The sequence below is a fragment of the Athene cunicularia genome (genome assembly GCF_003259725.1).
Source record: "Athene cunicularia isolate RWA chromosome 13 unlocalized genomic scaffold, athCun1 chr13_part1, whole genome shotgun sequence".
Taxonomy (NCBI): domain Eukaryota; kingdom Metazoa; phylum Chordata; class Aves; order Strigiformes; family Strigidae; genus Athene; species Athene cunicularia.
In genome coordinates this window covers 772,539-827,229 of record NW_020799117.1, presented here as the reverse complement: position 1 = coordinate 827,229, position 54,691 = coordinate 772,539, and the positions used below count along the sequence as shown (strand labels likewise).

Sequence of the window (54,691 nt, the reverse complement as noted above, 5' to 3'; positions counted from 1 at the left end):
CGGGCGGGCTGGCGGGCGAGCGGGTGGGCTGGCGGGCAGATGGAGGGAGGCGTGGGCAGCGCAGGGCTCGGTGCCCGAGGCACCATGCCAGCCTCCCGTCTGCCCAGGAAACGGGGCTGCAGCCGTGCCCCACACTGAAAAATCTGTCCTTCTGCATCCTCGTCCGCAAGAGGAGAAGAAGGAGGATCTTGATTCAAGCGTTTATGAGCTTAACACGTTTTTTTTCATTAATACAGATGGTCATGGGATGTGTCTGGGAAGGAAACATATTTTGGTCTCGTATCATTCGGGCTGTGCTCTTGCACGGTTACGAGAGCCCCCAACAGGTACAGTACTGCTGATCCCAAAATAGCAGGAATTCTTCAAAGAGCTGTGTAAAGCGAATGGTGGAAAATCAGCCTTTTTCTAGCAAGCTGTGAATGTGTAAATAAGCATGAGCACTGTAATTATTTTTCCCGAGCAATATGAATAGGACATTTTCTTGGCCAGAAGCAAGCAAAATTTCTTGATGTATTGGGATGCCATACACTGAAAATTTGCTGTATATTAAATTGCATTTAACATTTATTCTCTCTCCTGCTCGATCAGCTGAGCAGTGCAGCATTAGGTAGTCATCTTGATTTTGTGCATTTCCTTAATCGTGCTTGTAAGCGATCTTACCCAATGCTTGGCTCTTCATTACAAATGGGCCAAACCAGTCATCAGGTAGATCGCAGATAAAAGAGATTAGCTGAAGTGATCAATTAAAACTGACTATAACATTGAAATCTGTTTTTCTTCTCTGCACCATACAGTCTCCTGCTAGACTGTACTTAACTCCTTCCCTTTACACGTTATCTCTGCCGGAGGTGCAAAGTTTCTGCAAGGTTAGGAGATGGTTTACCTTGACAGCGGATGGGACAGAGTCCAAACCCCCCAAACAGTGACCTTGCCCTTATCCCTTCTGTCCTCAGGATATTTCTGGACTGCTTCTCGGCAATGTCTGGCTGAACTGGTTTCCACGCCTCTGGAGGAAGTCCAGGATGGCACAGCACTCCCGGGGACGGGGACTGGCAGGCTGCTGGGACCCGAGGCGCCGTCTGCCCTAGGGAGAATTCACAAATCACATCCTGTGCTTCACAACAGTTTGGCTTGACTGAAAGACCTGACCCAAATAATAATGAAAACTAACCAAAATTCAAGTTTTATAATTCTCATGAGGCATATACAAAAAAAAAAAAAAAAATCCCTGTTTATAAAAAAATACAACTTTTGGTAAAATAAGCAGAAAAGAAGCATTGCTAATAACTCTTTTGCAAGAAAACCATTATTTTAACTGACTTTAGTGCAGTTTTTCGAAATGCTTTAAGCTTAAGAACTTATTTGCATGTGGCCCATGAAGAAATGCTTTTGTGCTGAGTTACTGACCATTTTAGTTATTTCTTGCACTTCCTAGCACTGTCTGAGCTGGACAGCCAACAGCCATCATCTGCAGTTACTGAGACGGTTAAATCTTGTGACAAAGAATGAGTACAGGAAACAAAAACATTACATATGTAAATAACGGAGTCACTAACCCTCTTTAATTTATCTGCTCCAGGAAAATGCCGTGCAGGCTGCAAAGCAAGATAATGCTCCCTGCCCCAGAGCAGATAGTGCTGGGTGGCAGCTTGTCCTTTTCTGAGAGAAACAAGGATGAACAAAAAATCCAACATGTGAGTTATTTGAAAAAAACGCTGGTAAAATTCTCTTGATCTGAAAGAGAACAGCGCTTTTCTAGCTTTCCCCCAGCAGCATTTTGGATGCTTGTGATTCTTTTCTGCTTCTGAGGAATTTTGTGCTTTGCCAACTGCAACTCATCCTCCTTGCACCGCCGCTGCTGCAGCACCTGCTTTTTACATTTAGATTCTTGGCACAAGGGAAGAAATCCTGCCTACTGTCGCTTGTCCTCACGTCCTTCCATTGTAATATTGTGCTTACTACAAGAGCGATTTAAATTTTAAATCCTGTAACCTAAATTCAGAAAACTATGCGGTAAGTAGTAGCTGTGTCACCTGCACATCTCGATCTTTGTTTCTCCTCAGCATCAGATCTTCACCTTTTCTGCCCCAGCATCCAGCAGCTTTCTGCTCGGCCACCTGAGTACAATGGTCTAAGGAGGAAAGATTGAGCAAGAAACACACGCGGTTGTGTACAGTATAAGCCAGTATAAGGATATGAAAATACCCTGCCAGACACAGCAGACTCGCTCTACACCAACTTCTTCCATAAACATGGAGAATGGGGTTTTGAAGCTCAGTGGCAGGAACCGACTGATGCCAGCAGAGACCCAGCTGGGGACCGGCCACCAAGCTCCCACGTTTTACAGCACGGAGACACCCCTGCGGAAATCCCCCCGGGGTCAATAATCCCCTCTCTCACACCCCAGCCTCCCCAGCCCAGCCTCTTTCGCAGGAGCAGATGAAATTCGACTTTCAGGATTACTCGGTTCTGCAGGGCTTGGGCAAACGCACAGCTTGAGACACCGCCTTGCCGTGCCTCCACCCAAATCCTCCCCCACGCAAGCACCCTCGTTCCATTCCCTGACAAATTCACTGCGCTTTTAAGGTTCTCCAGATTTAACTCAATCACGTTCCTGGGGGCTGGCAGAAGAGAACAGAAATAAAGAAATCAATCACTCAATGAGAGACAGGCTTGAACCGCTGCCAGAACTAATACTCCCAAACTCTGGGAAGGGTGCACTTCAATATTTATTAGAAAGGCACGCTTCTGTCAGAGGTTTCCAGTCCGTTTTTCCCAGCGCTGCCTTCCCCTTTCCCGAGGCGCAGAGGACGTTCGCTCCTTCGCAGAGCTTTCTCTGCAAGCGCCGCAGAGGGTTGCCATCCCCATTCCAGGACCGCAGACACGGTGCCCATGGTGCTGCTCAGCCCCGTTAAACCTTTTAAATTTCTTTTTGCCCTTCGTGGACTCTGGGATTTTCCCCCTTGCTCTTGGCAGCTGACTGTTTTCAGACTCTCGAACTGTACTCGGCAACCAAAGGATAATTGATGGCAACAGGTAACAACTCGTTACCAGAGGAATGTGGGGTCCCCAAGCAGAACTGATTATAATTCAGAAGCGTTTCAAATGGTGCGTTGGGTTAAGCCATTTAATGCTGAAACGCACAGGTCAGCCTTCGGAAAGCAGCGCTGGAGGTGCAGCATTGCTTCTCTTCCTTTCACTCCTGTGGCAGCCATTTATTTAATTCACTCGCAACGGGGTTAAACAGAACTTAAAACACTCTATTGTTTATTTAATCTAGTACCTCGAACCTCCAGTTCGGTTTTTAATCATCCGAATTACTGAAACAGGCAGTTCAGACTCAAACAAAAATGAATTTTCCCATCCGATCTTAGGGATATCTTTGAGAGGCCGTTTTCAGTCTTAATTAAAATCTATACGCCAAAACTACCGCTTTCCCACTAAAAGCAACATCAATGTAAATAAAATAAGTAGAAGCCCCTACCTTTCCAGCACCATATTGAACAGATTGATTCACACAGTAATTTGATTCACCCGTCAGAGAGGGAACAGCCATCGAACCAAACACCCCTGCCTGCGGAGCGGGAGCGCAGCCGCTGCCGCGGTGGCCGGGGGTTGCCATGGCCTGGGGGCTCCCCCCTGCCCGCGGCCCTGCCCGCTCCCACGCCGGTACCTGCAGGTGCTGGCAGCGCTCCCGTCCGCTGGCTCGAGCCTTGTCCCACGGGACGGGTGTGCGGAAGGTGCCCTAAGGCCAAGGCAAGAGGAGAGACCGTGGGTCTCGGCGTGGGGCTGCGAGAGCACGTCCAGCCACCCCCGGCCACGCAGCCCCAGCACAGCCGCAGACCCCGATATGAAACTACGGCCAGATAACCTTTTCTTGAACTAAACATACCCATCAGAAATCCAATTTGAACAAAAAGTGCATCTTCTAACACACCATGGAGAGGGAGCGAGTTCCACGGCAGAGAGTCGGGGTGGCTGCCGGAGGATTAGGCAGGGTGCTGGGAAGCGCTGGGCTCTGCCGTTAGTTCTCACTTATCTCAGGTGCTCAGTCAGTGCTTTTCATCCTGACCTTCAGATAAAAGCAAAGTAATTTGATAAATAGAAGCACACTGCTTTGTTTACAGCTGACCAGAATAAACTCTGTTGTGAGCTTTTGGCTCAGAAAAATAACCCGGGTAATTACCTGGATCAAGAAGAGATAGCTGAGATGGCTTTTAAACATTTCACCCCCCGCCACTTTGTTTTCAGAGAAGCAAACCATGTGGCCGCATGGAGAAGACAAGGGGCAACGGGTACAAGTTGCACCGGGGGAAATTTCATCTCAATTTAAGAAAGAATATTTTTTTGCCATGAGGACAGTCAGTCACTGAACAACCTCCCCGGGGACGTGGCGGAGCCTCCAGCTGGAGGTTTTCAAGATGCAACTGGACAGGGCGCTGGGTGATCTCCTCTAGGCTCCCTTTCCCACAAAAGGTTGGACCAGGTGACAGTTGGAGGTCCCTTCCAACCTGGGCCCTTCTATCTGAGTCTAAAACCAAATCCCTAACCGTGTGTTTTCAGGAAAACAAAACAAGAGAGAGGCAGAATCAATAGCTAAATAAGAAACAAGTCAGATATCACCCAGATCATTAGTTTTAATATTTTACTCATTGACAAAAGGTATCGACTTTCATTGATGTTCTATAACGTGTATTTAAAGAGCAGATGATGTTTTACAGAAATATTTGGAGTGCATTAAGAAAAAGAACAATTCTGCCCATGACAGAAAATCTATTTTTGTTTGCCGTCATTTTTTATTAGGAGGAGCATCCGCATCAAAAAAAAATGATGCATCAAGAGGCTGATCTCCTTTCTGAGCTCAAATTTGTGTACTTATGGAGCAGTTCTACAGAATTTAATTGCAAATAATAGATTTTTGTAGATTTATTGATTGCCTTTATAGATTTTAATCAAAAGTTACATTTGTGCTACGGAATTCACAGCTAGATAAAGATGATGATTTTATACTGGACGTTATAGATTTTTGGGAAAAAAAAAATCCGAAAAATACTGTTATGTTTCTTTTGAATTTCATAAGTTTCACTCCACAGTAGATTGTGTGGTACTGATCACGAAACACCTACAGAAACGGGACTACTTAGGCAATGTTTGGGTGCTTTAGTTGAAATAGCAAGTGTTATACCAGAAGTCTAAGTTGCTTAGGCAGCCGTGTATTCCGTACTCCGTGCAACTACTCCTGTCCTTCCTGGGAGACTGACAGAACAGTAGCTTCAGGTGAAACCCCTAGATTGTATTTAGGGTTTAAAAATTCAGGTTTTAGGACTTGACCCGCATTTTCAAATTAATTTGGAGATAAAGTTCTAATAAACTCTACAAAAAGCGCTTGAATTTTTATAATCACTGATTATTAACTCTTCCCTTAGATGTGGAACAAGGGATAATGGGGTTAAACTGACAGAGGGGAGATTTAGATGAGATCTAAGGCAGAAATTGTTCCCTGTGAGAGGGGTGAGGCCCTGGCACAGGCTGCCCAGAGAAGCTGTGGCTGCCCCCTCCCCGGAAGGGTCCAAGGCCGGGTTGGACGGGGCTTTGGGCAACCTGGGCTGGGGGAAGGTGTCGGTCCGGGGCAGGGGGGGGCACTGGAGGGGCTTTGAGGTCCCTCCCAACCCAAACCAGCCTGTGGTTCTGTGATTCCATGTCTCTGGAAGGCGGTTTTGACAGTTTGGTCTCACAGAACCCTTCACCTTTTGTGACACCCAGGGTGTCTGCCCGCATCGGACGTCAGACCCTCAGTGGAAGGCTCAGCCCACAGCCTGGCCGTGGGGCTGGCGCACGTCCCCGCGGAGGGAGGGAGGGATGTCCTCTCCACGCCGGGGTGGAGGAGCAGCATCGGGAGCTGCCGCCGGGCTCCCGCGCTGGGGAGACAAAGCCCTGTCCCTTAGCCACAGTCCACTGATCAGCCAGATGTGCCCGAGATCAGGTTCCTCCACTCTATTCCATTACGGATTAAGTGGAGCCACTGAAGAAAATCATTAAGAGCGTTCTGCTGTCACACCACCTCCAAATGACTAAACGATTTACTGGAGTGCTCTCCCCTCTGCGGAGGCCGGACCTGACTCACGTTCGCTAGGTACAGAAGCCCCTACGCTCACCCACCGAGATGAAAATCCGAGCTGAATTCCTCATTTCCCACGGGAATCTTAAATCGGTGCTTTTCATTACAAATTGATTTTTAAGTGCCACCTTCTAAATAGGCATTTTGGTTTAAAACCTGGAAACAAAAAGACTTAAATTCAAACGCTAACCCAAAATCAAATAAAACATTTTCTCCAACATTATCTCATGATTTTCTTTCATTCATAACACTGAAATTTGAGTTCCAGCATATATCAAAACAGCTTTTGAAATGCAGACTTGAAAGAAAAATTTTTGTTCTGAGTTGAGTCACTGGAGACCTAATATTCAGAATATTAAATTAATACAGTGACTGTCGCTGGTATAATGGTCTTATTTACTTGATAGAAGAAAAACCTTACGGAAAAAAGAATTAGCCGAGTACTGCCAGTGCAGACTAACCCTAGAGCAGGCGTGATCTGAGATGAGCACAGGTACGGTTCTGCAAGCTATTGCTTTGTCCAGCTTTCCTCTTCTTGTGTGGAGAGAAGGAATAAAACAACTTCATTCCATTTACATCTGATTTCCCTGTTCAGAGCTCAATAATTAATGCTGTTATATATAGCCTTCTATTGGTTAAACACCAGCGTGTGCGAACTGGCATCCTTGCACGTGCTGCGTATATAGATACAGACAGATGGGAACGTGCAGTAAACGGAACGTGAATCAGTTCAGCATGGAAGCTGTGATGAAATTCCTTCACATCAAACAGAAAGCAATTAATAAAAAGGCAGGCAAGAAACAAACCAGAGTTTAAAATCAATGCCCTAACCATCCACGAGAAGGAAGTGCCTATTAAAACCAACCTAATCACCATTTTCTGTCAGCTGCGCTAGGTCTGTGGCCATCAGCTAATCCCTTTTCAAAAACATGTGTATCAGTTGGCTTTGCTGATCACTTACCCCTTTTATACACACTAAACCCACTAAGCAATATAGTTTCTCCTTCAGTGCAAACTCTATATAAACCATAGAAGAAAAAAAAATCCTTTAACGAAACATGGTTCCTGGGCTCTACACAGGTGACCACGTGGCTCCAGAAGTTTGCCCAGGCGGCTCTTCGTGTAAGAACTCACATTAGCAGAACAATTTTAAGGGCATATTTGGCAACCGGTTGAAGCACTGTTATATTTAATTACGTAAAACACAATTTTTCAGGATACACGCCTAGGCCCACCTGGATAAGCACGGCCTAAAAGTGAAAGGTATTTCTAAACTGAGCAATATTACTGAGAGTGGAACCTGCCCCAGGTGCTCTGGCCCCGACCTAGGCTGGGGAACTGGCTTTGTGAAAACCTCGCTTCGCTTCCCTAACACCCAGGATATCAAATCAGAGGTCAGCGCAAAGCCCTCCGCAAAAATCACGAGTCATTACCGTTCACCATGGACTAATGAAAACCGAGTGGTGTGAATTTTAGACTTCATAAAATCTCCATTAAAGGGACAGTTGGCAGACACTCTGACAGGAGCAGAAGGAAAAATAAAAGCTAAAAAAAAAAACCCCTCAGCACGCGTGAGAAGGCTGAAGTGCAGTTACACACAGAGTGAGGGAACGGCTTTTGGAGCAGTGCCCCTCTGACAGGGACTGTCACTCCCGGTTTAACGGGGCACCCGCGCGGTGCCAGGCGCTGCAGGCGGGCACAGCCCAGCCCGGCCTTCCCCGACGCCCCGTCCCACCCCGGAAAGCTCTGCTGGGTCCCCCCGCCAGGGAACGGCACAGAAGTGCCTCGTGTGGGCCGGAACCGCAGGACGAGGCGCAAAGCCAAAGGAGAATCCACAGGTACGATTTTCTCACGGCATTTTCCAGTGATCTCCGAGCGACCCACCAGAGATCATCCCGCTCTGGATCAGGCGCTCTGGCCCCGCAGCCGCCCGGGCAGGGGATGTGGGGACAGGCGCCTCTTCGCGCTCCGTCCCCCCCAGCCACCCCACACCCTCACATCACTCACCTCAGCCCCTTCGCCGTGGAGCAGCCTCTGGCTCTCACAGGAGTGATTTTTAAAAAGAACAAAAGTGTCCTCTTCGCCATTTTTTTCAATTAAAAAGTCATGTTAAAAGTCTTAATACAAAGCAATTACGGGTAAAAACTGATCTCCTTTGGAAAGGAGACAAAGCTTTTACATTTTCTGGTAATTTGCTCAAACTCTACCACAGAATTAAGCTTCTAACCTGCCATTTTCACACGTACAGCGTGAGCAGCTACTCCCAACCTCAGTCTCACCGCCCAGTCACCATCACTCTGGGGACAAAACACCACGTACTCCAGTAAAATCAGTGGGGACTAAGCAAATATAAGCCCATGGAGTATCACGCTCTGTTTCGAATATAATCATTACCCTATTGATAAAGTTCAATACTATCAAAACCCTAAAGATTCATTCTGCTGGCAAAATCCAGCACCAACAAAATGTTGGAAGTTTATAATTTCAGCAGTGCCCAGAACTGTCAGTTCATCACGAGGCAACTGCATCTGCTGAGCCCTTGCTCAGCGTCTTTTGACTCCGAGCCGTTATTTTGTGTCTTGATTCAAGCGAAATCCACATAATGTGGCAGCTGTAAACTTGCTTGAAGACTACAGCAGCTGGTTTAGCATCTTGCCTTTAAATGAGGGAAAGTAAAGATAAATTACAGCACCCCACCCTTTTGCTAAGAGATATGTAGGGATAGGGGAAGGTCAGATGAGGCGCCTGCTTGTCAGTGCAGGCGTTCTTAAGCAGACGTTGCTCTTTTGGGCTACCCAATGTGTCCAGGCAAGGCCAAAACAACATCCCCCAAGTCCCATGAGTCTCTTAGCGCTCCTGTATGCGGCAGAAGACAAACCTTCGGCCCTTTGCCCTGGGCCTGGCTCTGCCCCTGGGTGCTGGGAGTCAGGGGGGTGTTCGGGGGGGGGCAGCCCCGATCCTGACCCGCGTGTGGGCAGGAGAAGGGCAGCAGAGTCAGAGCCGGAGAGCTACAGTTCCCCAAAACTTATAGCCAGTGTCTCTGGGGACAAAACACTTTAGGAACGTTATGAGATCTGAGGGAAAGCAAAGCTGTTCTCGGAGTCAGGGCCATTTCCATTGGATCTGGTTTTCTGGGGAATGTTAATGCTCACGGCATTTCACTAACCCCGGAGCAGCTCTTGCTCGTGCTCCTGTAAGGAAGAAGAAAACAAAAGCCTGTTAGCACACTCTGAGTTCGGAATTGGGTCCCACATCTTTGGTGGACTTCCTTTCCTTTCTGTTCAGGGAGCTAGGAGTCCGTTATTTGGTATTGACGTTGGGAGATTTTTGATTTATATGTAAATCCTGAGATTAACAAATAGGAAAATCACTTTGGCTGATGCAAGAGTCCTTCTGTCCTCCCCCCTGCCAATTTTTACGGAGGTGGGGCGATGTCTGGGGGTACGCGTGTCTCCGCACCCACACGGCAGCGTGCAGCAGCGCAGAGCACGTGCCCGCGGGCAGGTGCCGTTGTGCAGCCCCGGCCCAGCGGCCTTTCCTCTGGAGTGGGCAGAGCAATCCTTGACATGACATTCGTGTTCCGCATTGCGCTTTTGGATGCCGCTGTCACCCGTTTGGGGCCTCAGATAAGAGCGAGAACGTGGTGCTGCCCGTCAGAGTGTGTGATGTCCCTTCAACATGCCCGGCCTGTGATCTGGGCACGGCTGCACCCGGCAGGTGCTCTCAGGGAGAGCACAGACGATTTCCTCGCTGCTTTTCACACTCCTGCGTCTGGTTTTCAATGTGGACAACAGGACTCGAGAAGCCCCAAAGGCTCGTGTCCCCTATTGGTGGTTTAAAACAATTGTGCTGGCACCACTCATTCCAAGAGTACCAGGTCCCTGCGCACCCCGGGCGTACACACCAGCCAAATGCTCAGAGCCGGCATCTCTGAACGCTTCAGCTGGCAAACGGAGGCTGAAAATGGAAGCACAAGTGCTAGAGAGGTGATTCAAACCCGCTGTTAAAGTACTGGGAGCGTGGGGCTGGGGGGTGAGGGCTTTACCAGTGTCCTCCTTAAGTCGGAAAGCTTTTTGCTACACTTTGCCCTCTTCAAAAAATTCAAGTGAAACCTGTCCGTAGCAGTAATTAAATCCTACTTCCCCCATTTCTTTTGCAAAACATATGTTTTACAAACGGAGCTTGACTTTGGTTTAAATCATCTCCTAATAGATTTCAGAGGAAATTTAATAATTTTCTTCTATCTTGAAGTGTCTCAGTGATGGAAAAATAGATGTTAAAAAAAAAAAAAAGAATATTTATCTGCTCTTGCACTCCCTTGGCTTTCATTTGCATGTAAGCTGTTTGGCTAAATGGTGGGATAGGGAGAACATGAACACTGCTCTCTCCTTGTTCTGCTGATGTAATGACAATGGGAGGATTATTTCTTAATTTTCAGTGTGGTAAGTGGCTAATTATTGTCCAATTAGACTTGCTATTAACCTCTCTGTATCTCATTTTGCCATCCATAAAATGAGAATAACAGCACTTACCACTCTCACCGGGATATTGTGGAGATTTATTAGTTAATGTATGTACAGCACAATGAAAATGAGAAGCACTGCACATCGGCTAAGGCATAATTATTAATAATGAATCGTTGTTAGCGTGGTTATCGCTTCGGAAGCGGGGTGTGTGATTTGATGCCTGGCAATAGGGTGCACCCATAAGAGTTTCTCTTGTGAACCTTGGATCTCAAGCTTGAGTAGTTAGATGGAGAATCTAGAAAATGGGGTCTAGGGAGATGACAAAATCAGTTTTAGTTGTTTCAGATATGAATGTACCTTTTAAAGTACAAAACCACCAATGAATTAGCAAAAAAAAAAAAAATCTCCTGAAAGAAAAATTAATTAGCTGGAAAAAAAAGTCTTCTTAACCTCTTCCTCCCTAAACCCACTGTACTCAAGACACGTGGTGATCCAGCAGCACTGCCCGGGCACCAGCTGAGACCTCGTCCTGCCCAGTCCCGGAGCCCCGCGGCGCAGGACAGGATCCAGGTTTCACAGGGGATGTTCAATGCCCAGAGCCCAGCTCAGAGGTGGAGAACTGATAATGTCTGACTCAAGGAAGAGATGCCTGCGGGCATGTTCCCCCACTCAGCTGACTGTTCCTTTTCTCCTCATTACATGGAGATTGGCATCCCCCAGCACTGCTGGGGCAGGGACCAGTGGTCCCCAAGTGAAACGGGCGCACGAGGACATGGGCTGCCGTGCAGGGCCCCAGTGGGGCTGCCGAGGCACCCTCTGGGCACGGGGGGCAGCACGGGACCAAGTTTGCTGTTACTCTGTGCTGTAACAAGTTCAAATGAAAATAAAATAATAATGGAAAAAATTAGTAGATATTGGCAAAAGCTCACAGCTTCCGAACAGGAAAAAGCCCCTGCCTGTTATCCGTGACCCCATTCCAGGTTACCGGCCCCCTCGCATGGGCAGCGGCAGCGCTGACGCGGCTCAACAGACCCAGGTAACGGGGGTCCGGGTGGTGTTTGAAAACCAGGAGTTTTCCGAGTCACTGGTGGAAACCCGGAGTTACACACTGCGCTTCCCGAGGCGACAGCGGAAACGGGGAGCGGGTTGGGGCTGCTGCTGCCAGCAGGCAGGACGCGCTTTGCAGCCTAGAGCAGCAGGCAGGGGAGTCTCAGTTGGTGATGGAGACACAAACTTCTGAGTCCAGTTCTGCTGCTGGTCTGTCAGGGACTGGACCTACTGGTCCCCACAGCTTGTCGAGGTTTCTGTTGTGCTGCATGAGTCTCTGCTGCTCTCTGAGAAACTATGACTTTATATCAGTCAGCGATAATTTAATTAAAGACTATACTAACTGATGCATGGGAACACACCAGTAATGAGTGTATTTTATCCACTAAGGAACAAATACACTTTCAGAAACGTTCTTCCCTCAGTTCACTTCTCATTTAAACATTTGGATGGTTTCCAGTAGCTTACTGTTGCTCCTTCTCCCATCTGTCCCACTGAGAAATACAAAACATCGTTCTGCTCGTGTACGTATGTGTGCACACACGCACACACAACACACTCACATATAAACCCCAAATGATGTTAAACCTTCAGCCGCACCATCTGACGTGCCTCGGGGGTGCGAAGGCAGCAGTCGGGCCCTCGGCACCGGGGCAGAGTCAGGCAGACACCCAACTGAAGCTGATGTTGGGCATCAAGGCACAAGAGCAGGAGAGGGGATGCCTCGGCCCTAAGGTCAAGGTGTGCGGCTTTATTCATAAAAATCCTGGGCTGTGTCCCAAAACTGCGGCCGTTAAAGGTTCAGTGGCTTATTCCTTCCCACACACAGTGAAAAGATGTCATTTCAACCAGCTACACCAACACCCAAATGCTTTTTTTTCTCTTTGAATAAAAATAGAAAGAATTTATATTACCTGGGGTACTTGTCAGCTTTGCCTAGCCCGAAGGGAAGAATCGATCGGGCTTGCAGCCCACAGTCTCTAAAGAAAGGGGCGACTGAATAACTCTTTCATGATTATCTTACCAACAAATCGCTTCGAACAAAAAGATCTACAGACGCAGAGCCGAAGCACAACTGCTTCTCCAGCACAGGAGATTAACACGGTGACGCAGGTAGGTGTAGCAATAACGTGTTAATGAGTTATTGATTTTTTTAATTAAACTTCACTGGTATCATATTTTCAATCTAAATTAATGCATCATTAAAGTAATTAATAGCACAGTGATAAGGAGAGCTGTGCGCAGTCACAATGCCGGGGTGGGCAGGCAGAGCCCGGCGGGGACCTCGTCCCTGTGCGACGGGCGCTGCGAGGAGCCGGGCTCCGCAGCCGGCTGGGAGTTGGCGACAACGCACACACAACACGCACCCCAAGAAAGGAAAAGAAACAAATCCCAGCTGCTATCTAAGGGCCAGACCAAGCGGTTAAAGCCGTGCCCAAGCTCAGCCGCAGGGGCCCGTAACCGGGCGGATGAACCTTCTCCTCGTGGCACACCCAAGACCCGCTGCTTGAGGGTCGCTTTGGCTTTTCCTGTCCTGATCTGCTTTCAGAGCCTGGCTCAGCGCCGAGGAAGCCAGACTGCTGTGAGCCCCAGCTGGAACCCAGCCCCGGCGTGCGCTGCACTCATCTCCCCATCCGCCCTTCCCCTTCCAGCTCAGAACAAGCAATCAGCGTTCATACAGCACCGGAATTAAGGAATTTGATTTTTCTCCTGCTGATCATTCACATTTGAAAAGCATCCTTGTTGAACCAAGGCGTAGTTAGACCTTTTCCCTCCTACACACATCAAAAACAGCCTCAACTCGTGCGGATTGAAAATGGCATATTAATTTACAAGAGTTCTAGCTTTGCAAATAATTGCTTAGGACAGAAAACACAGACCAGTAAACGCATTTGAAAGCTTGGTATTTTTAAGCACAGCATTAAAAACCCTAAAACAACCTAAACTGTTACACGGAATATGAATAATAATAAGTAAAAGATATGTAACACTGATCATAATTGCAGAACACTCCTGAAACTGAGGAGACATTTTCTTGACTGAAATAGAGTGTTCAGGTAGAAATTTTTTTAAGTTTTTTTTTTTTTTTTTTTTTTTTTTTTTAAACTACCTAATCTTCTCTGAAGAAGAAAGTCTATTGAAGCTACCATCCTTGGGTTGGGAATAGGGCTACAGATCTGGTTATCGATGCTCGTGAAGTTCTAGCTCTTCCACAGCTTCCACGTATTTTAATTCCATCTAAAACTGCAGTGGCTATTTTTAGCCTGAACTGATTTTTACAGCCATGTCTGTGGCAAACACATACCACCAGACTCACCCACAGCTATGACACTCTGTGGCTTTCTCCAAGACTTGTTCTGACCTTTTTACCCTGGAAGAACAGCGCAATAAGAAATTCTGAATTCTTCTGCTGTAAACCAAAGAAATAAGTGTGCCAGCTGAAAATGTGAGCTAGACAGCAGGAGCATTTCATAGCTCACCCCCTCTCCTCGACGAACTCATTTCTTACCTTTCCTCGCTGCGTGACGGCACCTGACCCCCTGCAGAACCACGTAACCGCACTGATCCCATACTGGTGGGGCTGGCAGCTCGCGGGAGACGGGGAATGGACAAACAGGTGACTCCAGGCTGGGGAGGGGAAACCTAAGTGGTTCTTAGGGGTTCATATAAAACTCGGCTTAAAAGCTCTTTTATTTAAACAAGTTGCCACTGCTAATAGCATTACGTCCTTCTGAGGGAAAAACAAAACTGTTGTCTTATTTTAAAAGAAGTGCTTCCTTTAGGGCTAATTAAGCAGACAAATAGCCCTTCCAAAGATTGAGCAGTTTAACTGATCACAGCGCGGTGATGCTGGGGACCCTGGAGAGGACCGATGGCTGCTGTGCACAGCTGGGAAAATTGCTGAGCCCCCTCTCTATCGGGACATTGAATGAGAGAAAAATAATACCTCATTAATCTTCCTAATGAACCTCTTCTAAACAAGATAATTCACAATTTTATGGTACACATGGGGTTGCCGTGGAGATTTGCTAAGCTGCCTACCAAACTGAATCCAAGCGCACAAAGCCCGAAGGCAGCTGACAGCAGCGTGCCCGGCGAACCCACCTGTGGGCTCCCCCTGCGCCGGGCTTCGGCGACGCCACCTCACACCCAGGGATGGCACGGACATGCCTGCAGAGGGGTACCTTTCCTTTCGGTGACTGTTGGACAGCAGGTGCAGACAAAGTAGCACAACGGGAGAAATGAAGCGTTGTGAGTCAGGAGCTGGTGTCTGTGCCCGTGCCGTGCACCTCTGGGAAGGTCTTTGCACTGCTCTGGGCACGCAGCCCTTCAGAGGCTGAGCACAGGGGCCCCTCACCGCCTCTGGACACGGATAAAAGGTACCAAAACGATCCTGCCTCTGCTTCCCGTTCTCTACATAAAGGGAAGATGGCACCTCACGTCCTCCCTAGGCACAAGAGGCAGACTGTGTGTAAAGTTTGAAATAAATGACTCTCGGTGTAGTACTGTTAGTGTACACCATCACCATAACCTTACGTTCACAAGCAGAGACTGAGGTTCCAATCTTTAACAACATTTCTGTGTTTAATATTTGTTCAATAGGACTTACAGCTCTGAAAATTTGGATTTAAGTGTGTTGCAGTCCCTAACAGGAAGGTGTTTAAACTCAGTACAGAAGCACACTGACTTTTTAAACCTTCTATGGGCTTCCAGTGAAGCCCCAAACCCAGCGTTTCAGAGTCCATCTGGTACCTCTCCTATCTTTGTTACTGAGTTTCAGAAGAATTCTGATAAAAATCCCAATACTGAGCAGTACAGCAAGCCCTCAAGCATCCCCGGGGGTTGCTATTTCTAAGTAAGTAATATTATTCACACACAAACATCCTTAAGAAAACTTAAGTCATCAGGCGACAACCGTATGTGAAATCCCTTCCTGGAGGAAACAGGCGCCTTCATCGCTGAAGACTCCGGAGCGCGCGAACAGAACTGCTTTTGGCAGGCCACCAGGTGCTGTAAGAGAGGACAAGCCGTGGCAAGGCAGGTGCACATTCACCCTGTGACGTCCCAGCTGCCCTCGAGAGGGGCCGGGGAGCGCGCCCTGGTCGGCAGCTTTGGGACAGCCTCGTGCCCCAGCAGCCGCACCGAGCCCTCACACGGCGTCGCGGCCCTTCACGGCACCCGCAGGGATCTCTCATGGCACACTCTGCCCTTCGATCGTGTACATTCGCATTGGCATGTTTAGCTTTTGTACAGCCTCATGGGAATAAATAAAGCAACACCGAGTTATGTTTCTTTTCTCCATAATGGAAATACAGCTATTATCAGATCAACACATTAAGCAAATGATACTGTTGCAAATATCCACCGACTTCCATAATGCTGCATTTCTGTGATTTCACACAGTCCTCTCTTTCCTTTTTAACACCGTTTCTTTCAGACAAGAGCTCAGAGCTCAGGATCATTTGTGCATGCTGGAGACATCAGCAAGCACAGACAGGAGGTGAAAAAACACCTTTGAGTTTCCTGCGATCCAGCAGCTTTATCTTTAAATCCAAAATCGAGGCAGCTTTGCTGAACCCATCTACCAGCTGCTCGTCTTCATGTGCCAAAGCACTGACCATTTCTGTAATTTAGTGTAGCCGCTGAATTATTTCATTCTGTGCATTTCCAATTTATGTATGCGCTCAGCAGAAGGACCAGAGCCCAGGGAAAGCTCCATATGGCAACCCAGAACCCTTTATTTAAGGAGCCCCCCGGGGCCGCGGGGCTGCTCGGGCTCCTCTGGAGCCGCTCTCCCGCCGCCCTGCGCCCAAATCCCGCGGGTCCAGCCCTGCCTGGGAGAGCCAGGGAATATTCTGCTCCTCCTGCAAGGTCCCGGGCAATATCGGGAGAATTCTGCCTTTAGCAGAGCGCACAGAAATATATGACAACCACTTCACAGTAGCCTAAATCACTGCTGACACGTTATCAGAGCTACTCAAACTTTATATAACGTGTCTTACAGAGACTCCTAAAGAGCAGCCAAAAATCTTTGTTCCACACAGAAATCTCATAACCCCAGACTCCCTTCCCGGTCTCATTTAGAGGGTTAAGACAATGGATTAGGTGAGCACTCCTCTCGCCGTGGAGCACAGCACTGGGAGCACCAGCTCCGAGAAGCATTTTTAGTGACATGTCGAAATTGAAGTCTGCTTCTCGTTCAGTCTCCCACTTCTTTAAAATTGCTTTGCTGTGTGAGGAGTGTCCGTACAGATAAAGCTTTTAGTCCTCTGTGACACGACGTTTCCTGGACACGGAGCACTAGAGACCGAGGGGGGCGGGTGGTTCAGCTTTGGGCTCACATTCATCTTCCAGCCCCTAAATGGCAGCACCAGTCACCCATGTCCAGGCTGTCTCCAGCACTAATGAATTGAGTCTGTCTTTCCTTGCTTCAACACTGCATCCTCCTCCCAGCTCTTCCCGAACACAATCTTGTTATCTTTGGACCTTGCACGGGGTTTTTTTAATTATCATTATTATTTATATAGCACAATGCACACAGACAAATTTAATCATGTTGTTTACATGAGCTAACCGAGAGACTCATGGAGAAATTACATATTTTGTTCCTACTGTTGGCACAAACACAATTTCTTTCCTCACTCCCATTAACACATTTAGTGCTTATAAAAGTCTGATGGTGCTGGAGATGGAAGTGTTTTCTCCAAAGAACAGGTGAACCATAAACAATAACCAAAGTTCCTCCCACCCTAATGCCTCAATAAGTGTGCTTCAATCCCACGATGGAATGATTAGGTAAAGTAGCCAAAAAACCAAGTCCAGACTAATGATATTTCATGAAGAGCTATTGGAAAGCTCAGACAGAAATCCTGCAGAAAGACAAAACAGGAATTACCGAAATGCAGATACACAAACCTTCAGACAAAATATTAAATCAAATCCTTCTGAAAAAAAAAAAAAAAAATAGAACAGCAAAAGGAGGTGACAGGCAGAATAGATATTCAGTTTATGAGATGGAAGAGCACAAAAGAGCAGTCTGGGGGATAGGTTAGAAAAAAAATAGAAGTTTAAACAAAATATATACCTATGCACCCCAATGGGCAAGGAAAGGAAAGGGAAAAGAGCAAAGCTTAAAAGTAATTCTTGCTGACTTACAAACTTGTAAGGAAGGTCTCTTGCTGCTTGAACAGATGGGTCTGAAATTGTTCTGTCAGCAGGAACATCGCGGGCTGTATTTGCCTGGAAGGGACAAACCCTGGTTGGGAGATGTACGAGGCAGAGGTGCCACACAGGTACTTGATGTGAGCACGCCCCTGCGCAGGCGGCCTGCAGACGACGTGCCTCCTGCAGAGACACTTCATCTCTCCTTCCCCTTGCCGGGCAGCCCTTGTACAACGCACCAGTTACTTCTGCTCACGCAGAGCGTCAAGGAACCGGAGCCAAAAATGAAACAGAGCAAAGACCCTTCCTCTTCCAGCTCGTTTGGTGAAGGCATCCCACAATTTTCTATTCAAAAGGTCCATTCGGCCATCGGAAGGGGAGGGGCGGAGTTCTGCCACATGTGGGTCAGCGCTGAGGTTCAGAACAGCCCTGGCAGCCAGGGACCGTCACTGCCCAGCGGCTCCCACCACGCCGGCCTCTTCCCTAGGAAAGCGGCTTCATCCCCCCAGGTTTGTGCCTGTATGCTGCGGACGTGAAGACACCTTTGATAAACACTAGTGTTTCTGTATATTTACATTTTCCTTGGAAGTATTTCAGATCGAGGCATTCTAATCGGTTCTTTGGCAGAACATCAAGGTTTTGCCTATCTCGTAAACCTGAGTACGGAAAGAGAACTTTTCCAAAATCGCCCATGCAGAAAATGTCATCGGTGCACAAATTCCCAAAAGTACAAAATACCTACCCAGCTGCATCCCTTTAATATCTGCACAGCAACGGAATAATTAAGCAGTTCTGCTGGTTCCCTAGAAGGAGGAGAGATATGTGGCTCCTCTGACACAGAAAAAGATGACTGAAAACTGCTGCAACTGGAAAACAATTAACCATCAGGAACAGAAATTCTTGTTTATACACTTCCCCAATCTGGTGTCATTAACGGGACTGTCCTGACACAGAGGTGCTGACAACCTTAAAGGACGACATACGAGTTCACTGAGTGCTTTCAGCACCCTCGGAGACAGCTGAAATCAAGAAAACCTTAAACCACATATTGGCCGTTTCTGCTGCGAGCAGCCGGCTTCGCTCCCAGCTCCTGAGGGACAGCAGGGTCCCAGCAAACTTGTGGAACAAATCACAATGGACTGTGGCCAGTGGAATGAAACAAAGGCTGAAACACCTTTCTCAATAGGAATTTTAGAAGTTGTTTATCAGAGACAGATTCCCCTTCCTTTGAGCCCAGGGAAAACCATGCAGCTGCGACATCCCCACGTGCTGCAGGTGGGCTCGGGGCTGCTGACCGCCACCCGCCCTGACACGGCCTTGCCAACGTACCTGCAGCCAGAGTGAGCCCCACTGCCAGCAAAGCCCTGGGTCCTACACGCACAACTTTAGCGGGTACCATCGGTCATCCACAGCATCAGAAATCGCCATCAAACCTTTGTCAGAGCCAACAGCCAACGTGGTCCCGCGGCCAGCGGCCAAGGGCAGGAGCTCCTGCTCACCCACGGGCAAACCCCTCCCAAATAACCGCCGCGCCGCTGCCCGCTTCTCACTTGGCGTTCTCGGGAGACCTCCAAAATACTTTGGAAGAACACAAATTTATAACTACGGTGGATATGAAAAATTACAGAGTCAGTCCCGTGCGGCTTTCTACAGCAGATGCCGCCAGCAGTCACCGTCTCCGAGTGATTGCTGCCCGCCTGTGCCTGTCCCACAGGGAACGGCCCCACCGCCTCGCGTTCGCCAACACCCTCCTCCGTCCCTCAGGTGTCAGCCTTGCTTCTGTCTCATATTACCTCGGAAAATGAGTATTTCAGGGCAGCTGTTCCAAACCTTTACTTACCTTGAAGTCTGACTCAGTCCCATCCCCGAAGGCAAGCTTTTGTGCCACAACACTTGTCTGGTTTCGCCATCTAAATGAGTTGATCTACAGACCTGTCTTAAGCCATTTGTTCACCATGGTTAAAACCAGTCTCATTTTTGCAGTCTCTCTCCACCCAGTTCTGTTTTCCGCAATATCCCTGCAAATACAGACAAAGAGCGTTTACAGGTACAACCCACGAGACATTTTCTACATGATAATCCTTTCCCTGGTCTTCCTCAGTGATAGGCTGGCACACAGGCAGAGGGCAGTTTGAAGTTTTAAGGAAAAAAGCATTGCAAATGCAGTTAAGGGAAATCCCTCCAGCAGGACTGTACTATAAGAACATACATGGAATTAGGATGCTGATACATATTTAAGATAAGCTTAATTTTGCAGAATTTGTACGTGGCCCCATAAAACAGTTTGGGAAAACAAATCTAAATTCAGTGCCCCCTTTCAGACAAAGGCTAGCTAGCAGGCAGTAACGGATCAGTTTTCTTTCCCTGCAGCCTCCAGCTCTTTCTGGAAGCAAGGAGTCAGATTTTAAGCCAATAGGAATATTTCTTCGGTGAGTGACAGATCTAGTTCTACGTATTTTTTTTAAAAAGCAAAAAACCACCAGCCCTTTTCTGTTTGTTCTATAGAAATGATCACCTCTACAACAAAGCAAATCACAGGGGTGTGAAGGGACAGAACCCAGTTTGAAAGAGCATCCAGGCAGAAGGCAAGCCCTGACCTGATGGAGACCGCAGTCCAAAAGAGTCCAGAACTTGCCAGGGATGGGTCGGCTTCTCATCCCAAGGTTAAGTTGGGTAATACTGGAAGCAGCAGGTGATGGAGAACAGCTTTTTGTTATCTGCTGGAGTGTCATCTCAGACACCTGGATCACATAACGAAAGTCTCCCTGAGTGGCTCTAATTAGGCACCCATTGTTTACCATATGCTTCAGTTTTTGCAAGGACAAACGTACCCGCAGTTTGCTCATTGGGCACAGATTGCCTCTCTTCTTGGGATGGACCCTCTGGAGACTATGCCCAGAGGACTCTGCAAGTCTCCGGCACAATGTCTTTCCATACAGGAGGAGAGTAACAACTTTGTGAGGCGAGAGTTGAGAAGAAATCCAACTACGTGAATATCTGTTATGGATTTGCATTAGGTGCATGTTCATTTTGTCAGTGGCTGTGCCAGTATTCGGTTACTAATGCAGGCTTTAAAAACAGGAGAGCATCACTTCAGGGATAATGAAATTTCACAAGGAGAAAGAATATTGGCTCTAAAGGTCTAAAACCACAGAGACACTGTTTTCAGACCAGCTGTGACTCATCTGCTTTGTGGAAATCCAGGTTATGATTTCCAATCACAGCCTTTGACAACTCTGATTACGTTGGTTGGATTTCGTTACGTTTCTGCAATTTTCTGGTATTAGATTATATTTTAAAAAATAGAGACACATAAGTAGAGGGGTTTGTCTACCTGAAACCACAGGGAGCGGAAGACTTCTGCCTAATGGTTTTTAATCCAAGCCTATGTAAATTTTAGGCTGGGTGATCCTGTGACATAATGAGGTCTGTCAAGCACAAGTCACCGCGCTGTGACTGCAATGTGAATAGACAGTCGCATTATCTGGTACGCAGCAGATAGATATTGCTATTAGAGACGAGAGGGGAGAGGTGACAAAAACGTCCCGTTCCATGGTGAGCAGTGGTCACATTTCATTGTAATGTGAGCAAGAATCATTTGGCACTTTAATCAAAGCGGCATCTCCCGCTCCGAGAACAGATAACTACGGCAAAGGAGGCGGCAGGATGACTTGCACCCTTCTGTATCTCGTTAGCGAGAATTGCCTTGCGGTGCTGAAAGCCGAGTGCATTGGGAGGGGTAAGGAGAGAAGGCAGACACGAGTTGGAGGAGTCTACTTCTGGTCAGTGCCTTAACCTCCCGTGCGCAGGTAAGTGACAGGTGCCGTTCATTCCCCTTCCCCCCGCAGCCGTCCTGCCGGCAGTGCCGACCTGAGCACGGATCCGGACAGCGGTTTCCCGTCTTCTGCACCCCACCTCTGCCCCTCCAAACTCTTCCACGGCACTGGCTCCGTGTCTTTGTCTTCTCCACAGACCAAATCCTACAGAAATACGTAAAAGCAAGAATTTATTTTCAAAACACCCAACGAGTCCAGCAAATCATTTGGAACAAACTAAGCCATAATACCGATTCCTTTTTTTTTTTTTTCTTTATTTTCATTCTTTATGGATCTTGAGGTAGTTCTCCTCCTCCTCCTCATTTTTTTTTTCTGCTGTTATCATTGTCACCTTTTCATTTCAATGAAAACAGAAATGGAAAAGGGAAAAGACTATCTGTCTATGCTTCAGTTTTACACTTCAAAGACTTGCACATGTCTATGGATCTAACATTCAGGCTGAAGGAAAGTTTATTGGGGTGGAATAACGCCAGCTCTAACCCTCACAGGTGCAAAGCTGACTGATCCCTTCTCGGGCAGCTCCGAGAACAGCCTTGTCCTGCAACAGCAAGTACAGCACTGGAGTTAGGGCACAAGCCTGGCTTAGCAGGCAGCACACCTGATCTCTGGATCTCCAGACTAATTTTGACCTTCTGCCCCCTACAGCTGGTTCCATTAGAACCTGCGTAAGAGACAGATACATAAAACATGGCTTTATAATAAAACACGCAGGAACCATGAAGTCCAGCTCCCTCCAGAAGTGATTTGTCAAGATTAAACTTCTTGCTATGCTCTTCCCCAGCTAACAGCCCGCTGACTATTTGACTAGGCATTGTTAAGAGTCAAAGACAGCCAGAAAACAGTCCGTAAGTCACTTCAGAAAGAATAAGAGAGCGCTCAGATTAACTTGTTTATTTCAAAGCTCCTGTGCCCCAGCTTCACCAAAGAGCTCCGTAGTCTCTTACACCATCACTTACTCATGCTGATGGCACGTACAGCAAGCTGGAGCCAAGGGAAGCAGCCAGGGGCACGTACAGTGCTCCTTAGGGGATGGATGACCTTTGAATCCCACCACTGAGCGTGGGGCTCCAGCTAGTGAGTGAAAGCAGTCGCTTGTCTCTCAGGGTCTCCAAAACTGCATCTTTAAACCAGTAAATAAGCGACAGCCGCCCTCAGCTTACTGCCTGAAGTATTTAGCAAAACTTCTTACATAGAGTGAAACAGCTCGGCGGCTCCGAGCCAGCTCACCTTGCGTGGCACACCAAGTCCTGTGTAGGAGGCGGGGAGAAGGTCACCAAAAGCAATTAAAGCTCGAAGCGAGAGGTGGTCTGGGGAAGAGGTCAGCGCAGAGTCCCTTCACTGCGGCGTGACGCCTCACGGGCGGCAGCCCCGGGCTGTGAAGATGAAATTGGGACAGACCCTGCGGCCGGGCGCTCCGCGGCACCGGGGGTGCGCTCACCCCTGCAGAGGACAAGGACGGGGCCACGCAGCACCACCAGCACCCCCGCGCTGGCACAGGCACTTCTCCACCCCTCCAAACAGATGGAGCTCAGCCCTCAGCACCCTCAACGGTAACAAGCTCCAGTTCCTAATATTTAAAATTCTCCAAAATTATAATATTTTTGTCCAGCTCCAACCCACGCTGCCACAGCAATCCATTGCCAGCCCTCCTGAAAGCCCCCGACTTCTGCTCCCTCTGCCTTCAGTCTCTATAGACTTAAACTACAAACAAAACGATAAGTCATATCTCAGTCTCCTTTTAATACTTGGAGATTCATTTTTGTGCCAATTCAGTTCAAAAATAATTTTTATTTCCCACTAAACAGAAATGAAAAGGTCATGCTGAAGCTGGAAGCAGTATTTTGATATTTCTTAAATGAGATATGCCCCATGGAGCCAGCAAAGTTAAAACACCCCCCGTTCCCCTCCGAGCTGCCAGGGTGCGAGTGGTGAACCCCCGGGATTCCCCCGCACAACACACCCGCTGGGCTGGAGGCTCACCAGTGGCTTCACCAGGGGAAACGCAAGAAAAGTTTTGCACAACAGCCGTTACCATAACACCTTCCCGTTTCTGTTGACTGGCACATTCCAATGAAATTAATTCTGCCACAAAGCTCTGGACCTGCTCTGTCCACGAGCAGACATGATCTGTTGGAAGAATAAAGTCTATCACAAAATCAATGCTACGTTTTTCCTGCATTTAGTTTATCGCTTTCATTGATTACACCACTAAAAACTGTTCAAGCTCAGCGACAAGAAAATATCTAAACACTGAAGAAGTTATAAATCCACATTAAAGATAACGTTCTAGATCCTCAGCTGCTGAATGTCAAACTGTTTTTTAAAAGGCCCAAAATTCACTGAAATAAGGTTCTGCGATTTTTATGCAGTGCAAAAACCTGCTTTCAGTTGTAGCATATAATATGCAGATACTCCATAAACATTAATTAAATTAAGCTAAAAATTTTATCATTTTATAACTGAGCAGCATCCAAAAATTCTACGGATTAAAACAATTTTGAATAAAGCCTGTCTTACAGGATTAGATTATTGTAATAGCTGCACAAAGGGAACACCAGATTTTCTGAGTTCATAGACAAGGCTGAGGAAAATCCAGTTTAAAACTGCTTTGTCGGGGAAACTCAGAGCAGCGCGTTTCTTGCATCACAAGACGACGTACGCGTGTTTGAACAGGTAGATGAGTTGGTATCTGTAAAACACACAGAATGGTATTTTTGAACTTACTATATTGAAAACTAAAAGTTCCAGAGGCAGTTTACTACAGGGGGAAAAAAAAAAAAAAAAAATCACTTATTTACCCCAAATCTCTGCCTTCCAGTGCGCCTGAGCCTCTTGTTTGGAAGTTTGCTCAGGTCACACCTGAAGACTCTGCCTTCTGAGGGTATTTTTCTGGCAGTCCAGGCAGAGAAAGCTGCACGAGGCGGCTACGAGCACCGGTGTGACTGTGCTCAGTCCCAGGAGAGGAAAAACCACCTGGCAGCCGCCCGGCACGCCGGCCTCGCCAAGCCCAGAGCCAGCTCTCCAAAAGCTTTCTGAGCTTCCCAACATAGGCAATCAGTCACGCGACGCTCTTGAAGGGAAGGACAGGCAGACATCACCCCCGTGCACCAGTACCTACCTTCTGCATTTTTAAATTAACCCGAGATTCAGTTCAGTATAGAGCTGATAGAGAGATGGCAACGACTCCCAGAACCGCCACTGCCTGCGTGGCTGAAGCTCTCCTGAGGACTTAAAAAAAAAAACCCAAAAAAACCCACCAACACTAATATTAATAAGCAAAATAAAAACTGGCTAAAAGTAACAACAAGATTTTGCAGAGCAATCTGCATAAATTCCCACACACAGATCCCTGCCTCAGTAACTGTGGTTAAGCATCCTGGATCAGGTTTATTTTATGTTCTGTCATCATAATCACAGCTACGTGGCTGCAATCCCCCACAACAGAGATATTCCAGGGCGGGGAATCTGTGTATCTGCAAGCTTCGTAACTGCCTTTTTATTGCACTCCTGTAGTTTCTAGAATTTCTAAAACAGTGGATATTAACACAGCGTTCACAAAGAATATTAATAGGTTACAGCAGAGCAACCAGGGTACGTAGCGGCCTCGAAGCGTATCACAGAGCATCCAAATTAAAGCTGGCGTGTGCAGGGATGACAACGCTGTAGAACCAGGCACCAAATCACCCATCAGTCACACAAACCACAGCCCTGAACCTCTTCCACGGCCGGTAACTCCAGAGCCACGTATGAGACTTCACTGTAAGCCAAGGTACAAAGGTAACGGTTTGGTCACCATTTCAGCCTCACAAAATCATCGATTTTTTGTTGTTGTTGTTGATTCTTCATAATTATCTCGCAGTTGCCAAAGGCGCATCATCGGGCCATCAGTAACGCGCCATAATTACACACTGCTTGCAGAGCTAATACTAATTTCTCTTTGTAGATATTCTGGATGCGGCACAAAGCGGAGAGCGCTGCCTGGGTTTTCGTTCTTGAAAGACCAAACTGCTCACGGTTCGAATGAGAAGTCCTGATCCCATATGAAAACTCTGACAGCTTTTGGGTTCATTGGGCTCTTCTTGCTATAAATCAAGGTTGTAGATTTCCTCTAGGACCGCTGGCAGAGAATGAAAGTGCTGGGAAATTCCACTTTCCTTAAAGTGGAAATATTCAAACAGCGTAAGGGGCTGCACGGCAAACCTCAGGGCTCAGCATCCTTTTTATAATTGGAGAAAGAGGAGAGGATGAACCTGGAGAAATATCAGCTGCACAGATTATAAACTTCTGTCTTTTCCCATTTCCTAGCACAGCGAAGAGCAGGCACACACATCAGTATAAATCAGCATCACGTATCTATTAAGGTAAACATCCACTGTCAGCGTGCTTGACAGTCACAGTCTTTGTCTTTAGGATTTCAAACATTTTAGCCACCGTGTATTTGCAATTCTTCATTCATTTCTGATCAGAAATGTGTTTTCTCAAGAGGCTCTTAATAGTCGTACCAATTAATGCATGAATTCTAGCAGGTGAGTCGCCTCTCTCCCCTCCTGGGAATGATATATTCAATTACTGCCAGCAGATGTATGTAAGTCGGGGAGCAAAACACAAATTCTTTTTTATTTCTGCTCCACGCATCACTGAGTATTTTCAACTCATTTTTATTCAGAGGTTTTTGTGTTAAAAAAAGCTGTTCACTCCCATCCTATACATTACACTGTGCGTTTTTTAAAATCTTTTAAATCACACTGGAATGTTTCTGTCTCTAACGACCCAGTGAGTGATGCCAGCCTATTCTTTGGACATCTGTTAGCACGGGGAGGCCTGCGCGGGGGATGGAGCAATCAGCTCATGCATCATGCCAGGTCATGCGCAAGCATCTTTCAAAGCATCGGGGCATAATTTGCACAAATGAGGATCCTTGGGAGTTTAGTGCCTGATCTAAGAGCATCTAAATGATTACCAAAACATAATAGCCTGTCGTTAAAGTTCCTGGTGTTTAGAGTAACACTGAAATCAGTCACCGAGTCTGTCTCAGTTCAGAAGCCAGTGGGGCCCCCGTCCCAGTGAAGAAATTGTGCCTCAGGGAGATGACACGATGACATGACATTCAAGATCACATCTTGCACCCACACGGAATTCCGTCCTATTGACACTGAATGCTTATAGACTTCTGTATGTGAAGGCTCCCGGGCAGCCTTGCACCTCGAAGAATCTCACATTTGTGTTCAATGTCATATTTTAACCTCCCCGTGCCGAGCTCCTGGTCCTACTCCACCCCGAAGTGGATATAGAGAACTCCTGTGGACACAAAATCAGAAAGCAGAAGGGTACGCTGTGAGCTTGCTCCAGGGCTGACAGAAGCCAGAAGAAGCCTTTCCATTTCCTCCAGAGGCCTCGAGACGGGAAGTCTCCGGTCCAGCCTCCTGCTCAAGGAAGGGTCAGCACTGAGCTCTGCCCAAGTTGCTCAGGGCAGTTGAGTCTTGAAAACCACCGCGAGCGGAGACTCCAGGAGCCCCTGGGCCAGCATTCAGTTATCCTCATAGCCAACGTCTGATCCTCTAGAACGTCCCCTGCTTCACTAGATGCCTGTCGCCTCTCCTCCCCGCTCTGTGCCCGGGCAGGGAGGCTGCCTTCGGCATCTTTGGCGCCTTGGGCGTTACTGGAAGGCCCCTGTTACATCCCCTGAACCCCTCTCCTCTCCGGGCTACAAAAGTCCAATTCCCTCAGCCTCCTCTCACAGGGTAAGGGCTCCAATTGCCTGGGAACATTTGCATGAACACAGCTTATTACATTTCTCATTTGCATTCCTAATAATCTGTTTCTCAGCCAACTTCATTCTATAGCCTTACAACTTCGAGGCGGTGGAGCATGCTAGCACTTTTTTTACAAAAAAAAATCAACAAGGTTCCACTGTGGTGATTGCATAAATTTCCATGTCTTCATGGAAAACGTTTCAGAGAGTTATTTCAAAACGACAGGTTCTGGGCTTTCCAGAAATCTGCACCAATATATTTATGCCCTGAACGGGATGGGGTCATATGCTCAGCTGATGTAAGCTGCCACGGCACCACTGCTCCTACGGAATTTCATTATTTTTTTTTACTCCAGCTAAGGATTAGACCAACAGTTTCTTGTAGGAGGCTAGCCAGCATTTCAAATCACAGCCTTGTTATTTTGGCAGCTTATCTCTGTGTACAGAAACCAATTATTGCTGGAATGCATTCCTTTTTTGTTCAGCTTCATTTTAAAGATTTAGCAACCCCTTCTTTCCACTGCTGTTCCTAGATTGCTTAAAGGACACGATAGCAGGATAATCAGAAGGAATTGCACTGGTAAAGAAAAAGTGGTAGGCATTTTCTTTTGAGCATTAGCACGCAGAAATTCTTACTTAAACACCGAAGAATACGCAAGTCATCTGCTTACACGCACTAAACAAGAAAATCCCACATTCTTCAACATCATTTCTTCAAGTTTCTGTTCTTCCAATCCCCCAGGCCAGACATCTGGAAAGGCAGAGCTTCAGAGAGGCTGCACAAACGGAAAGGAAGGAGCAGCTCACGGCAGCAGGACGCTTAACCAGAACTCCCGGAACCGCCGGGCCAGCCGCAGGTGAAGAATGGTTAACTAACCTGGTTATCTTTCATGCTCAAAACAGTTCTAAGTTTATTCCCTGAACTCTCATGCAAAAGCCCCAGCCATCACGGGAACGAAACAAAATCAAACCCCAAGGAAAGTCTGAGAGGTTATACGCTTTGTTCTCCTACCAGCATTCATTTTCATATTTGGGGAAAGGAAGGCAACGTCTAAATGGCATTTGCAAAAGTTTCATCTCTAATAATTTCATCAGTCTGCCACGTTCTTCATATAACAGAATTTCCTTTTTCTCTGTACTTCCATGAAGCCTGAGATTCCATACCCAGTGTGACTGAACAACAGAATTAAATATCAGCCGCGCTCAGCTGGTTCAGTTGCACAGTCCCTTTCCTTCTCAAGGAATTAATTTTTTTCTGGGACTTTTCATTTTCAACTCAGAATTGAAGCAAAGGCACAAAATATTTTTAGCCCATCTTGGATGGAAAGTGAGGAAAAGCCACGCTACACACAGACAATGTTAATGCAGAATTTTAGGAATGTTTCAGTAGCTGCTGTTCGAGAAAAGGTCCAGAAAACTGATTCCTATTTTGACCTTTGTCCCAGGCTCCCAGGATGAACCTGCATTCTTCTTCCTTGCCTCTTCCCTCCGCTGCTGGGGTGAAGTGGGGGCTGAGGGGGCTCTGGGAAGGCCGAGCTCTCTCTGTGCCCCTTCAGAGGGCAAACAGGCAGGTCACTGATGCAGAGATGCTCAGGGTGTGTCAGTCACAAGCCTGGGGAGAGGTGGAAGATGCTCCTTACAGAGGGAGGATCTGGGGTTAGAGCGAGCTGCCTGAATAAAGAAGTGAGCCTGACATGATCTTTCCTGCTCATAAACAAAAAATGACATGTTTGATCCTCAAGTCCTTCTTCTCTTGTCTGTTTTATATTTATATATATATATATATATATATATATATGTGTGTATAGATAGATGACACAGAGGAAAAATATCTGTGTAAAATATTAAGCTTGTGTAGTCTGAAGTGGAAATGTTCTCATGAACTCTGGACCAGGCTGCTTTGATGCCTGAACGCTTTGATGTGTGTTTGGATCGGGGTAGTTCTGCAGTTTAGACACAGTTTCTGATTCCTCTTTCCTTTTACTTTCTTTATACACAACCGCACATCTCCCACCTCTGAGGGGGGGGAGGAGGACTGTCAGATCATGGAAGGAACCAGCAAGAGGAATTAACCTTTAGATGCCAATTACCATTACATGAAGAACAACCTGAGCGACAGGATAATTCAGCTCTGTCGATTAGTGAGTCAGAAGCAACTGCACAGAGCTTGGACTATGAAAAGAACAAAAGGCTGCTCGTTTCAAACTGTTTTACCAGAACCAATACACAGTGCTAGGAAGTAAAACACCTGAGTGGTCTGATGGATAATACTCCTCGCTCATATATCCTGTAGCACTTCTGCCCTTGTGCTAATGGACTGATCCACAGAGATAAGAGAGGGCAAAGCTACAAGCTGAAACAGGTTAACTTGACGTCCCGCTTTATGATGTAACATCATTCAACATGTTCACCTTCAAAAAAAAAAAAAAAAAAAAAAAAGTCTTGTCAGTCCTACTGCTGTTAATACCAACAGTTCAGTCGCTTCCACAGTGGGGAAGATCCTCTCCCCGCTCTCAAATAGTTTAGAAAAAAACACCTGTGAAACACCTGGAAAATAACGCACATATTTACCAAAAGTAAAACACGTCCCTGTCTACATGAAGCACACAAGCCCCCAAAGGCAAGTTTCTCCTGCACGGTGCAAAGCCCCTGTAATTGTTTCATATGATCCACAGCTGAGTGCATTGTTAAATGATTCACATCTTACCTCCGCGATCTGAAAACGCACACACTGTGTGCTAAGTATTAATCTGAGAGATACCATTTAACCGTAAGTGATTTAAAAGTAAAAGGAGAGAGGACAACACAGAAAATGACTAAACACTCGAGTTCACATCAAAAAAATCTGTTCAAAAATATATCACGCATGTGGGGACGGAGCCAACGTAACTGCCCACAGCTCTCCGCAGCCTTGGCGTACAAGACCGGTTCTGACTAACACGGATCTTAGCAAGATTCTTTGGTTTTACAGAGGTGCCTGATGGATAAGACACGCGATTCGCTTATTTCAAATATTATTTTAAAATTTTACAGAAGAGAAGAATTGGATTTTAACACTTACGACTTAAACTGCCTGCTTTTTCAGCAGCCAGACATTTCTACAGACAAGCTGGGGGGTTTGGTTTTTCCTGTCTGTGTTTTCCTGGTGAACACCGAGGGAGCTGCACATGGAGGGGGTGAGCAGAGAGAATGAGACAGAGTACTTTTCAATTCCCATGTGGGTAGCAGATTTCAACAGTTCTCAAATCCCACTGGCTTCAGTACACTCTTCATCCACCCTGAAGAGGCAGAAGCAGGTTAAAGCGGTTTTAAAAGCCACTGGTGGGAGCCCCGCTAACCAGGGCTTGCACCGACACCAAGCTGGGGTGAAGGATGCTGAACCCCAGACTCGTGCTTGCTGCTGCTTGAGGAGATATTTCATTTCATTCTCGTCAGGAACCACAGGCTTCCCGAGCTACAGCTAATTATACAAGATTTATCTGCACAAAAACATGGGGATTAGGCAGGCAGGAAAGCAGCGAAAATTTATTTGGAGGTTTTGTTTAATGAAAAGGTATAAAAACCAGGATTTGTACAGAAACAAATCATCTCTGAAACATGTATCTAAAGACAAGCGGGGGGAGGAGATTAGCATTCAGTTTGGTTTCTTTTCTCCCATCCTTTCATGCTGCTGCCAGGAGAAAGAAAAAATAAGGATATGAACTTGTGATGCAGGAGTTGATACTCCTGGCAGACAGGAGACTGCTGCCCCTCTCCATCACTCCTGAGCCACAAGTTACTCGCAGAGCTAAAATTAATTTTTACCAACCTGTATCGTACACCAGCTGCTGACCGACCCCATGAGGAGGTCAGTCCCCACAGAGTGAGATCAAACTCCCATTAATCAAACCTGGTTGTAAAAAAGGAAGATAAAGATACCAAAGCTGTCCCCAGTTTCACCAGGAGTAGGATCAGCGTGAGGCAGGACGGGGACACACAGCTGACAGAGGGACGGGTGGTCACCTCGGTCCCCACTGTGCGAGCTGACAAACGAAACCCAAACTGGACCTCCAGCATCACTCAGCACTCCCACGTCAAGGTGCCTCTGGTCTTACAACGACCGGTAGCTGTGTGGGCAGCTTCCACTCATGCTGGGCAAGATCAAGACTCCCCCTCCACTGAGGTGAGAGACCAGAACACCACTGGCCTTTTCTCCTTTGTACCTCGGGTGAGAAATTCCTGCTATAAACATTTCCAAAGTAACTTGTAGTCCTGACATTCTACCTCCCTTAATTTCGGCAAAGATAGATTCCAGTCTTCTTTAAAAGAAGCTTGTTCCCAAGCTCTCCCCCTCTATTACTCTCCTGCAGTTTTAGGAGCATTAATTAGTCATTATACATCGATCCTAATCTGTGATACACATGAGGAGAACCCAACAGCGCTTCATCACTTGTGTTTATGACTCATTTGCATAAGAGAGCTTTAATAAATCAGTCTCAAGACAAGGACATTCTGCAGGTTAAACACGTACACCGAAACTCAAATCATCACCAACATTTTCATCATATTCACATTTGATCACCCGATGAAATAGCACCGTGTGTCTCCATTTCTTTTTCAAGAGCACAGCGCTCCTCCTGAAAGATTCCCAGCGACTCCCACGTGCCCCAGAGCCACGGAAAAGTGACAGCACCTTTCCTCGGCACTTGCTCAACATCTCAGGCAACGCGTTCTTGAAAAGAAGCTCTGCCACAGGATGACGCATAAGGAATAAGATAGTATTTGTTTCATTATTCATCTATCAAAAATTCCCCCCCCCTTCTTCACTGCCATTTAACATTTTGATGAACTGAATTTGGAAAAATTACAAATAGCCATACTGGCAACTGAACAGTTTGATGCTGATTTTATAGGCAGCTGTTTTCTAAAAAAAGTATATTTATGGTATTATAATTATCTTACAAATCCATTTGTGGGAGGAAGACGTAATATTTCTTCTCCATTTAGACTGGAAGCTCCGAGAAGCCAGGGCTGGCTGCGGCTTTATTCTGTACGGTGCTGAGCGTGGGAACAGAACACAAATAAACGGATGTTAAAAACACGGTAAAAACTTTCGTGCAGGTAACACCTTTACAAGGGCAAAACACCTCTTCAGAACCCCCGGGCATCTTGGCAGAGTTGCCCTCATCCCCACCCAGGCACGCCGGAGGGCTGCGGCACAGCTCGGCTGTCTCAGGTCCGGCGCAGCGTAACGTGAAAGTTACGGGGAGCAAGAGGGCCGTGGGTCTGTCACCTGCTGCTCCGGCCTTTCACCGTAAGCTTCTCACTTTAACCTCCTCCCTCTTCCATGGAAGATGCTTTTTTTTCCTGTAGCAGCGTTTTTTGCTGTCTTGCTGCCTCACCACAAATCCTCCAAATTAAGCACCATGTCATCCGTACATCTGGAATAGTTAAGACTCTCACTACTGGCATTTCACTGGAGCTGAAGTAATTCTGTCAGCAGAAAAATTCTTCCTCCTCTTCCCAAGGAACATCCCGGCAGCTTCGGGTGCAACAGGGAGTCACCTCGTGCCGGTGTTCTGCTGGAACTGGCACGGCCGTGGTCTCTGTGCAACCTGTAGCTCTTCACCTGGAGATGTACACTCCTGCCGATGGAGCAGCTGCTAGAAACTGTCGCAGTTTGAGCCTCTTTGCCTGGGTAAGAGCGTGCCTGCTTGCAGCCTGGAGCACAGAAGCTCCTCTCCAAGTCCTTGCAAAACCAGATCAACATCTCCAATAGCTCACACCGTTTTTCTTCTTTTCAGCATTGAATAGATCGTCCACTCACCGGAGTGTTGCAGCAAACCCAGCAGTAGGTGCAGGATAATTATAGTAGTTGCACCCGGCTCTCTTTAAAATCTCAATTAAAGGAGAGATCAGCAGTAACAAATCAGGAAATTAAAAGAAAAATTCCTTTGATCATTTTCCAGTTTTATGTTTCTCAATTGTTTTAGTTCAATCAAGACTCAAGGAAAAAAGTAATTTGGGTTTAGCTGGAGTTTCACAAGGGTCCCGAAGCCTTTGGAAAGCACCAAAATCTGGGTTCCTGCATCCTACTCAACACCAATCAGCACTGATGAGCTTCAGGTACCTCACTCCCTAGAGCCCTCAACACCAGACACAGATCAGATCCTTAGGGCCGTATGAAACATGAACTGAATCATGGTGTACCTCTACAGGGACACACTTCGTGGAAAAGAGACAGCCAAGCCCACCTAATTTGATGAAAAAGCGCACTAACCGAAGTCCCTCAGGCTTCCCAGGTGTGTTCATGCAGGGCAGAGGGTGCACGGGAGCTCTGTAACCTTCGGCTGTGCCGGGGGGAGCAACCTCACCCACCACACGGAGCAGAGCCCACGTCACCGCGCTTGGAACGCGCAGAGGGAGGTACGCCACGGAAGCTGCGTGACAGTTCAAATGCAATCCAGAGCTTTCATGTATCATCTCTCCGGAGTGGTCTGCATAGGAACACAAGATTTTCCAGGAACATCCGTCCTGCAGGACAGAAAACCTTAGGCAGCGTTTTGAGCTTTCAGGTCTCTAATACACTTTTAAGAATTTTTGCCTAAAAGACGCTGCTGAAGGTGAATGGAAGAGTGGCGTCAAAAGATAATTTAATTCTCAAATGAATTCAGATTTTTCAAAAAGCCAGGTTTCATCTCCCAAGCAGCTCCAACATATTCCTTTCCATTTATCATATGACAAAACAGCCCTTACCCAATTACATGATCAAATTCTTGCTGTTAGATTTTCATCTCATGCCACGGGTCACTGAAGAGGCTGTAGAGGAAAAGGTTGCTTTCTAGCTGGTCTTTCCATTTTCACTGCCAAGATGGGAATGCTGGTAGTAAAGAAGGTGAGAGGAAGGTGGAAGGAGCAGCAAACACTCCCTAGAGAGGGCTGAGCATAACGCTATACACCAGCAGTGTGGTCGATGGGAAAACAGGGGAAGAACAGACAATTCTCGAACAGATGGTGGGCAACAGTCAGCAACGGGCACTGCTCCGTGCGGGGCTGCGCAGCGTGGCAACAGCGAGGGCCACTGCGCTGCTGTAACAACGGGTCACACACCCAGGAGGTCCAGCAGAAAGTGCAAATGGTGGGGAGGTTCTACATGTGCTGCTCAGCACCAACATGCAGAAGATGTCCCGTTCACTGCAGATTTCAGCAGCTCAGGGAGGTGGGCGAGACTTCTCCCCGCCTGAGCATCCTCTGACACACTCCAGTGGGGCTCAGCACAGCTTCGTAACTTGAGCAAGCAGAGACGATGGTTTTGGGTCAGAAAACGTGAGTTGTAAATAATGGAATATAAAGCCAGGAAAGAACAGACCGAGCTGAAGCTCAGTGACACAATGAGGATTTGAGCAGATACAGCTGCACAGTTGGAATGCTAAAATTTTCAGTGCTGTGCTGGCATTTCTCAGCTCCCGGTAAAAATAGCACCACTGGTGTGGTTACCAGGGACCGCAAAAACCTGTGAGAAAGTTCCAGTGTTGAACAGGTATTAAAAATAAAACAGCCCGCTGGGAGTGTGGATTGCAAAGCCACAGGGAGAGGAATGAGGTTTGCACGTGTGAGAACAGTGACACGGGGCTGTGAGAAGCGCTGGGCCGGCAGGTTGGGGACTGCACGTCCCGCACTCGCGGGGACGGAGCGGGAGCAGCCGCTGCCCCGTTTGTGGCCAGTGCAGGGGGACACAGCCCCCGGCTTGGCACAGCACATCCAGGGACTGTGTCCGGTTACCCAGCATGAGTTCCTGGCTCTGCGTTGAGACCAGAGACCCGTGCTCGCCTTTCAACACCTGCCAGGAAAGCACAATGTAGACTTTTCCACTGATCCTACCAGCACCCCTCAGTCCTCAAACACCATTCCCGCTGCTTCAGCCAGGCAAGGGACAAGGACCTAGAGAAGACCCCAAACCATACGGTTCTGTGTATACACACACATTTTTGACTGAGAAGGTACAAAGAATTAAAGCAACTCAATCCCAACCTCAGCATCCCTGTAACAGCAGCCGACGTCCTGTGGGTCAGGTCCTTTGATTAAAGAACATAGAAGTTACTGAAAATCTATTAACTGGCCTGTACAGTTGAAAGATAGCTCAAACGAGAGAAAAATCACCCTGCTGAATTGAAAAATAAGGCCTGAATTCCCCAAGTGTATGTTACTCTTGACTTTGGCATCAACAGAAGAATAAATAGAAATGTGGTGTTTTATGAGACTCTTTGCAGAGGAGTGTATAAAGGTCTTGAGGTATGCAGAGTGTCCTGTTAAATTAGAGTCATCACAGGAATTACAGCGAGTTCAGTCCACTGTCAGGGATCTGATCAAGAACACTTAACCTGCTGCTCACAGCTTGATCCCCAAAAATCTCATGAAAGCACATAACGCTATCATCCACAGCATCTCCTATCGCTCTGAAAACATACCTCATCGTAACAACGCCATTCGAGACTCAAATCACCTTCCCTAAGCAGATAAACCGAGGGGAGCGGAGCGGCGTATGCACATACACACGGTGACTTCTGAGACAAAGGGCAGACCAGCGAGCTCGTGCTATTGTCGGTGCGCTACAAGGAGCTGATAAACCATCCGAACTACGAACGCTGTTGGAGTGGATGTCAAAAGTAGGAGCATAAAACGTACCCGTGAATGTATCCCAGAATAAATACACTGATCCAAAAGTCTTCCAGAAACACAGATTTAACGGCTGAACCTTGTAAAATGGTGACTCCACATTTTTTTTTTAAGTTTGTGAGGCTGATGACATCATATTACTAAACCTCACACAGAACATATGCAAGCGAACAATCTCCAACATAAGGCACGGCAAACATCACAGAAAGAGTTAAAGTGATTAACAGGGGTGCACTCGCCATTGCCTCCCTGCTCAAACATCCCTTGTAGCTGGATCATTTTGGAAAAGAGCTGCGAGTTCACGACCTAAAGACTTGTGTGAGCTTGTGTCCTCAGCCACTTTAACAAGACGCCTTCCCTGTTCCGAGCCCAGGTACAGAAATCGCCGCCTTCAGCCGCCGTCTCCAGCGCCTGGCAATACAAGACTTCCTACAAGGGACTTCTCCGCAAATCAGCATCAGTCGTTCCTGCTGAGCCTCACACTTGTTACTTCTTTCAACCTACCACGAGCATATTCCAGAGCTATTGTCACTGCAGCGTGATTCAATGAGCCCTCTCTCTCCCCACACCCTCATTCTCTCCTTTGCTAATTCTCCAGCCTGGAACAGCAGATGCTTTCCTATCAAAACTTTCAGTGCAGAGTGCTGACATTTGGAGATAAACAGAAAAGCACTAGGCAGGCAGCTAATTCTCATCTCATCCTGCTCAGCATTTCGATTACCATTTGCTTTTAAGATGTCTATCCACAGCACTAGTACAGGGATATGTCAGACATGCGGCCCTGCTAATAAAAAGACAACACCACACTTTGCATGTCAAACAACACTGTAGATCAGCTCAGAAATTTCACAGCACACGTAAAACCCTATTAACTGCACCACCATTTGAAGACCCAATTTGAAGCTGCAGCAAAAGCTCGTTCTCCAAACTGATTGTGGCATTACAGAACACACTTGTCCCTCTGGGTCTGAAGATTTTATTTATTTAAGCTCCCTGACCCCAGAGACCAAAATTCAGTCAACTCTGCATCAGGCATAATAATTAGACACGCGAGGGCAGGCACCGCACCGCCTCCTTCCCTTCGCCCCACGCTCGCCTCCCATGCACTGAGCCACGTAATCAGGCTCGTGCATACGAGTGCAAGCGCTGAAACCATCATCATTTTAGGGACTGACAGGCCCCGGGGCCAGGGGAAGCGGGCACCTACAGAAAATAGCAGCACAGCGCATTGCTGACTGCCGAGGTGCGGATCACACCCGGGATGGCGAGCACGCCAGGCTGGCTGGCTCACAGACTGTCTCTGGTAGCAGAGGAGCATAACTCCAGTCTGTGCCCAGCTCAAAGCCTCTCCCAAGCTTAGAGAGCCCACTAGGCTAACGTGCCCGATTGCTTAGTGCATCCCCTGTGCGCGTCAGCTCAAGGCTCTCAGATGCAGGACAAACCAAACCGGAGCCTGTGGCCACGGGAGCTGGTGGGAGCTGAATGATCAGCATCCCCAGCCAGCTGCTCCGGTTCACAGGGCTGCCAGCACACGCCCAGGGCACGGGGAAGCACTTTTGAAAAGGCATCTGAGCAAACTGAGCCTCACTCACACGCGAGGATCCCTCGGCCAACGTCCTACCTGGTGTGCGTTATCTCTCCCGCCTGCCAGTGTAAGGAGCAAGCCGAAGCCACCAAGAGCTGTCATAAACCCTGAACACGAATTCAGTGAGGCAATCATTCCCTTGGAGGGTTTATAATCTACCTTAAATAGAAGCCTCTTCACCTGGGCACGTTGCTATGGCCACTTGATCCGGGTACTTAATATAGAAACACTAAATGGCAGCTTAGGGATTTACAGGAACCTTCCCCTGAACAAAAGGAGGGGGAAGGATGGGCGGTGGCCGTGTACAAGGAGCGTGCTGGTAAGCGAAACTGGTTCCTGCAAACGATCTGCAACAATCCTTATCAAAGCTATGAACATGCTTACTTTAATCTCAAAGACTCCTTCAGCCTTCGGCCTTTCGCAGGTGCCAGCCACTGGTATCATCTGTGGAGCTTGTCCCGCGCAGACCCCTCCAAAATGAGACAAGAGCGATGCAATAAGCAATTCAGCTTTATTGATCCACAGCCTTAATGCAACATAAAGCCAGGGGTAAACACGCATCTTAGCTCTGAATGAACACTGAAAACACGATCTTTTTCTGTAAGTCGGTGACTGTGGAGTGAGAATTCAATTACTCGGTGGTAAAGTAAGAAGAGCGTAGCATTTTCTAATAGTTTCTGTATGAGAGGTCACGTGCATCTCATCTTCGCAAGAACTCACTGCGGACCAAAGAGGCAGCTGGGACACGCAGCATTGCTGTTAGTGATGAGGACCACAACCAAAAGCTTAAATTGATTGAAAACCTGCTCCCTCCCAGTTCATCTTTGTTTCGAAGAAGGTTCTGAAGGCACTGTAAGATGATTCTTACCCTCAATAAAAGCTGTTCACCAGCCAGGCTGTATGCCAGCTGCAATATCCCTTTCCACATGGAACTCCTACTGTGGGAACAACAAGCCAGTAAATGTACCCTGCTTGTAACACGGAGAAGAACTCAAGTGGGAAACCTACAGGATCTCTCGCAAGACTCTTGCCATCAGCACTCCTGAAGGTGGCATTCGGGGTTTCCAACCAGTGCCCCCAGTTCCCTCAAGCCCAGTTGGGCGCCAGATGGCCGGGCCGGGCTCACATGCCGGCAGGACAGAGAAACAGAGCTCAGGGTCTGCCCGGGGGCCGCAGCGAGACGCGGGTCAGAGCCGGCAGGCAGGCTCAGCGCCGAGCCCCCGTCCCGGAACAGCGCTGCCCCGAGCACTGGAAAGGCCTTTGCCTTGCTGGGACAGACACGCACAGCGGGAGGGTGAGGTGGCACCGCCGGGCAGCACCACGGCAACACGCGAAGCCTCTCCATCGCCCCACACCTCAACCTCTGAGCTCAGCCGGCTCTTTCCAAAGCCATCATCTTCCGAAGCCTGGCTAACGGCAGAGGGTTCCCTAAAGGCTGTTGATGTATTAGTGCCAGCAAAGCCTTGAGGGATTTTACAGCCTCCAGTAGAGTTTATCACCTATTCGGGGGTTTGTAGAAGCCCCCAGGACCATGCCTGACAGAATTCTTGTGGCTGAAAAATGTTTCTGAAAGACAGCCCTTGTGCCCACGGGATAGACCAGGCTGTGCTGTACAACAGGTATTTGCAAAAGATTTCCCTAAGAACTATAAATCCATACAAGTTCCCCCCTCAAAGCAACACTTTGAAGACTCTCTGCTCTACTGGCGACCTACCCAAGACATTTTTCAAGAGTGTTTTAAGTAAACACCAAGCAATAAAAGGTTATTCGCCAAAAGGGCCAAATGGTGTGACCTCTTTGGTCGCTGGAGTGAAAGTGCTTTGTTGTCATACAAAGAGCCTTTACCTTATTCTCTGCAGAGGTACCAGGCTTATCTCTGCGTAAGAATTATCCCTTTTATTAAAAACACTTGCTAAAATACCAGCAGCACCTCACTATGCCAGAGCAGGCACCGAGGAAGCGAAAGCCAGACAGCTAATACCCTGGATTTCATGATAATCCAAACTTCCCGTCCAATTCGGTAAAATATTTGCACCCAACCTACAGGAAGGATTTTCTCGGCACATTATATCTATAGAATGTGTCTTGTGTTGATTCTGTTGAGTAAACCCTGAAGTCAGGCCCATCAGTATTTATGGGCGTTGTGGGCAGCTCCCCCCCCGGTCGAATAGATTTCCACCAGAGCATTTGTGTCATTTCCCAGGTGCCATAAAACACATCCCTCCCCTCCCCACCGGTGTTTTATAGAGAACACTGTATAACAGATCAGTAGAAATTGGTATTTTAGCCCTACTCGACAATTTTCAATGAATCACCACCCTCCTATGAATACCACGATACCATTTTGGCAGGGGGGGGTTGTGCTTTAACAGGTACCTGCCCGTACCTGAAGCTGTATTCATCTCAACAGCCGTCCGTGCGTGGCTGCAGCCTCTCAGTTCTTGCTGGAAGAAAAATTCACATAAGGGAGCATTCCTAGTATCAGTAGCAGGGTATTGCACAGAGGATAAGACACTGGTGCCCCCACCCTTGCGCAGGGCCCCAGGCTGTCGGGTTTGTCGGGGAGAGGAGGCAGAGTCAAGCAGGACGTAGTTCTTACAGAAATACCAGCGGGACTCGCGCACATCTTTATCTTACAGCACAAGCAGCTTGCCGGCACAGATCTCATCTCCAATACACCCTAGGGGTTTTCTCCAGGACAAGCCCTCTTCCGACCCTCGAATACTGCGGGACTTCATCACTGTTTTCCGACTCTTTCCTTAGTGAAACTTCAGCAGAAGCCCCTCCCACACCCTCTGACCTCTCTCTGCTTCTCTCATTTAAACACCTTTAACTATCAGACTAATTATGTTAAAGCCACATCCACCCCTAACAATGGTTTCGAAATACACCAAAAGGAAATAACGGTGTTGAGGCAGGACCCTGACGAGCAGGGGAACACTCTTGGGAAACCTGCAAGGCGTCAGTCAGGATGTTCCCCTTCTGCTTTCCCGACACAATTCATGAAACAAACATGAGCGTTGCTGCCAGTTGCAGACTTCTGCATAAACACACACCGTCAGAGATGTCCAGGTGCAGTTTTATGCACCAGCCCTTCGGAGCGCTTCACTGAACACCCCCGACGGCCTGAGGTCGTGCCCGCTCCCCCCCGCGCACCCCTCCCACGGGAGCGTCACCACTGCGGCGGTGGGAATGACGAGAGCATCCGCAGGACTTGCCTTTCATCCAGGACTTTGAGCAACTTGTGAACACCAGGTTTCAGGTGTTCTGACACGCTCACCAGCGCAAGCTTTCCAGGTACAGGTTTGTGTTAAGGTGACCTCAGAATTATGTAGAAACGGAGCAGGAATTTAATGAATGGCAGTGTGCCTACATGTTGGCCTGAGGTATGTAAATGCCTTTCTCCGGGAACTGCTATCTGCCAGGGTATCCCACTAAGCAATTCCCACATGTTCTTCTCCCAAAGGTAGCTCAGACCCTCGGGATCCTCATTTCCATCAATGCCAACTGAACCCAAGCCTCTCGGGCTGTTGCCTCTGGTTTGTGTGTGGCTCCTCAAACACTGCTGATGCCTGAGGAGCTCCACTGCCAAGAGCAGAGCGCGGGGTACCCTAAGAGACATGTCCAAACCCAGCCAGGAGGAGAGCGTGGGAAAGGCAGGAAAGAAACTGGACTTTGGGGGCTGATAACCCAGCCAGAGACACAGCTGGACACATTCCTCTAGTCCAACAGCTCTAAACATTAGAAGCCTCATCCATGTCTTATAGCTTATCCCACTGCTTCTAGCTAAATTAATTTAAAAATTATGTTCTCAGCACTTGTCCCCTTCACACGCTAGGAGCCGATTATCACAGCCACTCTTAGTTGCCATTTATCCAACTGAAACATTTTGTTCTTTTAATCTTTCCTTTAAGTTCTTCAAGCTCCTTAATCATTTCTGTTGTACGTCCCCGACTTCATTGTAATGCACAGCTTGCTGGCATTTGGGTACTCTCGATAACAACACTCCTAAGTTAATAGAGTCATGCCAAGAACGAATCTGCCCAAACTGGCAGAAGCGTTTTTAAGAGGCCAAACCCCCGTAATCCCTCTTCAGATGGCACTGGTAGGGCTGCACCCAGGTTTCTGCGTTTGGTTCTCCATACCTAAATACTAAAACTTGTAGAGAAGTGAATGACTTAATTATCTCAACAAAAGATTGATTCTTCCCCCCACGACATACTACGGACACCCTACATGCTAATACATCCTACAACTTCCTTCCATCAGCCGCAGATTTCTTTGCCCCTCACCTGCTCCTCCGTTTTCCAACTGTCGCTGCTCTCCCAGTCTCAGGCACCTCCCGGAGGAGAAACCACACCAGCGAGGAAACCTTTTCCCTTCCCAGGCAAAGACTGTGCTTTACCTTATTTTCTACATACAAGATGTAACCCTTGAATAAAGAGAGTCTCATTTTACAGATCTTCAAACGTTTTCACCTTCCTGGTGATCCCTTTGTGAAATTATTTCACCTTCACGCGATTTCCGGAGCCGCGCGCAGCGAGCGCTGCCCTTGGGGCCATCCGAAGCAGGAATGCCTTCGTGCCTCTGCACACTGCTGGCTCAAAAACACCAACCCCAAACCCCCAAACCCGATACACTTGGAGGACAAAAAGCATCCGTAGCTGTCGTAGCCCAACCCCGCAATCGGACCTTACGGCACCGCTTAGATTCCAGAGGGGATGTGTTTGAAGAGGCAGCACGGGGAATCACGCGAGCAGCAGGCACGCTGCCTGGGGCTGTCCGTTTCTTTTGGCTGTCAGGGTTTTCCAGTTTTGTTTTATAGTTTCCTTTGGCTCTATAAAATACTTTGACACACTGCTGCAGACCTCTGGCTTGCTTTCTATTCCATTTTTTTTCTGACTAAGTGAGATGCCACTTTGAAAGGCATTGAGGCATCACCGCTAAATTACACCCACCGTTTGTGCAGACAAGCATGTAGTGAATTTACTCCTACTTACCCGTTCAACATCTAATTCTGTTGGTGCCAAACCCCTGTGCCAGGCGGGGCAGACGGACGCAGCACCCCTTCCCCCCGAGGTCTGCGCACACCAACCCCGGTTAGTTCAGCAGGACGCGCTTTCCACCTCTCTTCGATGACTTTGACTGCTCTGTTTTCACAGATAACCCGTTTTATCGCATCAATTCATTTTGCTCCTCAAAGATTCACTTGAATCTGTCCAATCCAACATCCAGGCAGGCGCTCAGAGGGGCAAATACCCAGCCACCTCGGCGTAAATACAGGTGTCACCCCACAGAAATTCATTTTGTCCCAATTTCATAGGGTTTTTTTTTTTGTGCTTTGAAGTATTTTAAGCTACTCTAGCTAAAATTATTTGGAGAGAAATGAATCTGCATGTCTAAAATGTTATAATTAGTGATTATTGATAGCTGGCTACTGCTGATTAACTTTCAGTTGTGGAGCAATTGCTGTTTTCATGTTAGACAAAGCAAGACTTGATGCAGCAAATCAGTTCAGTAGGACAAACTAAAGAGACAAAAAATAAATTAACACGGCACGGGATTCTAGTCAACCTAGTATTTCATTCCTTTGAGAATAAATTCTAAAATGTACCTGTTGCAAATAGAACTGTTTGGACATGTTTATAGATCTCTAACATTAAACGTTAAATCCTAACTGGAATTAAGTGAATAACTGATCTGAAATTTTCTATCCCTTTCTACTCAAAAAAAACCCAGAACCAATAAATCAAATCAGATTTGAGCTGATCAAAATGTTTACTAAACATTAAAAAAAAAAACCTTTCAAAAACTCAAGCCAGTTCTGGCATTTTTAGACGATGATTTTGAATCGAACAGTTTAATTCATTTCAAATGTTATTCTACAAAAAAAAAAAAAAAAAAAAAAAAAAAAAAAAAAAAAAAAAAAGAATAAAAGTCTCTCAGGCTAACCTAAAATTAAGTTTTTCAGTTTGAACAGAAACTTTAAGAAAAGCAAAAAGGACTTTAAAAGTATTAACTTCAGCTAAAGAAACACTCCTATAGTGGAAGAAACAACAAATCAAGAACGGCATTTTTAAAACGCGTGGAAGTTTACCTGCGCGGCGTGCTTCTGCACGGGGAATATTTTATAAAGTTTTTGAACATAACACCTCATTTTACCCCTCAGGGCACGTCTGTATCTTGGAGATCAGCCCTCCCTCACCTGAGGAGGAATCCACGCAGGTTTGTCCTACAGCCGCAAGAACTGTTTCACCTTTTGCTCAGCTGAAGCCTCGATGATTTTTTCTTTTTTTCCCCCCCATCTTAATGAAAAATATTTGTGGAAATAGATGGTGCTACGAAAAGGAAGACAGCTGCGAGATGGCTGGCTTCAGATGACATCAGTAATGGGGGCGAAGGAGGAGTAGAAAATGTATTTTCATGTACTACAGCTATTGTTCTTCAGAGACAAATGATACCAGCAAACACAAGCTCCCTGCCAAGATATAAATATCAAGCTGCTGATACAAGCCTGCGTTTGCTGGTAGCTAGTTCAGCGATTTGGAAGCGACACCAGAGGAGGGTGCAGAATTACAGATGTTGCCTCCGATGTCACCCACAGCAAAGGTGCTGAGGGGCCCATTTATTCTCCAGGAATAGCAACATCATTACTAAAACATTCCATGATGACATCGAGCTGTTCAAGTTGTACCAGCTTGTTTCTTTTAGAGGTAATATCAGACTTCACTTGGAAAGACGTTAAATTGCGGACATTTTTCAAACCAAAAGAGGCAGAAGTGACCAACATATTCTACTGATGCTGTTCTCTTTGTCTTTTCATTTCGGCAAAACATTTGCTACCTGTCTTCCTGCTGACCAGCAAGAATGATCAGTCCTTACACAATGTGCTGCAAGACCTTTCCACATTAAGGGTATCTAAGAAATCCAAGAGGGAATGGGTTTCCATGCTGCCCAGTATGTTATTAATCAAATAAAGCAGGCACGCCAAATACAAAGTGAAGAGGAAATACTTAGATTGGCTGTCCTCTGCCCGGCTGAAGTAAAAGGGTAGTTGGCAACTGAGACACAGCCTTTACTGGAAGAACAGCTTCTGTAGTGCTAATACAATCTTAGATATTTAAAGGCTTTGATTTTCACAGCCATCAAAAACCTCAGCAGACAAAAGACGTGTAAGAGGATCCATTAGGCAGAGAAATCGGGGAGCCTAGGGGTGCCTGAAAACACGCAAAGCAACTAGAGGAGAGGAAAGACCGTTCAGCTTATCCCCAGCAAAGAGGAATGACGGGGGGCTCGTTGGAGTTGGCCCAACGCGCTGAACCTAACGGCACGCGCCCATCACCGCGAGCCTCCTCGGCGCATTGGTGACTGCGCCATCTTAAGCGAGTCACCGTCCATAAAACGCATCCCGTCATCTGGAAATAACACACCGTGTGCAAGTCTGAAGGGGAACAATTCAAACCGCAGGAATAAATTTGCAGTGGAACTTTTCAGCGCGCGTGGAGAGCGGCACATCTGCGCCCCCCAGCAGCGCCAGCTGCCAGCCAGGCCCGGCCCAGCCTCCACGGGGCTGCTCACCCGGAGGGGACACAGGCTGCAGCGGGGAGAGGGGTTGGGGGAAACTTTTTATTTTTAGTTATAAATGCCTTCAGGAAAATTAGACCCACCAGTTCCCAGTGTGTTTTTTTCAGACTACCTGCATGCATGTGCACACCCGTGGAAGACGGAAGAGGCAGGTAAAGCACCAAGTCTCCTCCTTTGCTGCGAGAACCAAGCTGAGCTCAGTCCTCTCCCTCAGCTTGATAACAAGAGCTGAGCGGGTCTGGGGTGAGAAAACACACTTACAGGTGGAGGGAAGAAAGGCTGTGCTGAATACTTGGAGAGAAGAACTGTCTTGCATTAGAAACCAGGTCAGAAAGCCAGATCAGTCAGGTTCAGGCAAGTCACCAAGTCCTGGGAGCAGAACGGCCGCAAACCCCAGCGGCAACAGCCGCCTGCTCCAGGATGCGGCCAGGCGCGCTTCACACGGCGTTACCAAAGCTGACAGACTCACCAGCCAACAGTCCTCCCATCCGTTATCCCATAATAAAATCCAGCTCACCCCAGAGCCGTTGCAGAACACGACCAGGACCAAGTGCAGGGCATCGAGGGCGTCCCCAGGACCAGGCTCCAGCCCGGCTGGACAGAGCGTGTGTGCGAGGGGGACAGATCCACCCAGCTAGAACAAAGAGGGGGCTCAATACCTCAGCGGTAGAAATCAAGAGCAGCAAGATCCTGCAACCCGTCCTGCCGGTCTCGCGTGCCATCACCTCCTCCACAACATCTCCAGTATTTCCTGCTTCAGCCTCCCCCGGGCTGGTCCGAGCCCCCCGAGCCCTCGGCAAACGCAGCCACAAGGAGGGGTTTAGCCCCTTGCGAGGGCCACACCGCCCTGGGGTACACGGAGCATCTCTCCTCCAAACCCGCTTCGGGATCGGCGAGGAAGCGGCCGGCACACCCCACACATGCGGCTCCATCACCGCGAGGTTCTCGCACGCTGCGCCGGCGCCCTGCCCCAGCCCACCACCACCCGCCCTTTGAGGAGCGACTCCAGATCTCCTCAGAGATGTATTATAAATTTTAATTTGCTCTGTTTATTTAATGAAACTCATTGAGACTAATCCTCATTTTCTAGCAAGTGTAAAAAAAGTTCCATTTAATTAAAATTAATGACCTTCACGCCTACAGAAGATTTTCAGGCTCAGAGGATTAGATTTAACACTTTGTGCAGGATGCGAGTACAAAAGCAATGCTCAGTTAGATGAGGAAAAAAAAAAAAATCTCTGAAAAAGACCATCATTTCTGTTGATAGTTCAAACCTTTGCTTGAAGGAGAAAATATAGTCAGTGGAGGGAAAAAATTATATTTCCTAATACTGGTTACTCTCCGCAATCATTAAAAAAAAATGTGTTTGTAGTTTAATTGCTTCCAGTAAATTTACTGAAATAACATTTATCTTTTCTTTTTAATTTTCATTTTTGAGAATTAATATCACAAAGAGGAAAAATTGGATATATCATCATTAAAAAGGCCTTCTCAGTACGTGGGATTTCAGACATGGCAGGTTTTAGAAGCTAATGGCAAAATTAAATTATATTAAAGGCTCTGACATAAGACATGAAGACTAAGCAAACGGTGAACCACGTTTGGCCGTGCAGCACTATTATTCCCCTCACACAAAGCCTACATTGCGTATCATTATACACATAATTTATAGGAGAAACGCCAGTAAAGCCCTTTACATTGGAACTGTTGAAATTACCTTCAACGTTAATGGATTAAAAAAAAATAATCACAAAAGCAGCTTAGATTCGGGGGGACACACCATTACCCTGCTGGGACACTGCTCAGAGCTCAGCTCTGTCAAACCCACCCTCACAAAAAATTGAGTATAAAAGTTAACTCTAAGGAAATGTAGGGAGGGATATTCGTAAAGGAGTTGTCACATGCTACTTTACCGTGTTTCTCTAACTCACAGCTGTGTATTTAGCGTGTGTTTCTGATTTAGGTAGACGTTTGTATTTTAAACTGACTGTGCGTTGCAGGGAGATTATGAAATCCTTTATTTAAATCGCTGTGGCAAAGCAGAACATGACAAATTGATGTGTGGGAGTCAAATGTTCTTAATTTTCTAATTAGTGCTTTAAAAAAAAATAACTGAAAAACCAAAAAAACAAAAGAAGCTTGCAACAGAAAGCCCAGAAAAAAAAAAAAAAATGCAAGAGCCATTTTAGCATCACCCTCAAACCAGCCCAGAGCTGAACTCCCTCCCGGCTTCCCTAATCCCTCCTCCTGCTGGGGGCACGTCCAGCCCAGCCACCCACCTCAGGTGTCGGGGACTTGGTATTAAAAGGAGATTTCAGTCGAAAAGCCAGCAGCTCCCTGTACCGGTGGGCTTTGAACAAAAGCGACCGAACCAAACCCACTTTTATTTCCACATTCATCACGTTCCCACCCCCCCCCTTTTTTTTTGTGCTCACATTTTACTTGTTAATTCCTGTTGAAGAAAGTCAATTTTTCTCATGGTCCAGCTGATAATCTTCACACCTTGTTGAGTTTTGCCAAGTTGCGAAGGGTTTACATATTTTCACATTTATTTTTTTAAAATGCAGCTTTCGAAATTTTCTCCTGAAGCAACATCTGTGTTTGCATATATTTTAATTTCTTTCCTGGAGTTTACTTGTTAGTGGCTTTTCCTTCTCCACACTTCAGTGATAAAGTCTGAGGCAAAAATGAATAAATGCATTTTAGTCAGCGCTGTCTTTTTGATTCAGGAAAATAATTAAACCTGCATGAACCCGGTGCCATTCCTCCCTTCAGTTCGTCTTTAATCCGTCCTGGTAGCACCACTGCCATCCTACAGGCAGTTGGTTGGGGTTTTTTTTTTGGTAATTCTTTGCAGTAACACCACTGGCAAGACAAGGTATAACGTATTCCCAAATACTCCGACATAGCCACACTTTGCTGCTGAGGAAGCACTAAGAGGGTTTTGTGAGTTCTGTGATGAGGGACCTGGCAAAAATCCTCTCTCCCCTCAGCCCCAGCAGCCAGACCCCTGGAAGCCCCCAGCGCCGCCCGTGCTCCGCGCGCTGCGCTCGGAGCCATCGTCCCCCCGCATCCGGCTGCTGGGACACGGGCTGGGGGCAAGGGCTGTGGCTCAGCGGGGAAAGCCACAGTCCAACCCCCAAAACCGGCTTCGCAGCGAGACTCCACCATACGGGATGCCTCATACAGCAGCCAAATCCAAGCTTGCCAACAGCTCATCACCTGCACGTCCAACCCCAAGAATGTTCCATGGGATTTTCTGTGCCATTAGCATTTATTATCACAGGGCTCTACTCCAACAGGGCTAACACAGTTTGCCTTTATCAATGGCTGCTATAAAACGACGTATCCAGGTGTCACGGGCCAGGTATAAGGGCTCTGGGAACATCAGAGGAGATTTCTGTGAATACGTGCAAACACACAACCCCAAAAACCTGTTCCCGGCCCCTCTGGGGTCAGACCTCCGGCAGCGACACTCCGCCTGAGCCCCCGGAGCGGCCTCGCGACTGCTCAGCGTCTGGAATCGGCGCTGCCATCGAGGCGTGATGGCCCCCACAAAACTCCCTGCCCAGAGCACGGAGCAGCCCCTGCCTCGCGGGGCTCGGGGAGTGGGGGGGCTCGGGGGGCAGCACCCCGCTTCCCGCTCTGCCAGCGGGTGACACTCACTGGAGCTGGATCCTGCTGGGTTTGGTTGATGCCCCCGCCCTCCCCAGCGGGAGAAGGATGCTCACACCAGAGACCCAGCTGGGGTTATTCCCCCAGAGCTGCTGCCCTCGCAGGACCAGAGCTTACAGAACAAGAGGCTCAGGACAGGTTTCCCAAGGCTCGCTTAGTGCCCCTCGAAAAGACAAAGCTGAAATAAAGCAGACCCCAGCCGCCTCCCATCACTCAGTCCTTGTGCAAGCAAAACTCCAGAAGCCTCGGCAGACAAATGCAGCCCCTGGGGCTCAGCTGCAGCTCCAGCTAACCACAGCCAGGGCAGCTCTACACCCGCGATGATGGATAATGAAATTAGGTAGCAATTAGGACTGGTCTAACCTCTAAAGGTCGCAGGAGATCCTTAAAGCCATCCAGACACACATAAGCTACGTGGTGCCTTTTGATTTACGAACAAAAGCTCAAGCCTTGGGCTCAGGCTGAGGTCCCCTTTCAGTAATTACTCAAGTAAACTTTGCCAACAGCCCGTTCCCATCCTTCACAAGGCCTCCACATCACTGCATCTTGTGTTCAAAGAAAAAGATTTCATGTATTTTTTTTTGGTACCATTTCCAAAGACCAGCAGCGCATGGACAGGGGCAAGGGTGAAATCAGAAAGTTCACCTCTGTCCGTGGGCATCTCCGGCTTGGGAAATGATGCAGATGGAACACAAAGACCTCAGATTCCAGCTGCTTCCATTAAAGAGCTCTAAATAAGCATTGTTTAGATAAACACCTACTTAGGGTCTTCGAACACTGTTGTCCTGCCTGAGCCTGAGCCCCCCGACCAGCGTGCAGGCAGTCACTGGAGCAGCCCCCAGCACACCACAGGACACTGAAGTGCCCCCGAAGAGCCACCCTTGAACTCTTTCCACTCCTCCTCCTGCTTCAGAGGCAAAGCCTGGCCATGCCGCAGCGGCGCTCCCACCCACCCCACCTGTACCCCCAGCCAGGGGAACCCGCAGAGCTGCCAAACGCTTCGCTGAGGGGAAACTGAGGCACAAGGTGTGAAGCGACCCCGAGGCCATTTCACACAGCCAGGGGTGATACAGTGACGTTTGGAAAAAGTCATTATGCCCAAGGTCTGTAGAATTCTTCCCAATTAATAAGTCTGCAACTAAATTAACATTTTTTTGATTCATCTGAATCTAAATGTTTCCTTGAGGAAGAATATCCAAATCCTAACTTTATTTGGTTTGAAGATATTGGAATACCATGCCTAAGACGCTTTCATTTGTCAGGTTGCAAAAGTCTTTCTTTCCTTCTTAAAGAAGAATTTTATAGGAACATATTTCATGTCCAAAATATTATCTCTCCATTCCTCAAGCCAATTTTTTCTCAGTCAGTTACTTGTAACCAGCAACCTAAAGTATTAATCATCAGGAGAACAAATTAGCCAGATCTTTAGCACCTGGGACTGCATGATCACTCAGCCCCAAATTCAAGAAAAATTCCTGAGGCTCTTCACTGAAATACATCCCAATTACCCATCACCACTAATCACTTTTCAATGCATTTAGGATAGCAGTCATGAATCACAGCCTCATCTGCTCATTTCCAGAGCTCTATGCGCTACCAGGGGCTCTCAGAACCATCTTCAGGGAGCACCGAGATGCAAGAGCTTCCCCAGAAAGCTCTTTAATGGATCTGGGAAACAAGAGCCTGACAAAAACACGCTCCTAAATGGATCTAAAAATAAGTTTGTTCCGGCAGCTACACAACTTTTTAAAACATAAATGTTTAAAAGAAACAAACCTCAAACAACAAAGGTTCCTTCAGTCCATCAGCTTTCAGAAACCATGGACTAGCACTGATCTCCACCACCAGCTGCTCAGACCCTGCCTTGGCCCAGGGGCCCTTTTATACCCTTCCTGGGACACGCCCAATGCCAGGTGGCTTCAGTTAGTCAATTAAGCTAATTAGGGTATTTTTTTCTTCTGTTGAATACTTCAGAAGCTTTCATAAACCATTTCAAAGTTACAGGTCAAATCCTGTTTAGAGTTGCAACTCTACAAAAACATTTGATTTCGAAGTGATTGATAAGCAGTATTTAAAATTGCCACTCAAAATTCCCCCAAATTCAGACAAGCAATATTACAAATGTCATCAATCAACTAAATAAACGTCAAACTACCAACAGTTTGTTTCTTCTGTGGAAGACTTTGCCATCAGCAGTTGTTGCCAAGTAGATTTGCTTTTATTTAAGTCTCCAATATATAATATAATCTCCAATTGGGATGGGTCGGTATCACAGCCCGGACTGGAAGCCCGGAGAGTCGCAATGGTTCTGTGGTCCCCTCGGGTTAAAGTAAGGTGAAATGACACCAAACGACCGGTTAAAATGTAGAAAACAATTTAAACTTGGAAAAGGATAATAAGCAACGTGGTCTCCTATAAATCTATACGAAAGAAAAGAAAGGAAAGAAAAAGAAAGGAGAGAAAGAAGAGTCAAAGAAATCTGGATCACCACCCCTGGATCCGGCGTTGCCTCGGGTCCGGTAATCTTGGGTGGTGGGTGCACCCCACAGAAAAGTTTCTGTCGCCTTTTAAATTCAATTTATCAGCTGATTAGCAGACTAGACGAGGAGGAACTCATTTCTGTGGGAGAGGAGGGGAAAGGGGGAGCCTGAGCTCCAACTGAGTACTCACCCCGCCCGCCTTTGGCTTTTCCTCTGTTCCCAGAGATTTTGACTAAATTCATGTGTCTTAACAGCCCCCCCAGAAACGCTCACCTCTCATCAGTCCTTGGTACCGCCTCCGCGGCAAGGGAGAAGTCATTAGCAAGGCAAGCACGGTGCCTGGCTGGCACAGCAGAGCCAGTGATGAGCGATGAGCGGAACTTGTGCTGGAGGGGAAGCATTTGGTTTCACTCAGCCCAGTTTCCCCCTTTGAGGTCTGAGGAGTTTGTCAATGTGACTGCAGGGGAGTGGGGGTGCGTCCCTCCGTACACCCCCGCTTCCCCGGGGGACATTCCTTAGAATAACCCGAAAGGCCACAGCTCGTCCCTGAGGTTTTCTGTGTCGATGAATGTTTTGTTTCCTTCCCTCAGTTCCGTGCAGCCGGTGTCAGGATTTGGGGCCACACGCTGAAATAACGGCGGGGTACGGAATCCCAGGGCAGGGGGGGAGTCCCCATCCCTGGGGGGGTGAAGAGTCGGGCTGAGCCAGCGCTGAGGGATCTGGGGGAGTTGGGAAGGGTCGGAGGGGGGTCATGGTTGGGCTGGAGGAGCCTTAAGGGCTTTTCCAACCTCGATGATTCTGTGACCCCGTGAAAACGAGATGCTGCAGAACCCCCCTGTCCCACCACCCGCAGACGGAGCCAGTTCCTGTGGGACTGGGAGGGCCCCAGCTCCTGCAGAAAGCCGAGCCACACAGTCATAGAATCATGGAATAACAGGTTGGAAGGGACCTCAAGGATCACCTGATCCAGCCTTTCCTGGCAAAAAAATAAAACTTTTTCGGTAAAAAAGCAGTTGTGTCTCTGGGCACCCCTACGTGCGTTGGCTAACGGCGGTGCCCCAGCGTCCTTCCAGGCTTCCGCCAGCTCGGGAGCTTTAAATGGAAATGCCCCTCGCTTCTCCTCCTTTTCTGTTCGGATTAGCAGATCTCTAAGATGCTGTTTGGTAATGGTGACAGCTGAGTGGAGGTTTTCAGGATCAGCGTTTTAGTTTTGCAGATCTAATGTGGCAAATAGGTAGGAGTTGGTGACCAAGCTCCTGCTGTAGATAGAATTTCTGTGCCTTCGTTCCTCCCTTCAAAAATGACATATGTCTCTGGTTTGTAACAAAGTGCAATGATAAATCTATTTAGATTATAGAACACATACAATAAGATTATGAGACATTTAAACACTCTGTAAGGGTGAACTGCACACATGAGGTGGGACTAAGAAGGCAGGAGGGGTCTGACACCACAGTCTGCACCCACTCCAGGCAAGCGTTTGATTAGCATCTAAGAAAAAAATAATGCTCAAGTTTTGTTGTTTGGGTTTTTTTTTTTCTCTTTTTCCTGATTTACCTTCACTTTTCAGTTGAAAATAAAGCCTGTGAGCAGCCTGGCCCTGTCGAAGCTCTGCAAGCGCAGCAGCTGGCCTGGGGAAGGGCCACAGCTGAGCCCCACGCCTGCTCCGAGGGGACCAGGGCACCCCCCACCACAGCGGCCGCGGGCTCCTGCCTGGGCTGCACGCCAGAGCCCCCCGGTAGCCCACTGGGCTGCAGACTCCAAATGCTGAAACTGAGGTCGAGCCATCTCCCCTGAAAACCGCAGGAGCTTCCAAAGCCAGCTGCCAGCTGCTGGCAGGGCAGAAATCCTCGTCCCCCCGCTCCGCTCCCTTCCCCTCTGCCCCGTCCCCTCTCCTCCCCGAGCTGGGGCAGGCCGGAGGTGAGGAAGAGGAGCAGCTGGATGCGGGTGGGGGGAGGATGCATCCGCTGTGCCCGGTTTGAAGTGCTCTGGCTATGGCACAGGCGGCGGTTTGGGGGAGCCCAGGGAGGAGGGAGCGCGGCGCCAGGGATGCAGGGGCTGTGTGGCGGCTCCAGGCTACCCCAGCTGGCGGCCGGTGGCCAGAGAAGCTCACACAGTAGTCACGAGGGGTCTCCCGGTGTGTGTCTGGGGGGGTCTCCTTCGCTGCTGTGCTGCCCAAGGAGGTGACGGATCGCTCAGCTGTGGAGGGGGAACAGGCAGGACACCCCCAAAGCAGCCTCTGGCCAGCACGCGCTGAGCCGGGGACCTGCACGGACTCCGTGACATCATCCTCAGGCTTTGGTGAGCACAGCGCAGTCCTGGTTTCTTCAGGCGTGACGCGGAACACTAAACCACCCCAAGGAAACAGGGGCCAGAAGTACAGAATTCCGATTGGTTTATGCAGGTAACTGCTCCTGCAGAAGGGATTCCATCCGAATGGTTTGGTTTAGTCTGGATCTGAAAAGTTACGGGTTAGAAACAGTCTTGCCAATGATATCCAAGAACTCTTGTTACAAAAATTATTTAGGAGAAACGGGGAGTGATTTTCATCAAGGAGTTGTGTCCGAAGCCCAAAGCTGCAGTGCAGAACAACAGTGTGACTCCTCTCTCTTGAAAAAAAAAACAAAAACAACCAAACCTCCTTTTTTTTGCCTTTTTGGCATGTTTACCAAAGGAAAGCCTGCCCACCGCCTTTGCAAAAAAAGAAAAAAAAAAAAAAAAAAAAAGGAATAGAAAGGGAAGCTCCATAGCAAGAGGCTCGGGTGCCTCCTCTGGGGTCAGGCTCCTGTGAGGGTCGTTCCCCGGGGCTGGGCTCTGGGGGTTCACCCTCGTGTCCCCTGCAGGCAGCTGCAACCCCCCGCGTGATCCCCGCGCACCAGCCGTGCTCGCGGGCTGCGGGACGACGCTGCTGTGGCCGACGCAGAACGGGTTGGGATTTTCTGTGCCTGTACTTCGATTTCCCAATCTGACATAACAGATAACGATTAGCTGAAATCATTGTAGAAACTGCTTCTGCTAAAGCATCTTTAAGACAAACGAAGTATCATTAGCAGCAAGACACTTACTTTATTACAATTGTTTAAGGCTTAGCAGTGATTATTGCTGGCACGCATACCAAAGTAAAAATCCTTTGACATTATTTTGGTTAAGACATTTAAAATATTGTACTAATAGAATAATTACAGAAAAAGAGAGGGGGAAAAAATAAACAGAAAGCAAAGCTTAGAGAACCAAAGAGAACAGATCACATCACCGCCCCCGTACCCCGCACATCCCATCTCGGCAGCTCGCCCCCCCGGCGGGTGGGGGGTGGCAGCGGGTGACAGTGCCC

General features: G+C 47.7%; 1 long non-coding RNA gene across 1 annotated transcript; it reads right to left on the bottom strand.

Moving 5' to 3' along the window:
- Nucleotides 1-16,525: 16,525 nt before the first annotated feature.
- LOC113485158 lies at nucleotides 16,526-37,742 on the bottom strand. Its single transcript, XR_003399368.1, has 3 exons — nucleotides 37,658-37,742; nucleotides 17,788-17,871; nucleotides 16,526-17,501 (listed from the first exon to the last, which is right to left on the bottom strand). It is a non-coding gene; the product is annotated as an uncharacterized LOC113485158 (long non-coding RNA).
- Nucleotides 37,743-54,691: the final 16,949 nt, after the last annotated feature.